We start from the raw sequence: 60,948 nt of genomic DNA, 5'->3' as shown, positions 1-60,948 counted from the left end.
ATTCCTGGCTTGGGTCACAGTCTGTGCGGAGTCTGCATTCACCTAACAGCACATCTTTCGGGACTTGTGGGAGGAAACCGGAGCACCCGGAGGAAACCCACGCAGACACGGGTGGAGTCTGCACGTTCTCCCCGTGTCTGCGTGGGTTTCCTCCGGGTGCTCCGGTTTCCTCCCACAAGTCCCGAAAGACGTGCTGTTGGGTGAATTGGACATTCTGAATTCTCCCTCTGTGACCCGAACAGGTGCCGGAATGTGGCGACTAGGGGCTTTTCACAGTAACCTCATTGCAGTGTTAATGTAAGCCTACTTGTGACAATAAAGATTATTATTATAAATCCTCTCCACACTGATACATAGCATTTGACAAAAAAAATCGGTTGTGAAAGCTTTGTGCTAACTGTTAACCTGTGGTGAACTTATACTCCAGCATATACGGTAATTTGTGTCAATTTATCAAGCTTGAGTTGTAATGCTGTCAAAAACGGAGTCATTCTTAAATCGGCGCCATTCTCTTTAAGTCTGCACAATTTAAGGTAAAATTAAATGTATTTGCACTTTCAATGATTTAAAGTGACTTTAAATATTCAAACTCCACCTTCTGGGGAGTGTCCAGAAGTCTCAGCCTGTTGCATAAGCTTCACTTCAGCGCAAAGTGCTTTCTTAGTGTCTCATTTTTAGCCATCTAAAGTCGGAAGCAAAGGGTGGCTGTCGTTCTTCCTGTTGCCTGGCAAACAAGAGACCATTCACCAAAAAAGTCTCTGCATTTCTTCGTTGCCCAGGTGAGTCAAATTAAGACCACTAAAACTGATTGCGAGCCAAAGCGAATGTGTAAGAACCTCGGTTGGGAATATATGTGCTGGGTCCAGTGTGCCTCATGGCTTATAACTGGAGAAACGTTTTGCAATGCAGCCTATGTAACCTGTCCATGAACTTGTTTTAACGCTAACTTTTTGGGGGAGCGTCGGGATAATTCTACCCCCCCCCCCCCCATTTTGTTTCAGGGTTTTTCCTTTTGTTCTGCTCTCTTTAAAGGTGGGTGATTCATACTGGGGTAGCCAAGGCAACAGTCAGTTTTTATGCATAGGCAAGAAACACTTTCACAGCCAGCAATAATTCAATGTCATGTGACATCCTTTTCACATATGTCGACCAGCTGGGGTACATCGATAACAATCAGGTGCTGGGCTGATATATTTTTTCAATTCTTCCTTCAAACTCGCGGTTGCTCGGAACACATAACCCATGCGGATTACTGGGCTAAAAGTCTGTTCATTTAGCAGACTCCTAATTCCAGTTTCTTTGCAAGAGCTCTCCAATCCCCTCCCGTGCTCTTTGCCCATTCCCCGGCAGAGTTTTCCTTCACTAAGTCACTCTCTAATTCTCTTTGGAAAGTTACGATTGAATCTGCTTCTGCCAGTCTTCCAGTCAGTGCATTCCTATCGCAGAGCAACACTTAGACCAGGTTCAATTCCGGCCTTGGGTGACCGTGTGGAGTCTGCACGTTCTCCCCGTGTCTGCGTGGGTTTCCTCCGGGTGCTCCGGTTTCCTCCCACTGTACAACGATGTGCAGGTTAGGTGAGGTTGCGGGGATAGGGTGGGAGAGTGGGCCGAGGTCCGGTGCTCTTTCAGAGGGTCGGTGCAGACACAATGGGCCGACTGGCCTCCTTCTGCACTGTAGAAATTCTATGTTTTTTTTAATTAACATTTTATTGAGGTATTTTTGGTATTATAACAACAAAATAAGCAATGTACATGTATCTATAAACATAGTGCAAAAGCCGTCGACCTCCCTTACAGGTCCCACCTTTATTGACCCCCTACTCTAAGCTAAACTAACCCCCCCCCCCTTTCTGCTGAAGATTCATTTTCCGCAAAGAAGTCGACGAACGGTTGCCACCTCCGGGTGAACCCTAACATTGACCCTCTCAAGGCGAACTTGATTTTCTCCAAACAGAGAAAGCTAGCCATGTCCGATAGCTAGGTCTCCGACTTCGGGGGCTTTGAGTCCCTCCAAGCTAATAGTATCCGTCTCCAGGCTACCAGGGAAGCAAAGGCCAGAACGGCTGCCTCTTTCTCCTCCTGGATTCCCGGATCTTCCAACACCCCGAAAATCGCCACCTCTGGACTCAGCGCCACCCTTGTTTTTAACACCGTGGACATGACGTCTGCAAACCCCTACCAGAATCCCCTAAGCTTCGGACATGTCCAAAACATGTGGACATGGTTCGCTGGTCCTCCCGCACATTTTGCACACCTGTCCTCCACCCCAAAGAATCTGCTCATCCGGGCCACTGTCTGTGAGTCCGGTGAATTACCTTGAACTGTATCAGGCTGAGCCTGGCACATGTTGCGGACGAGTTCACTCTACTCAACGCGTCTGCCCATAGACCATCCTCTATCTCTCCTCCCAGCTCCTCCTCCCATTTACGCTTCAGCTCCTCGGTCTGCATCTCCTCTGACCCCATAAGTTCCTTGTAAATGTCAGAGACCCTCCCTTCTCCTACCCACCCTCTGGAAACTACCCTGAATCCCCCTTAGCGGTAGGAGCGGGAAGGTTGACACCTGTAGGAAGTCCCGCACCTGCAGATACCTGAATTTGTTTCCCCTCGCCAACCCAAACTTCTCCTCCAGCGCCCTCATACTCGGAGAGCTCCCCTCTATAAACATATCCCCCCATCCTCTCAATCCCTGCTCTCCGCCATATCCGGAACCCCCCATTCATACTCCCCGGGGCAAACCGGTGATTATTACAGATTGGGGCCCATACCGATGCTCCCTCTGCTCCCACATGTCTCCTCCATTGCCCCCAGACACTCAGGGCTGCCACCACCACGGGGCTGGTGGAGTACCGTGCCGGTGGGAATGGCAGAGGCACAGTTACCAACGCCCCCAGACTGGTGCCCTTACATGAAGCCGCCTCCATACACTCCCATGCCGACCCCTCCCCCCACCACCCAATTCCTGATCATGGCTATATTCGCCGCACAGTAATAGTTAGTACAATTTGTCAGCACCAGCCTGCCCTCTCCCCGACTCCGCTCAAGAATTACCTTCCTTACTCGCGGGGTCTTGCCCGCCCAAATTAAGCCAGTGATCACTTTATTGACCCGTTTAAAAAAGCTCCGGGTTCTTGTCCCACTTCAGGATCAGCGAAATCGTGGCCTGTGACATCACCGGGGGCAGCAACCCTCTTTCCCTTGCCTCATTGAACATCCTCATCAACACCGGCCCCAATATCCCAGAGAACTTTTTATAAAATTCCACTGGGTACCTGTCCGGCCCCAGGGCTTTACCCGCCTGCATGGCCTTCAGACCCTCCACTATCTCTTCCAACCTGATCGGGGCCCCCAACCCTTCTACCAGCTCCCCGTCCACCTTTGGGAAATTCAGCCCCTCCAAGAAGTGCCTCATCCCCTCCGGCCCTGTAGGGGGTTCTGACCTATACAGCCGACTGTAGAAATCCCGAAACGCCTTATTCACCCCTGCTGAATCTCCAACCAGGTTCCCATCTCCATCCTTTACTTTCCATATCTCCCTGGCTGCCTCCCTCTTTCTAAGCTGCTGTGCAAGCATTCTGCTGGCCTTCTCTCCATACTCATAAATCACCCCCCCCTCGCCTTTCTGAGCTGCTCCACTGCCCTCCCTGTGGTTAACAAGCCGAACTCCGCCTGTAGCCTCCACCGTTCCCTTAAAAGTCCTGCCTCTGGGGTCTCCGCATACTTCCTATCGATCTGTAGTATCTCCTTTACCTGTTGGTCCGTCTCTGCCCTGTCCACCTTCTCCCATTGGGCCCGTATTGAGATCAGCTCCCCTCTGACCACCGCCTTCAGTGCTTCCCAGACCATCGCTGCTGAAATTTCCCCCATGTCATTGACCTGCAGGTAGTTCTGAATACATTTCCTCAGCCGCTCACACACCCCTTCGTCAGCCAAAAGTCCCACATCTAACCTCCAGTGCAGGCGCTGGTTACTGTCTTTACTAACCTGCAGGTCAACCCAGTGCGGAGCATGGTCTGAGATTGTGATCGCCAAGTACCCCGTGTCCACCATCCCTGCCAGTAAGGCCCTGCTCAAAATAAAGAAATCAATCCGGGAGTACACTTTATGCACGTGTGAGTAGAAGGAGAACTCCTTTACCCTCGGCTGCCCAAATCTCCATGGATCCAACCCCCCCCCCCAAACTGCTCCATGAACCCTTTTAGTTCCTTTGCCATTGCTGGAACCCTGCCTGTTTTCGAGCTTGACCGGCCTAATCCAGGGTCAATAACTGTGTGGAAGCCCCCTCCCATGACCAACCTGCGCGAGTCCAGGTCCGGTATCTTCCCCAGCATCCTCTTTATAAACTCCACATCATCCCAATTTGGCGCATGCACATTTAGTAATACCACCTGCACCCCCTCCAGTTTCCCACTGACCATAATGTACCGACCTCCCACATCCGAGGCTATTCTACCCGCCTCAAACATCACCCGCTTATTGATCAGGATCGCGATCCCTCTAGACTTTGAGTCTAGTCCCGAGTGAAAGACCTGACTGACCCAGCCTTTCCTCAATCTAATCTGGTCAGTTACTCTAAGGTGTGTCTCCTGCAGCATTACCACGTCCGCCTTCAGTACCCTAAGATGCGCGGACACACGTGCTCTCGTAACCGGCCCATTTAACCCTTGAACATTCCAGGTGATCAGTCTTCACCGATCAGCCATCCCCTTTTTTGGGCCCGCCTCCAGCCCATGCTCCGCGCCTCCACCAGTCTCCCCCCCCCCCCCCCCCCCAGGCAACCTCCGCCCCCAACCTCCTCTCTGTCCGTTAGCCCAAGTCCCTCCCTCATCAGCAGAACATTTCCCCCCCCCCCTTGGTAACAACACTCTGTAACCCAACCCCTTTAATAAACCAAACATATGCACACCCCCCACTGCGCTTCCGTTAGCTAGCCATCCCAGCTAGCTTGGTGGCCCCCATCCCTGGCGCCGGATAGTCTCCCACGTATTGTTCCTTCCCCCCCCCCAGCTCATACAAACATACTCCAACATCAAACAATCCCCACACAATTGCCTGACAGAAAAACACCAAGATCTAAACAAGCACACCTCCATTCCCCAACAGTGCAAATGAAAACCTTAACTCACTCAGCTCTACCGCTGGTCCCAAATCAATGCAAAAGGCATTCCAAACAGCTTCCACAAAACGAAAAACAAGAAACTTTTTTTTAAAAAGAACAGAAAAACAAAAAAAACAAATGAGTCGCAAAAAGTTGATTTACAGATGCAACAGGTGATTAAGAAAGCAAATGGAATTTTGTCCTTCATTGCTAGAGGGATGGAGTTTAAGACTAGGGAGGTTATGTTGCAATTGTATAAGGTGTTAGTGAGGCCACACCTGGAGTATTGTGTTCAGTTTTGGTCTCCTTACCTGAGAAAGGACATACTGGCACTGGAGGGTGTGCAGAGGAGATTCACTAGGTTAATCCCAGAGCTGAAGGGGTTGGATTACGAGGAGAGGTTGAGTAGACTGAGACTGTACTGGTTGGAATTTAGAAGGATGAGGGGGGATCTTAGAGAAACATATAAAATTATGAAGGGAATAGATAGGATAGATGCGGGCAGGTTGTTTCCACTGGTGGGTGATAGCAGAACTAGGGGGCATAGCCTCAAAATAAGGGGAAGTAGATTTAGGACTGAGTTTAGGAAGAACTTCTTTACCCAAAGGGTTGTGAATCTATTTGGGATTCCTTGCCCAGTGAAGCAGTAGAGGCTCCTTCATTAAATGTTTTAAGATAAAGATAGATAGTTTTTTGAAGAATAAAGGGATTAAGGGTTATGGTGTTCAGGCCGGAAAGTGGAGCTGAGTCCACAAAACATCAGCCATGATCTAATTGAATGGCGGAGCAGGCTCGAGGGGCCAGATGGCCTACTCCTGCTCCTAGTTCTTATGTTCTTATGTTAAAACAAGAACGTTGCAGCAAAGTTCAAAAGTTCTCAGTCCACCGCGAGTCCTTTCCTTTTCGCGAAGTCCAGCGCGTCCTCAGGCGACTCGAAATAAATGCGCTGTTCCTCGTGCGTGACCCAGAGACAGGCCGGATACAACAGTCCGAACTTCACCTTTTTCTTAAAAAGGATCGATTCCTGTACCAGCCTCCCCGGACAGGCGCCGGAATGTGGCGACTAGGGGCTTTTCACAGTAACTTCATTGAAGCCTACTCGTGACAATAAGCGATTTTCATTTCACCTAATCTGGTTGAAGCCTGCTCGTCTCCTGGCCACCTCTACACTCAGGTCTTGATAAACCCGCAGGATACTGTTGTCCCATTTACAGCTCCATGTCTGCTTGGCCCACTGCAGAATGCGTTCCTTATCCAAGTACCTGTGGAGTCTCACCACCATTGCCCTCGGGGGGGTCTCCCATTCACGGCTTCCTCGCGAGTGCTCTGTGAGCCCTGTCCACCTCCAAGTGCCGGGAGAATGTCCCCTCCCTCAGCAGCTTCTCAAACATACCCGCTATGTACGCCCCAGCGTCCACTTCTTCGGACCCCTCCGGGAGACCAACGATTCTCAAGTTCTGCCGGCGGGACCTATTCTCCTAGGTCCTCCACCCTCTCCAGGAGCTTTTTCTGCTGGTCTCTCAGCATTCCCACCTCCAACTCCACCGCAGTTTGATGTTCCTGCACCGCAGTTTGATGTTCAGCCAGCGCATTCTCTACTTTCTGGATCGCCCGATCTTGGGCTTCCAATCTAAGCTCCAGCCGCTCAATTGACTCTTTTATCGGGTCCAAGCAGTCCCGTTTCTGCTTGGCGAAGCCCTCCTGAATAACTTGGATCAGCTTCTCCGTTGACCGCTGGGTCGACAAGCCAGAGGTCCGGTCCCCCGCCATGCTGTCTCCCCCATGCTGTCTCCCCCCTGCTGTCTCCCCCCTGCTGTCTCCCCCCTGCTGTCTCCCCCCTGCTGTCTCCCCCATGCTGTCTCCCCCATGCTGTCTCCACCATGCTGTCTCCCCCATGCTGTCTCCCCCATGCTGTCTCCCCCCTGCTGTCTCCCCCCTGCTGTCTCCCCCATGCTGTCTCCCCCATGCTGTCTCCACCATGCTGTCTCCCCCATGCTGTCTCCCCCATGCTGTCTCCCCCATGCTGTCTCCCCCATGCTGTCTCCCCCATGCTGTCTCCCCCATGCTGTCTCCCCCATGCTGTCTCCCCCATGCTGTCTCCCCCCATGCTGTCTCCCCCATGCTGTCTCCCCCATGCTGTCTCCGCCATGCTGTCTCCCCCATGCTGCCCCCGCCATGCTGTCTCCTGCTGCAGCTTCAGCCCAAGCCTTCTCTGTCTTTCTGTTTCTGCCTTTACCAGCACTTCCAGTCCTTCTCTCCATGCACCGATGTGGGAATTCAGTACACAATTGCCTCTGTCTTCAGTTTTACAATTGAAAATGAAATGAAATGAAATGAAAATCGCTTATTGTCACGAGTAGGCTTCAAATGAAGTTACTGTGAAAAGCCCCTAGTCGCCACATTCCGGCACCTGTTCGGGGGGGCTGTTACGGGAATCGAACCGTGGTGCTGGCTTGCTTGGTCTGCTTTCAAAGCCAGTGATTTAGCCCTGTGCTAAACAGCCCCTAGTCCGTTAGAAAATTGGGGGAAAAGGTCCAAAAGTCCGACCCGAGTGGGAGCCACCAAATGTGCAACTTACTCCTTCATAGCCGCCACCGGAAGTCCACAGAAATTCTATGTCTATAGAAACAATTTAAACACCCGAACTAGGCTCATTGCCCTGGCCTATCCCATAACGTCTACCTAACCCGCACATCTTTGGACTGTGGGAGGAAACCAGAGCACCCGGAGGAAACCCACGCAGGCACGGGGAGTAAGTGCAAACTCCACACAGACAGTGACCCGAGGCCAGAATTGAACCCGGGTCCCTGGCGCTGTGAGGCAGCAGTGTTAACCACTGTGCCACCATGCCGCCTTATCACCCCTCTGGCCTTTCACCAATTACCTGAAATCGGTGTCCCTTCTCAAATATATTCTCGAGCTAATAACATGCAGATTGGGGCAGCAGGGTAGCATGGTGGTTAGCATAAATGCTTCACAGCTCCAGGGTCCCAGGTTCGATTCCCGGCTGGGTCACTGTCTGTGTGGAGTCTGCACGTTCTCCCCGTGTCTGCGTGGGTTTCCTCCGGGTGCTCCGGTTTCCTCCCACAGTCCAAAGATGTGTGGGTTAGGTGGATTGGCCATGCTAAATTGCCCGTAGTGTCCTAAAAAGTAAGGTTAAGGGGGGGTTGTTGGGTTACGGGTATAGGGTGGATACGTGGGTTTGAGTAGGGTGATCATTGCTCGGCACAACATTGAGGGCCGAAGGGCCTGTTCTGTGCTGTACTGTTCTATGTTCTAGATAACTCATGACTTTGTTGACCCAATGGACTTCCTTGCAGATCCTTGGGGTCTGGCGTTCCTAGCCTGAGAACCCTATCAGTTAAAGCTCAAACTGTGCGTTGGGAGTGCATGCAGTCTCTGCAATTACATTAAACCAACAGTGTAATCTCTTTGATCTGCTGTTTTCACTTGAGGCTGTGAAGAGCAATTTCTGTTCAGGATGAGAAACCCTCGGGGAGCCGGTTTAACAGGTTCATTGAACGAGTCGAATGAGGTTAGATTTGCATTTCCAATTTAAAGCAAATCTCCTTCATCTGCACCCCTGACATGAACAGCAACAAGTTGCTGATTCTATTAAAATGCTAATAATGGGGAGACAGGCGGTGGTGTTGTGGTATTGTCACTGGGCGAGAGACTGAGTTCAAATCCCACCACGGCAGATGGTGGAATTTGAATTTAAGAAAAATCAGGAATTAAAAATCTTTGACAAAGCTTTGACAAAGAGTCATCGGACTCGAAACGTTAGCTCTTTCCCCTCCTTACAGATGCTGCCAGATCTGCTGAGATTTTCCAGCATTCTCTCTTTCGTTTCAGATTCCAACATCCGCAGTAATTTGCTTTTATTAAAAATCTAATCATTAGGAAATGCTTGCACAATCACCCAGTGTTTGCATGGCTTTTGCCCCCACAACCCAAAGATGTGCCACACTAAATTGTCCCTTAATTGGAAAAAAAGGATTGGGTACTTTATAAAAGAATTAAACATAATGAGTAAATTCTCCAATGCTATCATAGAACATAGTACAGCACACTACAGGCCCTTCAGCCCACGATGTTGTGTCGACCATTTATCCTAATCTAAGATCAACCTAACCTACACCCCTTCAATTTACTGCTGTCCATGTGCCTGTCTAAGAGTCGCTTAAATGTTCCTACTGATTCTGACTCCACCACCTCTGCTGTCAGTGCATTCCACACACCTACCACTCTCTGTGTAAAGAACCTACCTCTGACATCTCCCCTATACCTTCCTCCAATCACCTTAAAATTATGTCCCCTTGTGACAGCCATTTCCACCCTGGGGAAAAGTCTCTGGCTATCCACTCTATCCATGCCTCTCATCACCTTGTACACCTCTATCAAGTCACCTCTCTGCCTTCTTCGCTCCAGTGAGAAAAGCCCTAGCTCCCTCAACCTTTCTTCATAAGACATGCCCTCCAGTCCAGGCAGCATCCTGGTAAATCTCCTCTGTACCCTCTCCAAAGCATCCACATCCTTCCTATAATGAGGCGACCAGAACTGGACACAATATTCCCAGTGTGGTCTAACTAGGGTTTTATAAAGCTGCAGCAAAACCTCGCGGCTCTTAAACTCAATCCCCCCCCCCCCCCCCCCCCCCCCCGTTAATGAAAGCCAACACACCATATGCCTTCTTAACAACCCTATCAACCTGGGAGGCAACTTTGTGGGATCTATGTACGTGGATCCCTCTGTTCCTCCACACTTCCAAGAATCCTGCCTTTAACCCTGTATTCAGCATTCAAATTCGACCTTCCAAAATGAATCACTTCACATTTATCAAGGTTGAACTCCATCTGCCACTTCCCAGCCCCACTCTGCATCCTGTCAATGTCCTGTTGTAACCTGAAACAACCCTCAACACTATCTACAACTCCCCCAACCTTTGTGTCATCGGCAAACTTACTAACCCACCCTTCCACTTCCTCATCCAAGTCATTTATAAAAACCACAAAGTGCAGAGGTCCCAGAACAGATCCTTGCGGGACACCACTGGTCACCGACCTCCAGGCGGAATACTTTCCATCCACTACCACTCGCTGTCTTCTTTCGGCCAGCCAATTCTGTATCCAGACAGCCACATTTCCCTGTATCCCATGCCCCCTAACTTTCTGAATGAGTCTACCATGAGGAACCTTATCAGATGCCTTACTGAAATCCATATATACCACATCCACTGCCCGACCTTCATCAATGTGTACGTCACATCGTCAAATAATTCAATGAGGCTTGTGAGGCATGACCTGCCCCTCACAAAGCCATGCTATCTTTAATCAAACTGTTTTTCGAAATAATCATAAATCCTATCTCTCAGAATCCTTTCCAATATTTTGCTCACCACAGACGTAAGACTGATGGGTCTGTAATTCCCAGGGATTTCCCTATTCCCTTTCTTGAATAGGGGAACAACATTAGCCTCCCTCCAATCATCCAGTACTACTCCAGTGGAGAGTGAGGACGCAAAGATCATCGCCAACGGCTCAGCAATCTCCTCCCTCGCTTCCCATAGTAACCTTGGGTATATCCCGTCAGGCCCAGGGGACTTATCTATCCTGATGCTTTTCAAACTTTCCAGCACATCCTCCTTCTTAATATCAACCTGTTCGAGTCTATTAACCTGGTTCACACTGTTCTCATGAGCAACAAGGTTCCTCTCTCTAGTGAATACTGAAGCAAAATATTAATTTAGGGCCTCCCCCATCTCCTCAGACTCTAGGCACAAGTTCCCTCCACTATCCCTGATCGGCCGTACTCTCACTCTGATCATCCTCTTATTTCTCACATAAGTGTAGAACGCCTTGGGGTTTTCCCTAATCCTTCCCACCAGGGCTTTTTCATGCCCCCTTTGAGCTCTCCTCAGTCCATTTTTGACTTCCTTCCTGGCTACCTTGTAACCCTCTAGAGCCGAGTCAGATCCTTGCTTCCTTAACCTTACGTAAGCTTCCTTCTTCCTCTTGACTAGAAGCTCCACTTCTCTCGTCATCCAAGGCTCCTTCACCTTACCATTCCTTCCTCGTCTCAGTGGGACAAAATCATTCAGCACTCGCAGCAAGTGCTCCTTAAACAATCCCCACATTACTGTTGTGCATTTCCCCAAGAACAATTGTTCCCACTTTATGCTCCTCAGCTCCTGTCTAATAGCAGTATAATTTCCCCTCCCCCAATTAAATACCTTCCCATACTGTCTGTTCCTATCCCTCTCCATGACTATGGTAAAGGTCAAGGAGTTGTTGTCACTGTCACCGAAATGCTCTCGTACCGAGACATCTGACACCTGGCCTTGTTCGTTGCCGAGCACCAAGTCCAATATGGCCTCCCCCCGAGTCGGCCTATCTACATATTGAGTCAGGAATCCTTCCTGTACACACCTGACAAAATCTGCTCCATTCAAACCATTTGCACTAAGGAGGTTCCAGTCAATATTAGGGAAGTTGAAGTCACCTCCTTTTCTGCAGCTGTGGTGCACTCCCTAATTCACAGTGCCACTCCCCCTCCTCTTTTACCTCCCTCCGTATTCTTCTGAAAACATCTAAACCCCGGAACATCTAACAACCATTCCTGCCCCTGTGAAATCCATGTCTCTGTAATGGCCACAACATCGTAGTTCCAAGTACTGATCAATACTCTAAGTTTATCTCCCTTATTCCTGACACTCCTTGCATTGAAACAGAAACACTTTCCACAGAGTGCAACGTTGCCCTATCAACTGTCTATCCTTCCTCACAGACTTGCTGCATACTATTTCTGCCTGTTCAACAGCTACCCTATCCTCCGATCCATAGCTCTGGTTCCCATCCCCCTGCCAAACTAGTTTAAACCTTCCCAAAGAGCTCCAGCAAACTAGGCCGAATCTGGCCCAGCCTACATGTGACTCCAAACCTACAGCAATGTTGTTGATTCTTAAATGGCCGAGGTTTTTGGTAAGGTAAAGTTGCCATAGTCCCAGATGACCATGGGCTGCTTTTCCCCTTTGAGGGGGGGAGCTGACTGGTGGTGATTTAACCTGAGGATCACCAGACCTCAGGCGAGGGGAAAGGTCGAGAAAGCGGGGCCTTCATGAATAACCTCAGCCGGTACGGGAACTGAACCTATATTGCTCTTGCTCTGCATCACAAACCTAGCCAAGTGAGCCAAACCGGCCCTCATATATCAAACTGCTCAGCTCTGTGGGCGTGCCCACGCCACATGGACTGCAGCGGTTCAAGAAGGCAGCTCACCACCACCTTCTCAAGGGGCATTTAGGGATGGGGTATAAATGCTGACCTCGCCAGCAACACTCCCCCCTCCCCCCCCACCCCCCCACATCCCATTAAAAAAAAATTTTAAAACAAGAATATCAATTGAGAAGTGAGACGTATTCGATGCCCCTTTTTGTGGTAGTTTTGCAGCTGAGAGATTGTGTTAAGAAACATAGGGCTGGATTCTCCGCCCCGCTGCGCCACATTGCTGCCCCGACCCCCCGGCGGGATTCTCCGTTACGCCGGCCGGTCAATGGGGTTTCCCATTGTGGGGCAGCCCCACACCGTCGGGAAACCCCCCGGGCGCCAGCAAAATGGAGCACCCCGCCAGCGGAGAACCCAGCCCATGCTCTTTATAGAGAGGGTGCAGAGGAGATTCACCGGGATGTTGCCTGGGCGGGAGCGTTTCAGTGATGAAGAGAGGCTGGATAGAATCATGGAATTCCTATGGTGCAGAAGGAGGCCATTCGGACCACCGAGTTTGCACTGACCCTCTGAAGGAGCAGCCCACCCGAGGTCCACTCCCTCACCCCATCCCTGTAACCCTGGACACAAGACTGGGGTTGTTTTCTTTAAAGCAGAGAAGGCTGAGGGGGGACTTGATTGAGGTATATTAAATCATGAAGGACAAAGAGAGGGTAGATCAAGGGCCCCTACTGTGCAGAAGGAGACCATTCAGCCCATTGAGTCTGCGAAAACCCTCCAAAAGGCACCCTACCGAGCCCCCCCCCCCCCCCTCCGCAACCCCGTCTAACCTTTGAACACCAAGGGGCAATTTAGCACGGCCAAACCACCTAACCTGCACATCTTTCGGGACTGTGGGAGGAAACCGGAGCACCCGGAGGAAACCCACGCACACACGGGGAGAACGCGCAGACTCCGCACAGACGGTGACCCAAGCCGGGAATTGGGTCACTAGCACTGTGAGGCAGCAGTGCTAACCACTGTGCCACCATGCCACGATGAGAGGAAGAAACTTTTCCCCTGAGTGGAGGGGTCAATGACCAGGGGGGCATGGATTTAAGGGAAGGGGCAGGAGATTTAGAGGGGGTGTGAGGAGAATCCCATTCCTGATATTGAATCAGCCGCCTGTTCTCCAACTCTCCGCATTTTTATGTCCATTGACTCCACTTGGAAGAAATGTGTAATTGGTCACTGATTGACATCACCCAAACTCAAAATCACCCCATCATATTGAAGTCAACTAAATGTTGGATTGTTGTCTGCACTTGCAGTGTTATTCAAATCAGACCCATGCAGAGAAACTATCAATTTAAAATAATTTTTCCTCTTTTCTATCTTGATCGTGGCCATGTTCAGAGGGTCAGAGACTGATTGTAAGCCTTCCTCAATATGGGAAACAAAATGGCCACACTCTGAAGTGCCTGCTTCCTTGGAATCCGACTTCAAAGTGAGGTGCCACCTCTCTGTGTAAGAGGACATTGGGACTCCATGGCGCCTATTTGAAGAACAGCACCATTCGCTCTTTGTGGACTTAGCTGTGTTTAACCTGGCTGTCATATTTGCTGGCACAAAGGTAATTACTTTTCACACAAAGGATTGCGAGACATCCTCACACATCACGTGACTTCTCAGCTTGTGTCCCTTGATCTGCCCTGCATGACATTCGTTCATGTTGTGAAAAAACATTTTTCCTACCAGTTTTGTCGTTTGCAACTTGCTTCCGCACTGCCCTGCTGCATGTTTGGTGTTAAGGCTTCTGCCTGTTTCCCCCTTTGCAACCCTGGTTGGCTTTAATGTTCTCTTCAGGATACCAAACCACAGAATAATGGAACTTTTGAATGTGGGGCGGCACGGTGGCACAGTGGTTAGCACTGCTGCCTCACAGCTCCAGAGTCCTATGTTCGATTCTAGCCTCGGGTGACTGTGTAGAGTTTACACGTTCTCCCCGTGTCTGCGTGGGTTTCGTACCAAGGTCCAAAGATGTGCAGGTTAGGTGGATTGGCCATGCTAAATTGTCCCTTAGTGCCCAAAGATGTACAGGTTAGGTGGATAGGCCATGTTAAATTGTCCCTTAGTGTCCAAAGATGTACAGGTTAGGTGGATTGGCCATGCTAAATTGTATCTTAATGTCCAAAGATGTACAGGTTAGGTGGATTGGCCATGCTAAATTGTATCTTAATGTCCAAAGATGTGCAGGTTAGGTGGATTGGCCATGTTAAATTGCCCCTTAGTGTCCAAAGATGTACAGGTTAGGTGGATTAGCCATGATAAATTGTCCCTTAGTGTCCAAAGATGTGCAGGTTAGGTGTCATTCCAGGGATAGGGCGGGGGAGTGGGCTTAGCTGGGGTGCTGTTTCAGAGGGTCAGTGTAGACTCAATGGGCTAAATAGCCTCCTTCTACACTGTGGGGATTCTATGATTCTATTTTGCTGTCCTTGTTCATGACAGGAAGAAGAATTTACCTCAAATATCCACTGAGAAGAAAATAAAAATGGTGGGATTCAGTAAGCAGTTATGTGGAGGTCACACCAACATGCGGCGATGGTGGTGCAGTGGTAATGTCACCAGCAATTCAGAGGCCAGGCTATTCTGTGGACACAGGTTCAAATCCCACCATGGGAACTGGTTGAAATTCAAATTCAATTAATTAAAAGATTTGGAGTTGAACTCAGTAATGGCAACCATGGAGCTGTTGTAAAAACCCATCTGCCTCCCACCCAAACCTGCAACTCTGCCATCTAGAAGGACAAGGGCAGCAGATACCTGGGAAACCCACTACCTGGAGGTTCCCCTCCGAGTCGCTCACCATTCCAACTTGGAAATGTATCGGCCGTTCCTTCACTGTCGCTGGGTCAAAATCCTGGAACTCCCTAACAGCACTGTGGGTGTACCTACACCACATGGACTGCAGCAGTTCAAGGTGGCAACTCACCACCACCTTCTCAAGTGGCAATTAGGGATGGGCAACAAATGCTGACTTGGCCAGTGAAAGAATACATTTTTTTTAAACTTGAGGAAAGGATTGGAAGGATGTACTTTTAAAACAATTTAGAGTACCCAATTTTTTTTTCACTTAAGGGCCAATTTAGTGTGGTCAATCCACCTAGCCTGCACATCTTTGGGTTGTGGGGGCGAAACCCACTGTCCCACCGTACTGCCCCTGGAAGGATGTACTGATAGGGTGAGGCAAAGTAGGATGTGAGGCGTAAACACTGGCATGGACCTGTGGGCTGAATGGCCTCACCCTGTAAATATGCGTAATTCCTGGATCTGGATTGACACGGTAGCACAGTGGTTAGCACAGTTGCTTCACCGCTCCAAGGTCCCAGATTCGATTCCCGGCTTGCATCACTGTCTGTGCGGAGTCTGCACGTTCTCCCCGTGTCTGCGTGGGTTTCCTCCGGGTGCTCCGGTTTCCTCCCACAGTCCAAAGATGTGCAGGTTCGGGGATTGGCCATGATAAATTGCCGTTGGGTTAGGTGGGATTACTGGGTTGTGGGGATAGGGTCGAGGTGTGGGCTTAAGTGGGGTGCTCTTTCCAAGAGCCGGTACAGACTTGATGGGCCTAGTGGCCTCCTTCTGCACTGTAAATTCAATGATTCTATGATTTCTTGCAACCTTAATCTTCTTTATTTGTGCAGTATACTTTGACTTGGAATTCTGTGCGTCTCGAGACATCTTGATACTCTTCTTGTCAGGTGACCTGCTTTCTGCTTCAGCCACATGGTGGTCATCTAGTTGTTTCTTGTTGACTTGCACACATTACAGCGAAGTCTATTTCTTGGAAAAATATATGATTCGTTTCCAATAGAAACTGCTGGGGCAGCTATTAGTGTCCCCATAGTCAAGACAATGTGGCAGTTCCACCACACCTTGCTGGAGATAAAAAGGAGAGTTAATATTTCGCTAACTGGGCCTATAACCAGTGCTCTGTCATCTCACATTCAGATGCTTTACAATGTCTGGTTTAAACATTAATTAGTACGGAATGCCCTCAATACTTGATAACATGTACACTTTGGTAATGTAGTGCAAGACACGGGTCAGGCCCACAATTCCTACATGGTGTGTTGTCACATTCCACATTGCAAAGACATTTTTGAATCTGTTTGAACCATAGAATTCCAACAGTACAGAAGGAGGCCATTCCGCCCATCGGGACCACTGACCCCTTGAAAGATCACCTTACCTATGCTCACTCCCGTGCTCTTTCCCTGTAACCTCACCGAACCTGCACATCTTTGGACACTAAGGGACAATTTAGCATGGCCAATCCACCAAACCTGCACATCTTTGGACACTAAGGGACAATTTAGCATGGCCAATCCACCTAACCTGCACATCTTTGGACACTAAGCGGCAATTTAGCATGGCCAATCCACCTAACCTGCACATCTTTGGACACTAAGGGACAATTTATCATGGCCAATCCACCTAACCTGCACATCTTTGGACACTAAGGGACAATTTATCATGGCCAATCCACCTAACCCGCACATCTTTGGACACTAAGGGACAATTTATCATGGCCAATCCACCTAACCTGCACATCTTTGGACACTAAGGGACAATTTAGCATGGCCAATCCACCTAACCTGCACATCTTTGGACACTAAGGGATAATTTATCATGGCCAATCCACCTAACCTGCACATCTTTGGACACTGAGGGACAATTTAACATGTCCAATCCACCTAACCTGCACATCTTTGGACACTAAGGGATAATTTATCATGTCCAATCCACCTAACCTGCACATCTTTGGACACTAAGGGATAATTTATCATGGCCAATCTACCTAACCTGTAAATCTTTGGACACTAAGGGGCAATTTATCATGGCCAATCCACCTAACCTGTACATCTTTGGACACTAAGGGGCAATTTAGCATGGCCAATCCACCTAACCTGCACATCTTTGGACACTAAGGGACAATTTAACATGGCCAATCTACCTAACCTGTACATCTTTGGACACTAAGGGGCAATTTAGCATGGCCAATCCACCTAACCTGTATATCTTTGGACACTAAGGGACAATTTAACATGGCCAATCCACCTAACCTGTACATCTTTGGACACTAAGGGGCAATTTAGCATGGCCAATCCACCTAACCTGGACTGTGGAAGGAAACCGGAGCACCCGGAGGAAACACACGCAGACACGGGAGAGAACGTGCAGACTCCACACAGTCACCCAAGGCCTGAATCGAACCGGGTCCCGAGCACTGTGAGGCAGCAGTGCTGACCACTGTGCTACCATGCTGCCCTTCCCATATTGTTCCTATATTGAAAGCCATTGGAAATTGAGGTGTACATTCTCCACCTTCTGGCAGGTTGACTTTTGTGGTCCATTCCACACACTTTGAACAGCTTCCCTTTGGCTGGCTTGTCAAGTCGGTACACCCCCCGCGAAGGAACTCGGAATTCTGGAGGAGGGGCCTGGCTGTCAATGTCATGCACCAGCAACTGGACTCTGATATCCCAGACAGGAGTCCTGTAATCATACTCACAACTTCAGGCTTTAATTTGTTTTCCGACAACCCAAACTGGGTAACTATGATACGAATGGATCAGCACGATCTCTGGAATGAGAACATTCCGAGGCATTAGTGATTACAGATTCAGGTTATAATCCATTGATCCACCTTGTTTAATGTCTTCTCACTGGACAATGGTGCTCCTTGTGCGTGCCTTCTTACGGCCTGTATTAATTGGGCCTTGGATTGCAGGCACTTCATTGATCATTGCATATATTGGGATTTAACCGGATTAACAGTACGATGCTAATCCTCCATGAAGTATGACATTTTCATTGAGCAAGTGCTTGTGTAACAAGGTTGATTAAGATGCAGGAGTAGTCTGTAAGCTAACCCAGGATGATAGAGAAAACCCATGGCATGGGTTGTCGGCAGTGATCACCATCAGGAGGTTAGCAGTTGGAAGGTTGCAAGTTTTGATTCTCCAGATCAGGACCTGAAATTTGAAAAGAATTGTTGACGTGAAAACCAGCCCTCCACACTCGCTGTCAAGTGAGGCTGTCTGCCGCTATTCACAGAGACTCCATGTTAGACTGTTCAGTTCCCAGGAATTCTCCAGCTGTTGCGATTGTCTGTTCCCGCCGGCAGTGCACCCCCGCCCACGGCTTTCCCAGGATTTGGGGTGGTTTCAATGGGAAAGCGGCTGGCAGAGCGGAGTAACCCATCCAGTGTATTGGCAAAGAGGTGAGGAATTCCACATGCATGGATCTTTCACACCAGATGGAGTGGGATGGACACTGACTGGAAACACATTTCCAATCGAGTCACCCTTACGTGTGGCTTCAAAGTTTATTTGAATCCATCAAATAGAATCCCTACAGTACAGAAGGAAGCCATTCAGCCCATTGAGTTTGCACCAACCCTCTGAAAGAGTACCCGACCTAGATTCACTCCCCTGCCCCATAACCCCACCCAATCTGCAGGTCCCTGGATTGGCATGGCCTGCGCACCTAACCGACACATCTTTGGACTGTGGGAGGAATCCGGAGCACCCGGAGGAAACCCAACCTGTTCTCCCAACTGGCCTGTTGGGAAACCAGACAGCCTGTGAATTGAACATGTCAGGTTAGATCCCCCACCCCCAGACCAGCCCCCTGTTGTCTTTGCCGTTTCAAAGATTCCCTGGGAAGACTGATCAGAAATCAGACTGAAGATCTGGTTTAGTGGTTACTCCATGCCAGAGATGTGTGCGCCTGATGTTCAGCAATGTGACCATGATTAAAACCTTGCCTGTGTTCTGGTCGGCATATGTATTGGATATTTTAAAACATGCTCCGGTTAGATTCTCAAGAGTTGGGCGCCCCACGGTGGAGGTGGGAGTTCGCCACCAGGATTCTCGGGATCAGATCCGTTCCACCATCCATTTTCCAAAGGTGGGATGTATGGCCAGCATGAAACTTCCCGGGATCACATTCCTATTCAATGAAGGCATTTACCCACAGGCGAAACACGAGAGAGCAGATTCATTCTTTCCATTCCACATGCTCAACTGGGAGAAGTAATATTTTGGGTGGGATTCTCCGGTCCATCAGCCGCGTGTTTCGCTGGTGGTGGGATTCTGTCTTCCTGCCCCTTGTCAATGGGATTTCCCATTGTAACCACCCCACGCCGCCACGTAACCAGCTGGCAAGGATGTGCTGCCGGCGGCAAAATTGAATCGCAGCGCCCGGGAAATCCCGACCTTTGTCTTCAACCCAGTGCCCTTTCCTTCCTGGAATCCCAGTGAATCCGGGGCTCCTTGTGATTCTCCATTCTGAGCACAAAGAAGATTTTTTTTGCCAGCCCCTCTTAAGTAAATCTGAATGCAATTTCTAGATCTTCGGCTTAGATTTAAGCCCCTGAAATCCCATTAAAGGGACACATTGTTTTCAAAAGAGGAATTGCTTCCGGGCAGCTCTGTGAAGTGAATGTATTGTCTGATGCTTGCAGCAACTTACAGAGCAATTGAGTAACTTCAAATTTTTCCTCTAACTTGTTGTGGCCCTCTTCAGGCTTTTCATTGAATTTACAGTGCTGAAGGAGGCCATTCGGCCCATCGAACACTCTACTGAAGCCCACAATCCCCGTAACCTAGTAACCCCACCTGACCTTTTGGATGCTAAGGGGCAATTTAGCATGGCCAATCCACTTTTCACAGTAACTTCATTGCAGTGTTAATGTGAACCTATTTGTGACACTAAAGATTATGATTATTGTTACCTAACCTGTACATCTTTGGACTTGTGGGAGGAAACCGGAGCACCCGGAGGAAACCCACGCAGACATGGGGAGAAAACGCAAACTCCACACAGTCACCAGAGGCCGGAATTGAATCCGGGATTTGCATAGAGCAATTAAAATGTTCCTCAGCGCAGTCAAATGGACTTCCAGGACAATGCGGATGTTTGTAGCAGGTACATCCACAGTGTTGTTAGGGAGGGAGTTCCAGGATTTTTCCCCAGTGACAATGAAGGAACGGCCGATATATTTCCAAGTCAGGATGGAGAGTGACTTGGAGGGGAACCTCCAGGTGGTGGGGTTCCCAGGTATCTGCTCTTGTCCTCCCAGATGGTAGAGGTCGTGGGTTTGGAAGGTGCTGCCTAAGGAACCTTGGTGAGTTGCTGCAGTGCATCTTGTAGACGGCACACACGGCTGCCACTGTGCGTCGGTGGTGGACGGAGTGAATGTTTGTGGATGGGATGCCAATCAAGATTTGTCCTGGATGGTGTTGAGCTTCTTGAGTGTTGTTGGAGCTGCACTCATCCAAGCAAGGGGAGAGTATTCCATCACACTCCTGACTTGTGCCTTGTAGATGGTGGACAGGCTTTGGGGAGTCAGGAGGTGAGTTACTCTCCGCAGGATTCCCAGCCTCTGACCTGCTCTGGTAGCCACAGTATTTATATGGCTGGGTCCAGTTCAGTTCCTGGTGAATGGTAACCCCCAGGATGGTGATAGTGGGAATGACAATCGATAGTATCTATGGTTAGTCGCCTACTCCTTGTGCAATCTAGTTCAACATTCAATGGGACAATGTAAATCCTTTACTGTGACTCGATGGGCTGAATGGATTCCCTTATCTGTATCCATCTTGTTTGTGTTTAACTGGTGTGCCACCAAGTGGCTAAGCATGAGCTAGTATCTAGCAGAAAATTAGAGGTAGGGATTCCTCTCATTATTATAAAAATAACCTTAAACAAATACTTTTCTGAAATTAAAGCTCCAACTCCCCAGATTGTCTGAACATGAGCAAATGTGATCACGGCTGCAGAACGCCCTGGGGCCAAATGAGGTTGACAAAAGGAAAGCTTTCAAACCTCCCAACAATTTACGAAACTCAAAAGCTTTTCCTTAACCTATGCGTATTCTGGAAAAGTGCAGGTCAGTTGAGAATCTTGGGTTCGGAGGATCTGGGTAAATTGTGAAAGTGAGCTGGATGCTACTAAAAGCAGCGAACAACAATGCCACACACAAGAGCAGAATATCAATGTCAGAATGCGACATGGCAATTGCTCCAAACTGGTACCGAGCTACCCCGATTCGAAATAGAGGAGGAAAAGTTTGAAATAAAGGATGTGAGTTTCTTTTCCAGTCATTTCAGATTTGCTTGCTGCTATCAGACCACTGCTCAACACACCAAACCAGTTGCAAGGCATGTTTCTAAGTAGCTGGGGACTGTATTCCAATTCGATTCCTACACCTAGTGGGTGCACAAAGGCAGACTCATGTCTGTTTCAATTCCCAGGACAGGTTGCTAGTCTGTCGCCAGAGACGTAAAGTTTGAGGGGCGCCACTCCACATCAAGCCTGGGTGAGCAGGAGTCTCTCCCGCTCTTACCGCCAGCCATTGGGGTGTTCGGAAGGATTTTAAGGTTGATACTCAACCTGGTTGGCCGCGTTATGAACGCACCTTCCCTGGCCATCAAATCCTGGGATGGGGCTCGAACCCAAAGCTGCTACTCACTGAACCACAATATATGTTGCGTTACTGATCCTCATTAGCTTCACTCGTATATTGTAGGTTTTCAAACTGATGCTCATGGACCATAGGGAATTCATCTGGGCACAGATCTGCCGTGTGCCACACCTTTCTGCATGTGTTTGCGTAAACCAGCCCTCGTTTTGGTCTCTCATCATTTCCCTTTGGGTAGCTGACACACCAGAAAGGAACCCTGGGATTGTGTCAGTGCTTCCAGAAGCTTCCATGGAAGGGCTCAATGTTTCCAGGGGACTCCCAGTGCGCGAAGATTGGAGTAAATCGTTTATCAGTGCAGCTTGATCACTTCCGAATACGGAGGACGTGATCAGTGTGACAATACTACGAGAGCAGTAAGCGATACAATGGTCAAGAATGGGATGAGCTGCAGAAAGGTTTCTGATACTCCAAATTTTGGGAATGTCTCCTCTGTCGAAGAGGGCATGTGTGTGATGAATTCTCATATGTCCCATATCTGCATATGTCCCACATAGGAGACTGATAGCGAAGATAAGAGTCCATGGGATGCAAGGAAATTTGGCAAATTGGATCCAGAATTGGCCAAGTGGCAGGAAGCTGTTGCTCTATTTATCTGGTTCTAAATACAGCGGTCAATATGGTCACCTTCCTTAATCCTAATTCTGTTTGCTCTAGAGTTGCCAGGTATCTCTCGATACCTCCACAAGGTTCAAACCCGAATACTGATCAAAGAACCAATGCACCAGTTAGTTAGTTCAAGGTCAATACTATTTATTTACACACACAGTAATATCTACTCATGCACAAATACCATAAACTAAACTAACTCTAACGCTAACGCCTATACTTAACTTCGGGTGCCCACTCAGTCAGAGGAACAATGGCCGTTGTTCGGATCTGAGGCTGTTGGGTACGAAGGTGTAACAGGAGAACAGCTAAGGTCGTCCGTCTGGCAGCGAGCGTTGGCCTTGGACTTACTGCTTCTGGTGCAGCTGGTGGACGGGTCTCTCCGCTTCGAGAGCCGAGTCCAAGAGAGCGATTCTCTCTCGGGGGCTTCTTCTTATACCCAAAGGGGCCTCGCGTGCTTTTGGGCGGGCCTTGAACTTGGCCCCAATTAATTGGGCCGTATCCTGATCACTGACCAAGAAAGGGGTGGGTGCCCTGATGGCTGGGCATGTCTTAGGTGGCCGTTGGCCTTGCTTTGTTTGTGTCTTTCTGGCGCCGGGGTGTCTGCCTTAGTATCGGTTACTTGAATGTTATTCCTTTGTTCCCGGAGATGGTCCATCAATATGCTAATTAACCTACAGTTTCAGTCTCATAAGAACTAGGAGCAGGAGTCGGCCATCTGGCCCCTCGAGCCTGCTCCGCCATTCAATGAGATCATGGCTGATCTTTTGTGGACTCAGCTCCACTTTCCGGCCCGAACACCATAACCCTTAATCCCTTTATTCTTCAAAAAACTATCTATCTTTACCTTAAAAACATGTAATGAAGGAGCCTCAACTGCTTCACTGGGCAAGGAATTCCATAGATTCACAACCCTTTGGGTGAAGACGTTCCTCCTAAACTCAGTCCTAAATCTACTTCCCCTTATTTTGAGGCTATGTCCCCTAGTTCTGCTGTCACCCGCCAGTGGAAACAACCTGCCCGCATCTATCCTATCTATTCCCTTCATAATTTTAAATGTTTCTATAAGATCCCCCCTCATCCTTCTAAATTCCAATGAGTACAGTCCCAGTCTACTCAACCTCTCCTCATAATCCAACCCTTCAGCTCTGGTATTAACCTAGTGAATCTCCTCTGCACACCCTCCAGCGCCAGTACGTCCTTTCTCAAGTAAGGAGACCAAAACTGAACACAATACTCCAGGTGTGGCCTCACTAACACCTTATACAATTGCAACATTTCCTCCCTAGTCTTAAACTTCATCCCTCTAGCAATGAAAGACAAAATTCCATTTGCCTTCTTAATCACCTGTTGCACTTGTAAACGAACCTTCTGTGACTCATGCACTAGCACACCCATGTCTCTCTGCACAGTGGCATGCTTTAATATTTTATCGTTTAAATAATAATCCCGTTTGCTGTTATTCCTACCAAAATGGATAACCTCACATTTGTCAACATTGTATTCTATCTCGTCTGGGAGTTGCCTTCTCAATATGCATCCAGGCTCTGTGCCTGCCTGCTTTCTTAGCATTGTCCATGTTTCCCTATAGTCTTTGCAAACATCCATTTTGTATTCTGGAAGTGGCCATTCCAGATGGCGACAAAGCAGAGGGTGATGGTCGAGGAGTGTTGTTTCTGACTGGAAACCTGTGTCCACTGTGATCCCACAGGGATCAGTGTTGGGGCCCTTGCTGTTTGTGGTTTATACAAATGATTTAGACGTGAATGTAGGAGGGTTGACCAGTAAGTTCATGGATGATACGAAAATTAGTGGGGTGGTAAATAGTGAGGAGGTTAGGCTTAGATTACAGGAGGATATAGACGGGCTGGTCAGACGGGCTGATCAGTGGCAAATGGAATTCAATCTGGAGAAGTGTGAGGCGATGCACTTGGGCAGGACAAACAAGGCAAAGGGAATACAGGATAAACGGCAGGACCCTGGGAAGCACCGAGGATCAGAGGGCTCTTGGTGTGCATGTTCAGCTCACTAGGGGCTGGTTTAGCTCACTGAGCTAAATTGCTGGCTTTTAAAGCAGACCAAGCAGGCCAGCAGCACGGTTCGATTCCCGTACCAGCCTCCCCGGACAGGCGGCAGAATGTGGCGACTAGGGGCTTTTCACAGTAACTTCATTGAAGACTACTTGTGACAATAAACGACTTTCATTTTCATGTACACCGGTCCCTTACGGTAGCAGAGCAGGCAGATACAGTGGTTACAAAGGCATATGGTATACTTGCCTTTATTAGCCAAGGCACGGAGTTTAAGAGCAGGGAGGTTATGCTGGAACTGTATAACACATTGGTTAGGCCACAGCGAGAGTATTTTGTGCAGTTCTGGAATCCACATTATAGGAGGATGTGAGAGCACTGGGAAAGGGTGCAGAGGAGATTCACTAGGATGTTGCCTGGGTTGGAGAGTGTTAGTTATGAAGAGAGATTGGATAGACATGATGTGGAGATGCCGGCGTTGGACTGGGGTGAGCACAGTAAGAAGTCTTACAGCACCAGGTTAAAGTCCAACAGGTTTGTTTCAAACACGAGCTTTCGGAGCACTGCTCCTTCTTCAGGTGACACCTTCTTCTCACCTGAAGAAGGAGCCGTGCTCCGAAAGCTCGTGTTTGAAACAAACCTGTTGGACTTTAACCTGGTGTTGTAAGACTTCTTATTGGATAGACTGGGATTGTTTTCCTTGGAGCAGAGGAGACTGAGGGGGGATTGAGATGTGTAAAATTAAGAGGGGCACAGATAGAGTAGACAGGAAGAAACTTTTCCCCTTGGTGGAGGGGTCAATAACCAGGGGGCAGAGATTTAAGGTAAGGGGCAGGAGGTTTAGAAGGGATGTGAGGTAAGGGGCAGGAGGTTTAGAGGGGATGTGAGGTAAGGGGCAGGAGGTTTAGAGGGGATGTGAGGTAAGGGGCAGGAGGTTTAGAGGGGATGTGAGGTAAGGGGCAGGAGGTTTAGAGGGGATGTGAGGTAAGGGGCAGGAGGTTTAGAGGGGATGTGAGGTAAGGGGCAGGAGGTTTAGAGGGGATGTGAGGTAAGGGGCAGGAGGTTTAGAGGGGATGTAAGGTAAGGGGCAGGAGGTGTGAGGTAAGGGGCAGGAGGTTTAGAGGGGATGTGAGGTAAGGGGCAGGAGGTTTAGAGGGGATGTGAGGTAAGGGGCAGGAGGTTTAGAGGGGATGTGAGGTAAGGGGCAGGAGGTTTAGAGGGGATGTGAAGTAAGGGGCAGGAGGTTTAGAGGGGATGTGAGGTAAGGGGCAGGAGGTTTAGAGGGGATGTGAGGTAAGGGGCAGGAGGTTTAGAGGGGATGTAAGGTAAGGGGCAGGAGGTGTGAGGTAAGGGGCAGGAGGTTTAGAGGGGATGTGATGTAAGGGGCAGGAGGTTTAGAGGGGATGTGAGGTAAGGGGCAGGAGGTATAGAGGGGATGTGAGGTAAGGGGCAGGAGGTTTAGAGGGGATGTGAAGTAAGGGGCAGGAGGTTTAGAGGGGATGTGAGGTAAGGGGCAGGAGGTTTAGAGGGGATGTGAGGTAAGGGGCAGGAGGTTTAGAGGGGATGTGAGGTAAGGGGCAGGAGGTTTAGAGGGGATGTGAGGTAAGGGGCAGGTGGTTTAGAGGGGATGTGAGGTAAGGGGCAGGAGGTTTAGAGGGGATGTGAGGTAAGGGGCAGGAGGTATAGAGGGGATGTGAGGTAAGGGGCAGGAGGTTTAGAGGGGATGTGAGGTAAGGGGCAGGAGGTATAGAGGGGATGTGAGGTAAGGGGCAGGTGGTTTAGAGGGGATGTGAGGTAAGGGGCAGGAGGTTTAGAGGGGATGTGAGGTAAGGGGCAGGAGGTATAGAGGGGATGTGAGGTAAGGGGCAGGAGGTTTAGAGGGGATGTGAGGTAAGGGGCAGGAGGTTTAGAGGGGATGTGAGGTAAGGGGCAGGAGGTTTAGAGGGGATGTGAGGTAAGGGGCAGGAGGTTTAGAGGGGATGTGAGGTAAGGGGCAGGAGGTATAGAGGGGATGTGAGGTAAGGGGCAGGAGGTTTAGAGGGGATGTGAGGTAAGGGGCAGGAGGTTTAGAGGGGATGTGAGGAAAAACCTTTTCACCCAGAGGGTGGTGGGAGTCTGGAACTCGCTGCCGGAAAGGGTGGTGGAGGCAGAGACCCTCATAACATTTAAAAAGTGTTTAGATGGCCACTTGTGATGCCAGGGCAGACACGGCTAGGGGCCTAGCGTTGTAAAATGGGATGAGAATAGTTAGGTGGTTATTTTTGACCAACGCAGATTCGATGGGCTGAAGGGCCTTTTCTATGCTGTATGATTCTATGACTCTCTAACTCTAATTCAACTCACTATTGAGGAGTTCAAACAACTGATGGGACAATCTGAGGTAAATTTCCCGGCACCACCCGGCACGGGAATCGCAGCGGGCGAATGGACATTGACTTCGGGCGGGAATTTCTGCTCTCGGGACGGGTGCGACTGGAAGAGCCCAAGACCCTAGCACATTTTCTTCCTCGTAATCCAGACCGTGACCTTTGCTGTTTTATCGGTTTTCAAATCAACAAAACATGACCTTTCTCGGGTCGGACGTCATCTGCAAGTGACAGTTAGGTGGGTGGGGACAGGGCTCCATTTTATACAGAGCCTCACCCAGTTTTCCTGTCCACTTGATTTTTCTGACCTGTCACTGTCTGCTGGATGCACTTCCCAAAATACAGGCGGTAAACTCGGTGGTAATGTCCTGTCTCCCATTTCCCGCCATTATTGCCTCATTCACACTGAATCTTAATCACAGCTCAATCAAATAGGTATCGAATGTTGCTAGGGTACTGAAAAGATGCAAGTAAATTTTAAAAAGCACAGCCGGCATTTGTACCTTTAAGATCTATTTCTGACTTGGTTTGCAATTGGTATTTTTCTGCTCCTGGTTACAACTTATCTTTGAGGTAGGTTGGAGTGATGACCATGCAACCGTTGTCGTAAAAACCCATCTGGTTCACTAATGTCCTTTAGGGAAGGAAATCTGCCGTCCTTACCCGGTCTGGCCTACACGTGACTCCAGATCCACAGCAATGGGTTTTACTCTTAACTGCCCCTCTGAAATGGCCGAGCGTGACACTCAGTTCAAGGGCAATTAGGGATGGGCAATAAATACTGGCCCAACCAGCGATGCCCACATTCCAAGAATGAATTCAAACGAAATTAAGCTTCTTGTGCCAAGCCTGGAACCTGGCTAATTCTGCGTGACTCAGTAGTGCATTGAGTATTGCAATAACCAATTAAGACAACTACATAATAGATAGGCCAAATGATAACCTGTGTGATTTCATATTGTGCGCCCGTTGTGATGACTTTCTCTCATTGAAATGTTCTGTCCTGTCTTCTCAGGCTCTTCAAACAGACTTCATGTGGGTGTATCTCCTCACGGCTGCTCTTCTGCTTGCCATTGGCTGGTTTATCAGGGATCGTGAGAAGATCGGAGATGTCAAAGACAAGTATGTCTTTATCACTGGGTGTGACACGGGCTTCGGCAACCTCCTGGCAAAACGTCTGGACTGGCAAGGGTTCCATGTCCTGGCTGGCTGCCTGACCCAAAAAGGAGTTGACACCTTGCAGAGGAGCGGATCGTCCAAGCTGAAAGCTGTCTTGCTTGACGTGACCGATTCCAGTAGCATACAGAAAGCAGCGGACTGGGTCCAGGCAGAGGTGGGAGAGAAAGGTACCTGTGAGCTGAAACTGCTGATTAGAGATTACCACTGAAGGAAAAGCCCTCTTTTCATAATGTTGTACTGCGGTGAGCTCCTGACAGAGAAAGCCACTCGGTGGAGCCAATAATAGCCCATAATTCTGTGACCAATTACAGTAACGTCTATAACGTCCGGTTGAGATCTGGCCCAGAATTCTCCGGCCATTGCGATTCACTTTTCCCGCAGGCAGCGCACCCCCGCCCATGGGTTTCCTAGCGATGTGGAGTGGCTACAATGGTGGCTACAATTGTGACATTATCATAAATGTAAAGAACTGGAAGGGTTAATGTTATGTCCAAATCAACCACCAGAGGGAGCTAGATGTAGAACTATATAAGGCATCGATGCTAAGCCTTGTGGGTGAGAGGTGGAGGAGAAAGCTCGAGGACAAAGTTTAGAGGAGATGTGCGAGGCAGGATTTAAAAAAAAATAAATTTAGCGTACCCAATTCATTTTTCCAATCAAGGGGCAATTTAGCGTGGCCAATCCACCTACCCTGCACATCTTTGGGTTGTGGGGGTGAAACCCACGCAAACACGGGGAGAATGTGCAAACTCCACACGGACAGTGACCCAGAGCCAGGATCGAACCTGGGACCTCAGCGCCGTGAGGCTGCAGTGCTAACCACTGTGCCACCATGCTGCCCCGCGAGGCAGGACTTTTACACAGAGGGTGGTGAGTGCCTGGAACGCGTTGCCAGGGGAGGTTGTGGAAGCAGATACATTAACGGCGTTCAAAAGGCATCTTGACAAACACATGGATAGGATGGGTATAGAGGGATACGGCACAAGGAAGTGCTGAGGGTTTTGGCCAAGGTTGGTATCATGACCGGTACAGGCTTGGAGGGCCGAAGGGCCTCCTGTGTTGTATTGTTCTTTGACAGACTGAAGGAAAGATAGTGTGAGTGAGAGCAGATCATAGTTCATGTATTAGTGTAGAGATTAATAATAGATGAGTGTAGATTATATGTTTATTACCAACTGTTTGTTATATAGGAGTAAGTGTTGAATCCAATTTAGTGTAAATAAATCTATAGCTTTGTTAGAAAAAAACCTATTTGTGGTCTTTGCAAACACTACGCCAATCATCCTAGAATTAACAACACAAAGATATAGATATATTGGTAATAGATATAGGACAGAGGTCAGAGGTGGGTTTTTTACGCAAAGAGTGGTGAGGCCGTGGAATGCCCTACCTGCAACAGTAGTGAACTCGCCAACATTGAGGGCATTTAAAAGTTTATTGGATAAGCATATGGATGATAAGGGCATAGTGTAGGTTAGATGGCCTTTAGTTTTTTTCCATGTCGGTGCAACATCGAGGGCCGAAGGGCCTGTACTGCGCTGTATCGTTCTATGTTCTAAAGAACATCACACCATTGACAGGCAACGGGAGTATAGAATCCCACCGTCACCGTGAAACACGCAGCTGGGGGGGGGGGGGGGGGGGGGGGGGCTGAGAATTCAGCCCCAAATAACGTGACACAGACCAATTCACACTTTCACCTCCCAACCATGTTTTCCCAAGTGTCGAGACTTTGACTCACTTAGCCCTCCTTACCCAGATACTTACAGAATCAAGCACCCCAGTCCAACGCCGGCATCTCCACATCGTTACAGAATCAAGACAACGTGGTACTGTTCTGAAGCCACCCAGCTAAGCTCAGGCAACTCAGGACAAACCAGGAGTTGAACAAATGACTGTTCAACGCTGATTCATGGGCTGACCAATTGGACCACCACACAACCAGTGTTCCTATGGCCTTTTGACGTGATCCAAGATATAATGGGAGCAATTATTTTCAGCACCTTGGAGACAGGTTTGGCGGTGAAGGGGATCGGGAAAGTAAGCAAACGAGAAAAAAAGTGTCCTCGCACTTCAGAGCATTGAGGGCAACCTGTCCGACAGTGGGGAGAAGCCAATTAAGGATAGAAACAGAGAGTGCTGGGAAAACACAACAGGTCTGAGGAGAGAGAAGCCGAGTTAACGATTTCAGTCCAATATCACCTCCATTCCAAAGAAAGAATTCGATCTGTTCCTCATCATATCCTGAAAACTTTGCGCTAGAATCACTCCATACAGTGATTGTTATCTGATGAAGAGGGTCTGCACCACATGTCCTTGCATTTTGCAAAACAGAAATTTCAGCGGCAATTCTTGAGTGTCTTAAGTTTCCGTTTGTCTTTTTTTTTTTACAGGCCTTTGGGGATTAGTCAACAATGCGGGCAGATCTATTCCCATTGGCCCGACGGAATGGATGAGGATGGAGGATTATTTCAAAGTACTGAACGTGAATTTGATTGGATTGATGGAGGTCACTCTGACCTTTCTCCCGTTGGTGAAAAAGGCCAGGGGCCGGGTGGTGAATGTGGCCAGTATTCTGGGGAGGCTGTCGTTTGCAGGTGGCGGATACTGTCTCTCGAAATGTGGAGTGGAGTCTTTCTCCGACAGCCTGAGGTAAGCATCGCCACTCATATCCACTGTTATCGCAGGGCTGGACTAACAGAGAAGTCACGCAGTCTGAAGATATGCAGGTTGGGTAGGATTGGGGGGATGGGGTGGGGAGAGGACCTGGGCGGGTTAGTCTTTCAGAGGGTCGGTGCAGATACGATGGGCCCAATGGCCTCCTTCTGCACTGCAGGAATTCGATGGATTTTATGTGGATACGGGTCAATTTGAAATTTCCCCAAGGAGCAGAAGTGTTCTTAAATTTCAGCAGAAGATGTTTACGCAAGAAGAATCTTTCTTGCCTCACTATGTATTTTTATTTAAATAAATTCCAAAGGGATGCCATTAATCTCAATATTTAAGATTCTGAGGGATGTTGACAGGGTGGATGTGGAGAGGATGTTTCCTCCTGTGGGAGAATCTAGAACTAGGGGTAATTGTTTAAAAATAAGGGAAACCCACGCAGACACGGGGAGAATGTGCAAGCTCCACACGGACAGTGGCCCAGAGCCAGGATCGAACCTGGGACCTCGGCGCCGTGAGGCAGCAGTGCTAACGACTGCGCCGCCTGCTCGTGTCTCTCTTTCGGTTTTATTTTTCTGTCTATTATTACTCATCTTTTGAAAACATTGTTTCACTGGCCATGGTATTATCTGAATGTGGACGGTGTTCGTTAACGCTCATTCAGTAACCCACTCAGAAGGCCGAGTATTCAGTTTTCCTCCAGCGATAGTGAGTAGGAAATCTAGGCTGATTCTCCAGTGATTCTCCGAGGGCAGCACGGTAGCACGGTGGTTAGCATCAATGCTTCACAGCTCCAGGGTCCCAGGTTCAGTTCCAGGCTGGGTCACTGTCTGTGCAGAGTCTGCACATCCTCCCGGTGTGTGCGTGGGTTTCCTCCGGGAGCTCCGGTTTCCTCCCACAGTCCAAAGATGTGCGGGTTAGGTGGATTGGCCATGCTAAATTGCCCGTAGTGTCCTAAAAAGTAAGGTTAAGGGGGGGTTGTTGGGTTACGGGTATAGGGTGGATACGTGGGTTTGAGTAGGGTGATCATTGCTCGGCACAACATCGAGGGCCGAAGGGCCTGTTCTGTGCTGTACTGTTCTATGTAAGTCCTGAGGTCGTGCTTCGCTGCTAGAGGTGCCATTTTTTGGATAAGATGTTAAATCAAGACTGTAATGATGTCATGGATTCTGTGCATTACTACATACCTGATTTCCATTCCTCCACCATTGGCGGCCATACCTCCAACTGCCGAGGCCCGAAGCTTTAGAATCCATAAACCTCTACCTCTTTCCATCTTTCAGTATTTCTTCTGACCATATTTGAGGCCCCTGACCTAATATCACATAAAATGCACAGTGAAGCATCTCAGTATGTCTTTTTTTCGCTGCGTTAAAGGTGCTATATGAATGCAATTTACTGCTCCCAGCACGTGACGATGAATAAAAGGATTTTAACATGTTTGGAGACATGAAATACAAACAGGAAATGCTGGATAAACCCGGCAGGCCTGGCAGCATCTGTGGAGAGAGAAACACAGTTAACGTTTCGGGTCTAAATGACCCTTCTAGAGAACTGAAGCGAGGTAGAAATGTACAGAATTATAGAGTGTGAAAGGTGGCAGAGGAGATGGGGCAGAAGAGAAGACCAGGGATAGGCAAAGGAGATATGGACAAATTATGTCCTGGACATGAGACAAAGGAGAGTGTTAATGGCGCCGTTAAGGGGTGGTGAGTGTTAATAGCGGCAAAAGGCAAGACAGCCAAAATGGGAGCGACTGAAGTGTCAGGGACAGGCGGCCAAGTGGGGGAGGGGTGGAGTTGTGTTGGGACAGGCCAGGGAGCTGAAAAACACCAAACAGCAAAAATGGGCAGGCGTGGGGGAACATGTCTTGTGAGTTGGAACCTGTACATTTTCCATTTGTCCTTTTTTAGACGGGACGTGCACTATTTTGGTGTTCGGGTTTGCATCATCGAGCCTGGCTTCTTCAAAACCGCTGTGACAAACCTGGAAGACATTGAAAACGACCTGCAGTGTCGGTGGGCCAGACTATCTCCAGAAGTCCGTGAGAGTTATGGAGAGAAATACTTGGAAAAGTGTAGGTGGCATCTACTTCAGTCTGTACTCAATCATACTGCATTGATTCTAACCATCAGAATCCTGTTAGGAAGCTGGATGACGTTCGGGTAGATATTTACATCAGTCAGCTGCAACACCTGTTCGTGGGAAAGGACACCCTGAGAGTGGAGATATGGTGCCTCCTGGTGACTGAATGCAGAATGACAGAAGCGACAAAATATTAGTCGGTTTCCTTCTCATGTTCTGGGCGGGCCCTGTCCCCCATTCAGTCAGTGATTGAATATTGCATCCTTGTTTCTCCCCATGGGCAACCCTGGAGTGTCACTCAAGGGTACTGCGGCCAATCGGCAACTCCTGGGGTTGAGGCTGGTCAACTCAGGGATTGATGCGACCTTGTCTGCTCTATGTGGTCCCGTACCACAGCAGGCGGTGCACCTTACCCACTGAGCCACCTTGGTTGCTTGGTGGATCTGCCTTGCAGTCTATCTTGCTGAGGACGCCCTTGTCTGATAGGTGTTCAAAGGTCCATCATGTGAGGCGGCACGGTAGCACAGTGGTCAATAAAGATATTTCATTCTCAAAGGGGGGAACTGTAAGAATTGGGGGTCTTTTATAAACTGGTATTTTCTGCATCGTATTGAGCTTTTATGTGATTAGCTAAACTGCATTGCTTCTCTGCCTGAAAAGGTAATTTCTCAACACTCCAATGTTTAAAGAGTCTCTGGAAACGTCAAGGTCACGTCAGGCTGTTGATAGAATCATAGAATCCCTACAGTGCAGAAGGAGGCCATTTGGCCCATCTTGTATGCATCGACCCTCTGAAAGAGCACCCGAACCTCGGCACACGTCCCCGCCCTATCCCCGTAACCCCACCTAACCTGCACATCTTTGGGCACTAAGGGACAATTTAACATGGCCAATCCACCTAACCTGCACATCTTTGGGCACTAAGGGCAATTTAGCATGGCCAATCCACCTAACCTGCACATCTTTGGACACTTAAGGGGCAATTTATCATGGCCAATCCACCTAACCTGCCCATCTTTGGACACTAAGGGACAATTTAACATGGCCAATCCACCTAACCTGTACATCTTTCGACACTAACAGGCAATTTATCATGGCCAATCCACCTAACCTGCACATCTTTGGACACTAAGGGACAATTTATCATGGCCAATCCACCTAACCTGCACATCTTTGGACACTAAGGGACAATTTATCATGGCCAATCCACCTAACCTGTACATCTTTGGACACTAAGGGACAATTTATCATGGCCAATCCACCTAACCTGCACATCTTTAGACACTAAGGGGCAATTTAGCATGGCCAATCCACCTAACCTGTACATCTTTGGACACTAAGGGACAATTTATCATGGCCAATCCACCTAACCTGCACATCTTTGGACACTAAGGGGCAATTTAGCATGGCCAATCCATCTAACCTGCACATCTTTGGACTGTGGGAGGAAACTGAAGCACCCACGTGGACACGCGGAGAGCGTGCAAACTCCACAATGACCCAAGGCTGGAATTGAACCGGGTCCCTGGCGCTGTGAGACCGCAGTGCTAACCATTGTGCCACCATGCTGCCCTTTAAAACCAGTTCATTTTTGTAAGACTTTTCTCACCCAATGCCTCTTGTGCTTGTCATTTTTCTCCCCTAAAAGAATTTTCGAGTTCCAATGTTTGCTTCCTAACTAATTTTGGACGAGCTGGTGAGTAAAACTTGCCATTAGTTTGAATTTCAGCAATTTGTCATTAACTCACTGTGACATAAACATTTTGAGAAATTCAAATCGGATTTCTGCCAATCAACAGCAAAATGTCAGGCCTATCTTTGCGTTTTAGGAACAAAGTGCATTGTTTGGTGAAATTCTTTTCTCAGTGCAGAAACTCACAGCATTTTTAATGAATGTCAATTGTTTCCAAACTTCTTAGCTTCCTTTTCGAACTGAATTTCTTGAATTTTTGATGTTTGCGAACAAGAGCTTTAACAGTGACTTGACTCAGTGTAAGATATAGTCTCATCGGGGTAAGGGTTCTCCTTCATTGGGCTGGGGTAAGGATAGTGGGTACTGACGGTGGAGAAGGCAGAGTCAATTGGCATTAATACACATGGGCTTTTGGGGGGACCTGTTTGATGCCAGCAGGACCTTGTGAACCATAGAATCACCACAGTGCAAAAGGAGGCCATTTGGCCCATCATTTCTGCACCAGCTCTTGCTCCGATAGAACACCCTACCTAGGCCCAATCCCCCGCCCCTCTCCCTGCAACCCCACCTAACATTTTTTGCGCCATTTAGCATGGCCCATCCACCTAACCTGCACATCTTTAGACTGTGGGAGGAAACCAGAGCAACCGGAGGAAACCCACGTGGAGACGGGGAGAACGTGGAAACTCCACAGTCACCCAAGGCCGGAATTGAACCCGGGCCTCTGGCGCAGTGAGGCAGCAGTGCTAACCATTGTGCCACCCAAATCAATTACCTTGTGATAGAATCAATGCTGTTTAGCTAATCTCATAATTTAAAAAATTCATTTATGGGATGTGGGTGTCGCTGGCTCAGCCAGTATTTATTGCCCATCCCTAATTGCCCCTTGAGAAGGTGGTGGTGAGCTGCCTTCTTGAACCGCTGCAGTCCTTGAAGTGTAGGTACACCCACTGTGCTGTTAGGGAGGGAGTTCCAGGATTTTGACCCAGTGACAGTGAAGGAACGGCCGATATATTTCCCAGTCAGGATGGTGAGTGACTTGGAGGGGAACCTCCAGGTGGTGGGGTTCCCAGGTATCTGCTGCACCCGGAGGAATCCCAAGCAGACATGGGGGCGTGGGATACAGGGAAATTTGGCTGTCTGGATACAGAATTGGCTGGCCGAAAGAAGACAGCGAGTGGTAGTGGATGGAAAGTATTCCGCCTGGAGGTCGGTGACCAGTGATGTCCCGCAAGGATCTGTTCTGGGACCTCTGCTCTTTGTGGTCTTTCTAAATGACTTGGATGAGGAAGTGGAAGGGTGGGTTAGTAAGTTTGCCGAAGACACAAAGGTTGGTGGAGTTGTAGATAGTGTTGAGGGTTATTGCAGGTTACAACAGGACATTGACAGGATGCAGAGCTGAGCTGAGAAGTGGCAGATGGAGTTCAACCTTAATAAATGTGAAGTGATTCATTTTGGAAGGTCGAATTTGAATGCTGAATACAGGGTTAAAGGCAGGATTCTTGGAAGTGTGGAGGAACAGAGGGATCTTGGGGTCCACGTACATAGATCCCTCAAAGTTGCCACCCAGGTTGATCGGGTTGTTAAGAAGGCATATGGTGTGTTGGCTTTCATTAACAGGGGGATTGAGTTTAAAAGCCGCGAGGTTTTGCTGCAGCTTTATAAAACTCTAGTTATGCCACACTTGGAATATTGTGCCCAGTTCTGGTCGCCTCATTATAGGAAGGATGTGGATGCTTTGGAGAGGGTACAGAGGAGATTTACCAGGATGCTGCCTGGACTGGAGGGCATGTCTTATGAAGAAAGGTTGAGGGAGCTAGGGCTTTTCTCACTGGAGTGAAGAAGGCAGAGAGGTGACTTGGACTGGTTTAGCTCACTGGGCTAAATCGCTGGCTTTTAAAGCAGACCAAGCAGGCCAGCAGCACGGTTCAATTCCCGTACCAGCCTCCCTGAACAGGCGCCGGAATGTGGCGACTAGGGGCTTTTCACAGTAACTTCATTGAAGCCTACTCGTGACAATAAGCGATTTTCATTTTCATTTACAAGGTGATGAGAGGCATGGATAGAGTGGATAGCCAGAGACTTTTCCCCAGGGCGGAAATGGCTGTCACAAGGGGACAGAATTTTAAGGTGATTGGAGGAAGGTATAGGGGAGATGTCAGAGGTCGGTTCTTTACACAGAGTGGTGGGTGTGTGGAATGCACTGCCAGCAGAGGTGGTGGAGTCAGAGTCATTAGGGACATTTAAGCGACTCTTAGACAGGCACATGGACAGCAGTAAATTGAAGGGATGTAGGTTAGGTTGATCTTAGATTAGGATAAATGGTCGGCACAACATCGTGGGCTGAAGGGCCTGTACTGTGCTGTTCTGTTCTGTGTTCTATGTTCGATGTTCTATGTTCTAACGTGCAGACTGCGCTCAGACAGTGACCCAAGGCGGTATTGGAACCCAGGTCCCTGTGTCAAGGTGCCGCCCTGCTTTCCACTGATCCTGCCTCACGATATCTCATTCATCATAGAATTTACAGTGCAGAAGGAGGCCATTCGGCCCATCGGGTCTGCACCGGCTCTTTGAAAGAGCACCCTATCCAAGCCCACACCTCCACCCTATCCCCACAACCCAGTAACCCCACCCAACACTAAGGGCAATTTTGGACACTAAGGGCAATTGATCATGGCCAATCCACCTAACCTGCACATCTTTGGACTGTGGGGGGAAACCGGAGCACCCGGAGGAAACCCATGCAGACACGGGGAGGATGTGCAGACTCCACACAGACAGTGACCCAGCCGGGAATCGAACCCGGGACCCTGGAGCTGTGAAGCAATTGTGCTATCCACTATGCTACCGTGCATCACTGAACAAATTTCTACAATTGACAATGGTTGGAGTAAAATGAAATGAAGAGGTACTTATGTTCATAAGCATTGAGCATCTTCGATAAAGAGAGCAGTAGAGACTACTTGAAGGTGTTTTTCTTTCTTTTCCAGATGTGAAGGTCCAGAAGTTTACAATGAATGCCATATGTGATGGGGACTTGTCCAAAGTCACCGACTGCATGGAGCATGCTCTCACTGCCAGTTACCCTCGCACACGTTATGCTGCCGGGTGGGATGCCAAGTTATTCTGGATTCCGCTCTCCTACATGCCAACGGTTCTGAGTGACTTCATGCTTGCTCTTCTGTTGCCAAAGCCTTCCCAAAGTGTCCGATAAATGGCGGTGGAAGTCAGTCAGCAGATCAGAACCCTTCCATTCCACAACAATTCTAGGGGCCGATTTTCAAGGCTTCCACCTGGAGGCAACAAGGCATAAAGTCAAGCCAAAAATGGAAGGTCCCCGCCACTTGATAATCCCCACTCCTGATATGGTCACTATTTCCAATCCATTGCAGAAATGGTTGTCCGGAGCAGCTGCCTGATTCTGAAGGGACATCAGATTCCTACTCTGATTTTTCAAATAATTAATCCATGGGTTGTGGGCATCGTTGGCTGGGCCTGCATTTGTTACCCATCCCTAATTGCCCTTGAACTGAGTCTTGCTGGGCCATTTCTGAGGGGCAGTTAAGAGTCAACCACATTGCTGTGGGTCTGGAGTCACATGTAGGCCAGACCGGGTAAGGACGGCAGATTTCCTTCCCGAGAGGACATTAGTGAACTGGATGGGTGTTTACAACAATCGATGATAGTTGTCATGATCACCATTGACGAGCTTTCGATTCCATGTATTCATTGAGTTTAAATTGCTCTAGCTCTCATGGTGGGATTTGAACCCCTGTCTCCAGCTCATTAGTCTGGGCATCTGGATTAGTAGTCCAGTGACAGCACTACCATCTTGCCATGATTGTAGGAGCCTGATGTCATTTTCCAATGGCAGCTGTACATTGTGCCCACTCTGCCAAGCACGGGCGGCCAAATCGTTTAAATGTTCCTCCTGGCCCCACAAAACTCTTCCAGCTCGTCCTCGTCCCGCCCCATCTTGAACTGGGAACCCCTGTCTTGGGTTATGGAGGAGCTGTCAGAACCTCTGCCCTGTCGCGCCCTCCTACCTCCCTCGCCCACCCCAAACCACCTGGGATTATGCATTCAGTAACTCATTGGCACCATGGCTGGGGCCTCGTACTGAGGATACAGGGTGAGCAGGACAATTGCCCAAAGTAAAATCGCCCCCTAGATGTTGAGTAGATGAAAGAATAATTGTAGTTTTCTCAGGAATTTGAAAAGCAAATAATTGTTCTGTCAGAGTTACCACTTTCACACTGTAAGATGACTGATGGTTTCATCGGCAAATATGTGATTAGCACACCCTGCCACAGGTTGGCCAACCTTGGCTTCAGTCCCTCCCTTTTCTTTAACTGTAACACCCCTCAGATGGCGCATTTTGGGTGCGTTGGTCACTCTTACTGGGTGGAAGGTAGGTTTTTGGAATTGGGAAGAAACAGACCATGTTCCTAGCCTACATTCCCCAGGAGCATCTGTGAGTGACATTGATAAATGTCAGGAAGATGCCGGTCAACATCCACCCTCCTCTTATCTGGAACCATGTTCACAGCCAAGAGGTTCATGAAGGGGAATAAACACAGTGAAAATATGTGAAGGGTTCTTTGAGAGTAGCTGAGCAGGAAAAGGGGAATCAAACTTGTTCTAAAGTGACTGCTGCTTTCTTTCATGGTGTGAGATGTGGTGAGATTAGCCATTGAGGCTAGGAAGTGATCGCGGGATTGCATTCCTGGGCTGTGCTGAATTGGGTCCTCCGATAAATGTCAGCAACTCTGACTGAGGGAGGGGAATCGTCAGGACACTCACTGACATGATGCAGATGGGTATTGTGGAGGTGACATGGCCCATCAGGAACACAATTTCAGCAGAGGGTCGAATTGATGAAGAGATGGGGGAAGAAGATCGCTGTAACACATCATGAGTCCAGGCGTATTCTGTTATATCTGCGGGAAGTATTCTGAATTGTGTTTGCTGACTATTTTGTAATAGAGGTGGGAATGCGCAAATCAGACAATAAATTTTCTAACACTTGTTTGGTTCCTCAATCGAGTTTCTTTTTAACATAGAATTACCTCGAATTCACAATACAGGAACAGGCCAAACGGGTGAAAGCTTTGTGCTCCACACGAGCATCTTTCTACCTCTCTTCATTCAATCCGAATGAGAGGAGTGTCGTATGGGGCTATATCTGTCATCGGACGATCCTTTAAAACAGAGATGAGGAGGAATTTCTTCAGCCAGAGGGGGGTGAATCTGTGGAATTCTTTGCTCCAGAAGGCTGTGGAGACCAAATCATTGAGCGTCTTTAACACAGATAGATAGGTTCTTGATTAATAAGGGGATCCGGGGTTATGGGGAAAGGCAGGAGAATGGGGATGAGAAAATATCAGCCATGATTGAATGGCGGAGCAGACTCGATGGGCCGAATGGCCTAATTCTGCTCCGATGTCCTATGGTATTCTTCATTTAGAAATCAAAGGCTCAGTGGGTCACACTCTTACCTCTGAAGTCGTCTGTTCAAGTCTCTTTATGGAGACTGCACATGATCAGCACTGACTCTCCATCAGGGGAATGCAAAATAAAAACATTCTAAAGGGAGTGAGGGAGTTCTCGATATCCTGGCCAATATTTGTCCTTCAACGAACATCACTACAAACAGACTATCTTGCCATTTTCACATGTACCTTGCTATGCATGAATGGAGTGCTGTGTTTCCTATGTTCGAAACATACATAGAAAATAGAAGCAGGCAAAGGCCATTCAGCCCTTCGAGCCTAATACGCCATTCATTGTGATCATCAAGTTCGATATCCAGATCCCGCCTTCCCACCATATCTCTGATCCCTGTATCTAATTCCTTCTTGAAATTACACAACATTTTGGCCTCAACTACCTTCTGTGGTAGTGAATTCCACAGATTTACCACTCTCTGGGTGAAGAAATTTCTCCTCACCTCAGTCCTCAAAGGTTTACCCCTTATCCTCAAACTATGACCCCCTAGTTCTGGACTCCCCCACCATCGGGAACATTCTTTCTGAATCTACCCTGGCTAAACCTGTTAGAATTTTGTAAGTTTCTATGAGATCCCCTCTCAGTCTTTAAACTCCAATGAATATAATCCTAACCGACTTAGTCTCTCATCAAATAACAGTCCTGCCATCCCAGGAATCAGCCTGGTAAACCTTCGCTGCCCTCCCTCCATAGTTACTACTGCTCATTGGCTGTGAGGCATGTTGGGAACCTCCCAAGGTTGTGAAAGGCGCTATTTAAATGCAAGTTCTTTCTAACGAGGGCCTACGAGAACCGGCAGCAATCGTCCCTCTAAACTGCAAGGGCCACGTAACCATGCCGAAGGTTCCCCATGCAGGCTGAACACAAGTTGACCCCTTTAACTAAGTGTGTGTGCGTGGCTGCGCAGAAACATTTAAAGGGCCACACACAGAAACAATGAGAGAGCGCCTCAGTTCCCCAGCATCCTATCCACTCCCTGTGGGCAGTAAAAGGCCATCTTCACTTTTCTCTCTTTCTCTTTCTCCTTCTCTCTATCCCTTTCCTGTTACGCCACGTGAAAGATCGCAGCGCATGTTAAAATTAATCACAGCAGGAATCTGGCTCCTTCGCAATAGAATTTCATTCCAAAATGTCGGATTGTGGGACCGGTAGCCGATTGGGAATTCTGCAACTTTTTGAAGACCGATGTTGAAGTCAAAATGATGGAAAGGTTGGCACAGCCTCTCCTCACCAACATGCTTTGTAAAGAGGGGATTGTGTGGGATCATTCCTGACAGGATATCACTGATGCACTAATTCTTGTCTTGAAGCCGATTGTCAACTTTGCACACTGACAATCTGATTAGCCACCAGGCAGAGGGACATGGTGAGATTTATCACTAACGTTTGAACCTTTTATTAATTCCAGCCAAATATCATTCAGCTCAACTCAATGCAGTGCAACATATGGGACTAAGGGTCTCTTCATCTTGAAGTTACACTGGGGGGCTTGCACCAGATTCTCTACAGGAGTTATATAGACAATAGAGTATGATGCAAACCAGTGTACCAAAGCTGGCTGTCTTATAGAACCATCGAACCACTACAGCACAGAAGGAGGTGGCACGGTGGTTAGCACTGCTGCCTCACAACATTAGGGACAATTCCGGCCTTGGGTGACTGTGTGGGAGTCTGCACTTTCTCCCCGTGGTTTCCTCCGGGTGCTCCGGTTCCTCCCGCAGTCCAAAGATGCGCGGGTTACGTATGTGCAGGTTGATCATGGCCAATCCACCTAACCTGCACATCTTTGGACTGTGGGAGAATACTAGAGCGCCCGGAGGAAGCCCACACAGACACGGGCAGAACGTGCAGACTCCGCACAGTCACCCGAGGCCGGAATCGAACCCTGGCCCCGTGAAGCAGCAGTGCTAACCACTGTGCCGCCATGCCACCCGGCACAGAACCAGACACGTAGTGACAAGTAACACCTGTTCAAATGTATGCTACCTTTCGATTCAAAATATTCTCAGGATGTAAGCATTACTGGTCAGGCTTGCCCTGAGAAGGTGACAGTGAGCCATCAGCTTTAACCCATGCCCACCTTGGCTGGCCAGCTCTGTGGCTTGACTGCCTCACGGTAGCATGGTGGTTAGCATCAATGCTTCACAGCTCCAGGGTCCCAGGTTCGATTCCCGGCTGGGTCACTGTCTGTGTGGAGTCTGCACGATCTCCCCGTGTCTGCGTGGGTTTCCTCCGGGTGCTCCGGTTTCCTCCCACAGTCCAAAGATGTGCGGGTTAGGTGGATTGGCCATGCTAAATTGCCCGTAGTGTAAGGTTAATGGGGAGATTGTTGGGTTACGGGTATACGGGTTACGTGGGTTTAAGTAGGGTGATCATTGCTCGGCACAACATCGAGGGCCGAAGGGCCTGTTCTGTGCTGTACTGTTCTATATATCTGTGATGTGAGCAGACCACCAATTTACATCAGGAAACCGGATCAGACCCCAACAATGTTTCAATTTGTAAACTGTGAGGAAAAGATACTTCACTCCCAGGGCTGGTTTAGCACACTGGGCTAAATCGCTGGCTTTTAAAGCAGACCAAGCAGGCCAGTAGCACAGTTCAATCCCTGTACCAGCCTCCCCGAACAGGCGCCGGAATGTGGCAACTAGGGGCTTTTCACAGTAACTTCATTGAAGCCTACTCGTGACAATAAGCGATTTTCATTTCATTTCAGGAGTAACTCCATTGACACCTCGGGGTCTTTAAAACATATTAAAACAAATTATTATTAACGCCGGATTGACCCCATTCACATCCACGGAAAAACAGCTTTTCAATTAACAGTTCAACAGTTCTTACAAAAAAATAAAGAAAGGTCTTTGCGCTCACTTCCCATCGACTTCAAGCAGAATCCACACACACAGGTCAAATGCCACCTATGAATAAAGTTAACACTTTGTGGGGTACAGATTTATTCACAAAGTCCTTGGACAGAAGCTTTCAGAAGTCAGTCAGAACCCAGAGCAGAAAATTAAATTAAAAACATAAATTAAATTGAAAATGAATCTAAAACCAGCCCTTCCCATGTGCGACGTCACAGCCTGCCTAGCTGTTCACCCCTTAATCACAGCTTCAGCAGACATGTACGGGCGGGATTCTCCAGTCCCCCAGCCGTGTGTTTCTTGGCGGCGCGCCCTTCGTTAGCGGCAGGATTGTTTTCCCGCCACTGAAGCCAGCCAGTGCCGCCGGGAAAAGAGAATCCCAATGGCCGGAGAATTCCGGCCACAGTCTGGATACCTTAACCTAAGTTCTTTTAATACCGTCACTCCAACAGACACATGATACAATATATGTAAACATTTCCTGCATTTATCACATAGCTGATAGTGTATTTGTGCCTATAACCTTCAATGTTAATCCCAACCAGATCTTCCCTGAGCTGTTTCATTAATCGATGACGAATTGGTGGCTGTGGCTGTGGGTTATTCCTCACATCCAGGATTCCAAGAGGGAAACATTCCTCCTCTCAATTTCTGGGAATGCCACTGGACTAATAACGTGGAGGCCTGGTGGACATGGGTTCAAATGTCGCCATGGCAGCTGGTGAAGTTTAAATTCAATTAATAAGATGTGAAATTGTAAAGCTAGCCGCAGTGATGGGCCCTATGACAGTGATTGTTGTAAAAACCCATTCACCAATCTCCCTTTAAGGAAAGAAATCTGCCATCCGTATCCCATCTGGCCTACATGTAACTTCAGATCCACAGCAATGTGGTTGGCTCTTAAATGCTCCTCTGAAATCGCCAAGCACAGTCGTTTTCACTTTTGCCAACTGGCCGACCATCGCGACCCATACCGGCTGACCTTCATGACACACGTCATGTCCGCTTACCTTTAATGTGAAATGGGGACCTGCTTGGTCCTCACAATCTCGCTCCAATCAGGTTCACGGGAGGAGAGGTCAATGCACATATCAGGTACAAACTTCAGCCAGTTCCTTTGTGCTACCTTGATCTTTATGAAAACAGAAAATCCAACCTCGCACATGTAGTTCGTCGTGACGGGCAACAGCAACAAAATACTTGTTTTACTCAGCACTGGATACTCCTGGAGATGCTACTGCAGAATACTGACAGCCTCATGGGCTTTTGGCACGTATTTAATGTGCTGCCACAGTTCTGGTACAGCAGCATAAACTTTTAATTTGGAGTCAGCTGTAAGTTAATAACTGACTCTGGGCTCTCAAACTCAAAAGACATTTTTCATCCACCACTTCTCTTTCAAAATCAGAAACTTCTCCTTTCATTTACCAGTACTCCCCTGCATATGACACACATGGGGCGGGATTCTCCGCCAGCAGGATTCTTGGTTTTCCCGGCGCCCGGGGGTTTCCCGACGCCATGGGGCTGCCCCACAATGGGAAACCCCATTAACCGGCCGGCGTAACGGAGAATCCCGCCGGCAGGTCAGAGCAGAAATGTGGTGGGGCAGGGAGGAGAATCCAGCCCATGAGCTTTACATCCTCATTTGCATTGGCACAATTGCCAAAACCATACCTCAAGAAATCATCTTTATCCTGCTTTGTTCCTGAGTTAAGTTTCTTCTTTGTAGGCTGTTAACCAGAGGCCCAGGAGCTCTGTTCAGAGCTAACACCAGCACTGATCTATCCTGCCCTGGACTCTCCTGTGCAGCTCTCTCCAGCAGATTCTGTTGTGAGATCCTGGCCAGTAGGTACACTGCCTACTTGAGACTCTGGTTAACTCTTACTTTTAAGAAAATTAATCATTTTCACAGTCCACTGGCCAGCATCTAGAAAATGGAAGCAACACCGCTCTGTGATTGACACTAAAAGCATGACGTCACGTGTACATGCAGAGCGCGTGACCTGCTCTCTGCTGCCGCTTCTGGCCGGAAGTCTGCACACGCCTCATTTATTTTCATTTAAAAGGTGGCAGCAGATACCATTCTCAATTCAAAAGACGATCTGAGCCGTTGGGTTCTTCTCCCGCGATTGGGACCCCGGTGGGAATGGTACGACCCTCCCCAAACCTGCCCGCACGCGGCCCACCTGCGGGTTGCAACCCGCACTTTGAAAAACTCTGGCCAAGCAAACCACTCAGTTCATGGGCAATTAGGGATTGCCAACAAATACTGGCCTAGCCAGCGATGCCCACACCCCATGAACGTGTTATAGCTCGCTAATCTACGAATGAACGATTCACAGGAGACTCAGGTCAGGTTCATGGTCATTTATTTTAGCATATTCAGGAAGAGACAGGCTAGCACAATGTTTTTCAAACTTTTTTGCCCTGGACCCATTTTTACCAACTGACCATCCTTCGTGACACACACCAGCCGACCTTCGTGACCCACACCAGCCGACCTTTGCAACCCGCGCCGGCCGACCTTCATGACCCACACCAGCCGACCTTCGTGACCCGCGCCGGCCGACCTTCATGACCCACACCAGCCGACCTTCGTGACCCGCATTGGCCGACCTTCATGACCCACACCAGCCGACCTTCGTGACCCGCGCCGGCCGACCTTCATGACCCACACCAGCCGACCTTCGTGACCCGCGTTGGCCGACCTTCATGACCCACACCAGCCGACCTTCGCGACCCGCGCTGGCCGACCTTCGTGACCCACACCAGCCGACCTTCGCGACCCGTGCTGGCTGACCTTCGTGACCCACACCAGCCGACCTTCGCGACCCGCGCTGGCCGACCTTCGTGACCCACACCAGCCGACCGTCGCGACCCGCGCTGGCCGACCTTCGTGACCCACACCAGCCGACCTTCGCGACCCACCATTTTCACGTACCTTTAATGTGACAGGTGACCTGCTTGGTCCTCACAATCTCACTTATTTGTGATTCAATGTTACATTTCTGCGCAGGACTTCGGCTGATGATTTAATTTCTCGTTGCGTCCTTTGAAAAAAAAAAGCGGTTTGTCCTCGAACTCGCCATGCTTCGTCTTCAAATGCCTTTGAAGTTTTGAGGGTTTTAAACTTTCATTTACCAGTACTTCCCTGCATATAACATACATGGGCTTTTCATCCTGATTTGCATTGGCACAATTAATAAACCCATACCTCATGAAATCATCTTTATTCTGCTTTGTTCCTGATTTCAGCTTCTTCTTCATGGGTTGTTCACCAGAGGCCCTGGAGCTCACAACCAGCACTGCTGGCAGCTACAAAATGGAGGAATCTCTCTCGTGCCCTATTTCAATGTGATGTTACACATAGCTGTTGTCCAAAACAGGTATATCCTGTACTCGCCATGTGTATACACCCACACCCGTCATAGACGTCTCCTAGCTTATCTTGATATTGCTGAGGCGATTGCTCTCCATCTCGATTGCTGAGGGAACTGTCCTTGCGAGCCAACTTTAAAACTGCGCTGTTGCTAACGAGGTCACCGAATGCAGATCCTGCACCCAGAATGCCTATTGACATAGTTTTTAAATATTACGAGGGTCAACTTGCTGATCTTTAAAACAAAGACGGAGGCTGACCTTCTAACAGAAATTCGCAAATCCTTTTCTGTTCATTTCTTATTCATTCTTTTTTAAAAAATAAATTTAGACTACCCAATTCATTCTTTTCCAATTAAGGGGCAATTCAGCGTGGCCAATCCACCTACCCTGCACATCTTTGGATTATAGGGGGTGAAACCCATGCAGACACTTTGACAACGAGTTACAGTAGCACAGTGGTTAGCACTGTTGCTTCACAGCTCCAGGGTCCCGGGTTCGATTCCCGGCTTGGGTGACTGTCTATGCTGAGTCTGCACGTTCTCCCCGTGTCTGCGTGGGTTTCCTCCGGGTGCTCCGGTTTCCTCCCACAAGTCCCGAAAGACGTGTTGTTAGGTGAATTGGACATTCTGAATTCTCCCTCTGTGACCCGAACAGGCGCCGGAATGTGGCGACTAGGGGATTTTCACAGTAACTCCATTGCAGTGTTAATGTAAGCCTACTTGTGACAGTAAAGATTCTACAAATAAAATCTGCAAAACCTTTTAGACAAAACATTGGGCAGCATGTTGAAACAATGTTGCTGGAGTGAGCAATACTGCTAATATTCACAAGAGGGCAGCAAATACCCTCCTTCACTATTCTCAGCTGCTGGATTGGATTCAGCAGGGGAAACGGATTCACGTGACATTTTTCTGTTTTGATAATGTGTGCAACAAAGGCACCCGAGGGAATGCTTCATCCAAAAAATCTCCGGTGAATCTGTGAGTCGGATGAATACGCAACTCTGCTGCTTCCTGCCAGCATTTTCCTGGCTTGACCCGCAGCAGCAACAACACATTGCATTTACATAGCAGCCTTCAACAGAGTAAACTGTCCCGAGCTCAATCAGACAAACGGTGACACCAAATCACATAAGGAGATGGTCAGAGAGGTAGATTTTAGGGAGCTTTCAGGAGATGCAGAGATATCGAGGGACAGCTGACTGAAATCTCATCTCATGGCATTTAATTATATTCAAATAACTGTGCCCCATTGAATAAAGCAGATGTTCCTAATATCTGTTTTAAAATTATTTCAATTTAACTAAATTAATGTCCTCTTTTTTAAACTCTTACTTCGAAGCAATAGACATATATATGTTTTTTATATTTTATTTCTTTCTTTCTCAGAGTTACTAAGCCAATGGGCAGAGTGGATGCGACAAGCCCCTAATATCATTTCTTTGCACCAAAAAACGATCTAATTAATGGTTCCCAGACAAGAGACCGACTCTGTCCAACTGACAGGAACTGGGATGACACCTGACCTCACGCTTAACCCTACACTTGCTCTCAGCCAGAAAGCCACTGCTCCGTGATTCTCTGGCTCTGAGCCAGGATTCACCTGGGTGTGGATTGGCACAAGGATTTCCCAGCAGGGCCCTGATACCTCGTGATGGGCCAAAGGGGTAAGTATTTAAAGTAGGTGCCCCCCCCCCCCCCAACGTCCCTCGGAGGGTCCATTCCCCCCCCCCCCCCCCACACACAATGCAAGACCTGCCCACTCCACCCCACATCCCCCCACGAGAGACACCCAACAGACCGCTCCACGGGCAGCACGGTGGCGCAGTGGGTTAGCACTGCAGCCTCACGGCGCCGAGGTCCTGGGTCACTGTCCGTGTGGAGTTTGCACATTCTCCCTGTGTCTGCGTGGGTCTCACCCCCACAACCCAAAGATGTGCAGGGTAGCTGGATTGGCCATGCTAAATTGCCCCTTAATTGGGAAAAATGAATTGGGTACTCTAAATTGATAAAACAAAAACAGACCACGCCACCAGAAACCCCAACAGACACCCCCACAAACCCCACCAAAAAGTCCATCAGAGACCTCCCTTTACAGGAGTTACGTTTTTTCACTTCCTCTTTTTCTCAGCAGAAAGTACTCTACTGCTTTTGATGTGGTCATGAGCTGCCAATCATGGCTAGATGTTTAGAAACATTGTGGTTAGTTTCAAAGCAGGGTACTTAAGATTCATTCAAGCATGAAGGGAAATGAAATTAACCAATCCAGACATCCAGAGGTCAATTACAGTCTAGTAAAAGCTTTTTCTCTTTTAAATGTGTAGAAGCCTTGCAGATCTAAGGATCTGAGGGGGTTTAAATCCTGGTTGTGTGGTTTTCACTTTCTATGAAGTTACAGCTGCTGCTCTCTCTGTCTGAGGGAGCAGCTGTAAGGAACAGGTGAGTTTTAAAGCAGTGATCTTTTTTCACAGGTCTGGGCTGCTCTTTAGCTTCCAGGTCGGGGGGGGGGGCTCTACTATGGGGGTGGTCTCTGTTATCGGGGGTATCCGTCATGGGGGTTCTGATGGGGGGGAGGAAATCTCTGTTATGCGAGTTCCCTGTTATGGGGCTATTCTCTGTTATGAGATGGTCTCTGGTGGGGGTCTCTGATGGGGTCTCTGGTGGGGGTCTCTGGTGGGAGTCTCTGATGGGGTCTCTGGTGGGGGTCTCTGGTGGGGGGTTGGAGGGGGTGTCGGATCACCTCATATGTATATTTTGGAGAGTGGGGGGACCCAGCAATTCCCGTGATGGGGAGGAGGCCCCTACATGTGGGGGAGGTGAACAGACTCTGGAGCTCGCTATTGGGCCGCCTGCTCACCTGCTCAAAATGACGGCCTGATCGCAGAATTCCTGACGGAATCCCTTGCGATCCCCACCATGCATAAATTTACATGGCTGGGGAAAGTGAATCGCGAAACTGAAGAATGCAGCCCATTGTTTGTTTTTGCCCAAAAATATACTTTATTCGTAAAATATCTGGAAGAACATGACAAACATTTCAAAATGGCCGTCACCCAAAGTGCAATGATATTCAGGTTTTCTGCATACATCATATTACACTCTGAGGTGCTTCAATACAGTCAAAGCAACATTGTAAACATTTTAACAAGTTCATTGCAAATGGTGCAAAGATATTTAAGTTGCCTATATCTTTTTAAAAGATATTTCTCAAAGTTACAAAGCCAATATGCAGAGTGGACAGGGCAAGCCATTAATCCACCTCCTTGCTCCCTCCAAAAACTAATTCAAATTCAAATGGTCTCTATAGAAGAGGCATACAAGATCAGTGATGGACAACCGAGGCCAGTGAGTAGGCCGCATGAGTGTCCCTCCTTCATCTCAATGGGCCGCAGGATTGAAATCAGGATTGTTCACTCACCGTGACCCCATGAATAAGATTAAATACATTTAATACACGCCAAATATTTCATAACAAGTTATAAAAAAATGCTTCATCATTTATATATTAATAGAACTGACCAGGGCAGCATGGTGGTGCAGTGGTTAGCACTGCTGCCTCACGGCGCCGAGGTCCCAGGTTCGATCCCGGCTCTGGGTCACTGTCCGTGTGGAGTTTGCATATTCTCCCCGTGTCTGCGTGGGTCTCACCCCCACAACCCAAAGGTATGCAGGGTAGGTGGATTGGCCATGCTAAATTGCCCCTAAATTGGAAAAAATTAGTTGGGTATTCTAAATTTAAAAAAAATGAATAGAACTGTCTGATGGTGAAAAACAATAGAAATATTTCCACTTTGGACACAGAGCACGGCTCTCACACTCAATGTTGTGAGCAATCAGCACACACCTCACTTCACTTGTCCTCGCTTTACGTGTGAATCACTTCAGTCACACCGGGAGGAAAAAAAACCACGGGCGGAAATCAACGGAATGTGGTGACCCTGCGCGTGGGTAACGGTCAACAAAATGTCTCGTAGGCCCCACTCAGAACCCAGATGGGCCGCATGTGGTCCCCGGGGTCGCAGGTTGACTAACACTGCTCTAGATCTAAGCCGACAATAACGGACATTACACCTGATCTCGCGCTTGATCCTGCGTTTGACCTCCGCTAATATTTTCTACAACTCAGTGAGGTTCTTTCTTGGCCTCATTGTGTAGATTGTGTCACCTTATAGCCTTTCTCTTTCACACTTAAGTCTTGTTGTTCTGAGTGCGCATTGTGTTTGTGATTCCGGGTGCTGTGGTGAGCGAAACTAAACACAATATTCTGCATGTGGTTGAACCAGTTCATTGTCGGCGAGTGGAAGCATATTCAATAACACCTCACGTTGGACGGGGAGAACTTTGATGGGGAAAGAGAAGGGGAATGGAACTGATGGGATAGATCTTTCAAAGAGCCTGTACAAGTAATGTGGGGAAAATGGCCCCTTTCTATGCTGCGTGATTCTATGATACTGTAGAATCGATTTTATCAAGGGGTGGGGAGAAGGTACCAGCGCTCCCACCCCGCTGAACTAAAAGTTGATCGGCGCCTTCGCCGACGTTAAGTCTGGCTGCCCCACCTTGATTGGTGTAGAGTGGGCCTTCCATCTTTCCAGGACAGGAAGATCCGCCCGAGCTGGCTGATCAGATTGGCCGTCAACTCTTGTCATCACTGCAGTGCCAGGAGACAGTCGCAGCCGCTGCTGTGTTTACACCCAATCCCCACAAAGAAGTGAAGATGCCTCCTGGACTTCATGCAAGTCCAGGGATCTTTGGGCAGGACATGTCTGGGAGACCCCAGGGGGCGGTGGAGAGGGAGGGAGAGTGAGAGTATGGCTTTTGATGGAGACGATCCCGAGAGAATGTTTCCTCTCGAGGGGAAGAGCATCACTAGAGATCACCAGCATAAGATATTTAGCAAAAAAAATCCAATCGGGAATTCAGGAGAAACTTCTTCAGCCAGAGAGTGGGGGGAATGTGGATCTCACTCCCACAGGGAGTGGTGGAAGTGAATAGTGTGGATGGATTTACGGGGAAACTAGACAGAGATACGAGGGAGAAGGAAGAGAGGGTTACATTGGGAGATTGAAGAAAGACGGGAGGAGGTTCCAGTGGAGGGTAAACACCAGCATGGAGTGGATGGGCCGAATGGACTTTCTATGTCAAATATCCAATGAAATCCTTTGCAATACTGATCATATGGACGTTATAACAGCAAGTTCCCCAAAAGAGAATACAGCTCATAACAATTCACAGTGAATATAATTGGTACTCTGATCCTTTCCATTGTCAAGCTTGAAGGGAGAATGTATTCACATCAATTCATTAAAAAATAGCTGCAAATCTTACAGTTCCAGGTTCCCTGTGAAACGTACATCAACGTTCCTTATGTTGGTGCCAAAAAAATGTTTTGGTTATTTACCCAATGCGGGTGAAACGTTATCCACCTGTTGCTGAGTTATTATTCAGCTCTTGTTCTCAATTTGGTCTCCCAGTATCAGACACAAAGTGTGGCGAATAGAGGAGAAAGCAAGTCCTCGGCTGTTGGACCAGGCTGTTGGAATAATGGTGCAGTTCATAAACTGGCCACAAGGTGGGACCATAGAGAGACTCACGGTGACGCTCCAGCCAGGAAGCTGACAATCCTTTGGGCAGCCATTACCGGCCAGGTTTCAAAATGTATTTGGACTTTTGTGAATTAAAAATTCCACCAAATTAACCAAACTCCTCCCCCACCCCCCTCCCCGAAGTCACTGATTCTTGTCGGGGCCAGGTTTCAGAGACATTGCCAATACCTTCCATAGATACCTTGACAGTGCAGACGAAGGCCATTCGGGCCATCGAGTCTCCCCAAGCCCCCCTTATAGCATCCTCACCAGTCACCCCCTCAACCTCCCAGAGGCCCCCACTTACCTGCCCTGCAGATACCTACCCTTCAAACCCCCTCCTCCATCCTCCTTTCATCGTCTCGGCCCCCCCCTCAGGCCGTGACCTTGGGCAATACCACCCTGGCACCCGGCCAGTGGTCCTGCCAGTTTGGCACTGCCACCTGGTCTCAAAAGTAGGGAGGCTATGTGTGGTAGTCACCACTGTTGTATAATATTGTATATATGGGTTTTACGGTAAGGCCCCTGTATTACAAGTACGGGGGTAGATCCCTGCCTGCTGGCTCCGCCCAGTAGGCGGAGTATAAATATGTGTGCTCCCCGTACAGCAGCCATTTTGTCAGCTGCAGTAGGAGGCCACACATCTCTGTGTAATAAAGCCCCGATTACATTCTACTCTTGTCTCATTGTAATTGATAGTGCATCACTATGCTTCAGCTATACAGGGCTCTGATGAGACCATGGGAGCAGACCTCTGGCTGTTTACACCAGTGGGAGCTTCCTGTCCCGCCAACAGTGCACCCCCGCTGCGGTTTTCCCGACACCGGTTGGTGGATTCAATGGGAAATCCCATTGACAGCGGCGTGACCAGGAGATCCTGTCGCCAGCCAATGGCTGGTTGCCTCCCGCTGCCGAGAAACACCCCGCGGGGAGGCCAGCGAATCGCGCCCCACATCTCGAATACCGTGCACAGTTTTGGTCTCCTTATTTCAGGAAAGATGTAACTACATTGGAGGAGAATGGAAGCAGAGTCTTTGGGCTGGATTCTTCCGCCCGCGGAATAGCCTTCTGTTCTACCGTTAATCCACTGTGAGACCGTGAGGACAAGTCAATCTAAGGTTTTATTATCCAGGAACTTGCCTGCTAGTGTCTGCTGTACAAATGAGTGCCACCCACAGGTGGCCAGTCTATATATCGCCCTGGTGAGGGCGGAGCCAGAGGCGGAGCCCACCGGGATTCCAGCACAGTACCTGGAAGTAGCCCGTATCATCACTTCCAGGTCATAGGTCACAGCACTATACAGACAGTTCATACTTAGGTGAATACATTCACCACACCTTCCAACACTGATGCACATGGAGCGAATTGGGGAGGCGTCGGGGAAAGGACCTGGCTCAAGTCAGGGCAAGGGGGGGTGAGGGGGCAAAAATGTCGACGTTTAAATTCTTTTGAAGTTTCAGGACATGAAGATTGTTGATTTGTGCAGGTGTCTGTGTTTGACACAGAGACATGAGACTGTTGTGAGATACACGAATGACACAAAACATTGCTGTTTTTTAATTGAGCAGACATCGCTAAAAGTACAAAATACTTCACAGCCATTGTACAAGCATCAAGATGATGTGTATTAAACACTGGCAAAGTGACAGCTCAGTTTATAAAGCTCCGGTTACATTAATGCACTTTAAGTCGGCAATTTAAATCCAATCAGTGAATCATCGAATAACTGTGAGGTATAAGGCAGAGAAATCCACTTGTCAAGCAACAAAATGATTCTGCACAAATAAAGTCAATGTTAGATCCTGCATTTACTTTCTACGCAGGCACGCCCTCCCTTCCTCTCGTGAAATGCCCCCGTTGCACAGGGCTGTCCTCCAGTGACCCACCCGAGGAGCGATCCACCGTTTGTGCAAAATGAGGGGCGGAAAACGTTGACGAATTTCGCCCCTACGAGACATTGCACTCGAATAGGAACCTGCTTCAATGTCTCAGCGGGCGGTCTGGAGTGGGGACTGACTGATGACGGTCAGGGAGAGGGGGGGGGGGGGGGGGGGGGGGGGGGGTGGTGGGGGGGGGGGGGGGGGGGTCTGTGATCAGCGAACTCAGCACGGACCAGCACCAAGCCTCCGCCTTTCAAATCAATATGGTTCAGGAGCACACTGGAATAAATCTGTATAAAACACTGGTTTGGCCCTAACTGGAGTATTGTGTCCAATTCTGGCCGCTATGCTTCAGGAAGGATGTGAAGGCGTTAGAGAGAGTGAAGAAAAGATCCACGAGGATGGTGCCAGGGATGAAGAGGTTTAGTTGGGAGATAGATTAGCAAAATTGGGACTGTATTCAAAGAACAAAGAGCAAAGAAAAGTACAGCACAGGAACAGGCCCTTCGGCCCTCCAAGCCTGCGCCGACCATGCTGCCCGTCTAAACTAAAATCTTCTACACTTCCTGGGTCCGTATCCCTCTATTCCCATCCTATTCATGTATTTGTCAAGATGCCCCTTAAATGTCACTATCGTCCCTGCTTCCACCACCTCCTCTGGCAGCGAGTTCCAGGCACCCACTACCCTCTGTGTAAAAAACTTACCTCGTACATCTCCTCTAAACCTTGCCCCTCACATCTTAAACCTATGCCCCCTAGTAATTGACCCCTCTACCCTGGGAAAAAGTCTCTGACTATCCACTCTGTCTATGCCCCTCATACTTTTGTAGACCTCTATCAGGTCGCCCCTCAACCTCCGTCGTTCCAGTGAGAACAAACCGAGTTTATTCAACCTCTCCTCATAGCTAATGCCCTCCATACCAGGCAACATACTGGTAAATCTCTTCTGCACCCTCTCTAAAGCCTCCACATCCTTCTGGTAGTGTGGCGACCAGAATTGAACACTATACTCCAAGTGTGGCCTAACTAAGGTTCTATACAGCTGCAACATAACTTGCCAATTTTTATACTCAATGCCCCGGCCACTGAAGGCAAGCATGCCATATGCCTTCTTGACTACCTTCTCCACCTGTGTTGCCCCTTTCAGTGAACTGTGGACCTGTACACCTAGATCTCTCTGACTTTCAATACTCTTGAGGGTTCTACCATTCACTGTATATTCCCTACCTGCACTAGACCTTACAAAATGCATTACCTCCCATTTGTCCGGATTAAACTCCATCTGCCATCTCTCCGCCCAAGTCTCCAAGTGATCTAAATCCTGCTGTATCCTCTGACAGTCCTCATCGCTGTCTGCAATTCCACCAACCTTTGTGTCGTCCGCAAACTTACCAACAGACCAGTTACATTTTCCTCCAAATCATTTATATATACTACGAACAGCAAAGGTCCCAGCACTGATCCCTGCGGAACACCACTAGTCACAGCCCTCCAATCAGAAAAGCATCCTTCCATTGCTACTCTCTGCCTTCTATGACCTAGCCAGTTCTGTATCCATCTTGGCATGTCACCTCTGATCCCGTGTGACTTCACCTTTTGTACCAGTCTGCCATGAGGGACCTTGCCAAAGGCCTTACTGAAGTCCATATAGACAACATCCACTGCCCTACCTGCATCAATCATCTTTGTGACCTCCTCGAAAAACTTTTTTCCTTGGAGGAGTGAAGATTGAGAGGAGATTGGATCAAGGTGAGAGGCCTGGATGGAGTCGATACATACAATTGGGAAAGGATACTTTCGGCCATTAGCAAGATTTCTCAAAGTCAAGAGGAAAGAACTTTCATTTGTATAGCACCTTTCACATCTTCAGAATGTGCCATGTTACAGGATGTGGGCGTTACTGGCTGTGCCAACAGTTATTGCCCATCCCTAACTGCCCTCCATTTCAGAGGGGCAATGAAGAGTCAACCACATTGTTGTGGGTCTGGAGTCACATGTGGGTCACACCAGGTAAGGACGGCAGATTTCCTTCCCTAAAGATGAGTTTTCTTTTATAACAATGGCCTTCATCAGACTTTTAATTCCAGATTTTTATTGGATTCAAATTTCACCATCTGCCCTGGTGGGATTTGAACCCAGATCCCCAGACATTACCTCGGGTCTCTGGATTACTAGTCCAGTGACAATACCACAAGGCCATCACCTCCCCTCTCCCTTTAAGTCTCCAAGGAACGAGTTAATTCCATGCAGTGTCAGAGGCCTCCATGGAATTGTTGGGGTGGTTATATCTGCCCTGGGTGGCACAGTGGTTAGCACTGCTGCCTCACAGCACTAGGGACCCGGGTTCAATTCCAGGCTTGGGTGACTGTCTGTGTGGGGTTTGTACTTTGTCCCTGTGTGTGCGTGGGTTTCCTCCGGGTGCTCCAGTTTCCTCCCACAGTCCAAAGATGTGTAGGTTGGGTGGATTGGCCATGATCAATTGCCCTGAGTGTCCAAAGATGTGCAGGTAAGAAGGGGTTATGGGGATAGGGCGGGCCTAAGTAGGGTGCCCTTTCGGAGGGTTGGTGCACACTCAATGGGCCGAATGGCCTCCTTCTGCACTGCCGGGATTCTATGAACAGACACGACTTACTCCTCATCGCTGCACTGGCAGCAAAAAGCCTGGAGTTTGTAACCCAGTCCCGAGAGAGAGATGTGAACCCACAATCCTCTGGGGTGGGACTGAGGCCTAGCCACCGGACTGCACATAAAACCAGACTCGTTTGTGAACAACTTCAATTCTCCCCTTGCAGACCTTTGAATGTTCAGGAGCAGACGGGCATGCACATCTGTAGTCAGAATAAACGGAACATGAATGAGTGCCACTTCTCATGAGCACATTAATGATTCAGCTCCTCAGCACTGTCTCTCTTTCACTGCACTGCCGAATCTGGAGCAAACCAGAGAGAACTGCTCGCCCTCAGCAGTCTCTGAGCGATTGATGTGTCAGGTATAAATCACCCTGCAGAACTGATGGATGTTACAGTCAAAGAACAGAATGTAGGAAAGCCATGAGGGGGAAATATATGTGCACTACTGCAGTGAATGAGGAGCCCCAAAAAGGAGAGTCAAAAATAGTGGGCTGGATACTCCGCTGCCCGACGCCGGAATCGCGTTCGGCGAGGGGGCGGAGAATACCGATGACGCCAAAATCGGGGTCGTGCAGCATGTGCAGCCACTGACCCGACAATGCTCCAGGCCATATCTACTCAGTTAGGAAATACAGCAACGAAGCAACACTCCAAATCCCAGCCGAGACCACCCTGAGATTCCGGCTCCTTTCTGGGACAGCTGTTCTCTTGGGGAACGAGCCCCGCAGTTGGGCCTACGCCCCTCGGCAGGGGGGGGGGGAAGCTCGTACTCCACCAGCCCCGTGAGGAGATGGATTGGGTCATTCCCGTGGGTATGGTGGAGGTTACAATAGGCACGCACAGCTGAAGAGCTGCGAAGTGCAGAATAAGTTCCCCTGGAGCCTCCAGGAATTAAAGGTCAATTTTTCAGCTTGACTGCAAACAAACGCAGGAGAAAGATCTGGAGGAACAATCGGCGGCGGAGGGTACGAAGATGGAAAACCGCGTAAACAGCGGCCGGGCTGGATGATCCTGTCACCGGCCAATGGCAGCCTGCCTCTGCTGCTGTGAAACACGACCTGGGTGGATGGGAGAGGCGGTGCGGAAATCCCACTGTACTCGAGTGTCCATGTGACCAGCAGACCTCCAGGCGGTGCGGGGAATTCCCGCCGTGGCTCAGTTGGCATGGCACTCAGGCCTCTGGAGTCAAACGGTTATGCGGTTCAATCTACTTCAGAATGTGGGCCTCCAAAGTCAAGGCTGAATGTCCAGCGCAGTGCTGAGGGTGCGCTGTTGGTGGAGCTGTCGTTAGGCCGCAATATCACGTCAGATCATAACTGTCGCCATCTGGTAGCCGTGAAGAAAAATCTCATGACCACTTCAAAGAGCGGGGGTGGGGGAGTTCTCCTGAGTGTCCTGACTCCTGGGTGTGGTGATATGCATCACTGTAAATACACGAGGGGTTAATGTAAATACACTACAACTAAGTAACCACTAGAGGGAGCACTAGAGACGTCATGACATGCAGCTAATGAACACATAGAATAGGACACGACCAATGGGCAGTCAAGACACCCAGAGGTGACACTACCACAAGGGGGCATTACACAACCCATATTATAAGGACAGGGCACACATGCTCTGTCTCTTTCCACAAGCGACACTGAGCGAGTAGGACGGGGGCAGATCAGAAGCATCACACCCACCACATGGCTTAGAGCAGACTGGTTAATTAGACTGAGTTACTATAGCAAGATTAGCAGGAGAGTCGAACTCATAGAGAACTGTGCTAATGGTTCAATAAATCACGTTGAACTTACTTCAAAGTCTGGAGTATCTTTTGGTCAAAGCTGCATCGAGTTGCAGCTTGTGTTATCCCAGAGTACATAATGCAACAAGGCCAATATCAGTCAATATCACATAAGCAGGTAACTCATTCCTGCTTGTGGGAGCTCATTGTGCACATTACATTGCTGTGGCAACTTTTCAAAAGTACCGGAAAGCACCTCAAAACATCTGGCGGATCATGAAAAGCGCGATATAACTCCAGGCCTCCCCATTTAGCTGACATCCGGGGATGGTTAAACGGCAAACACAGGAATGAAGGACAATTTGAAATTTCCACAGCTGCTACTGACTGGCTTTCAACCTCTGCGGTGCTGTTGTGCTTTTCATTCAATTAATCTTGATTGCAGATCTAACTTTTTGGGCTCGAGATAAGTTTGACACATTTGCTTAAAAGTGGAATACGGTGCCTCACTGGAAATGCAAACCGTGATTTTGTGTTGACAGCAAGGCCTCTTCACTGCGCAGCAAAAGTGATACTTGGGCAATGCGGGCACAAATGTAGTGGACGATTTGCCCAATAGATTGGGCGGCAGGGCCAGCACGGTGGCACAGTGGCTAGCACCGCTGCCTCACAGCTTCAGGGACTCGGGTCTCCTCCCACAGTGCAAAGATATGCAGGTTAGGTGGATTGGCCATGTTAAATTGTCCCTTAGTGCCCAAATATGTGCAGGTTAGGTGGATTGGCCATGATAAATTGTCCCTTAGTGTCCAAAGATGTACAGGTTAGGTGGATTGGCCATGTTAAATTGACCCTTAGTGCCCAAATATGTGCAGGTTAGGTGGATTGGCCATGATAAATTGTCCCTTAGTGTCCAAAGATGTACAGGTTAGGTGGATTGGCCATGCTAAATTGTCCCTTAGTGTCCAAAGATGTGCAGGTTAGGTGGATTGGCCATGATCAATTGTCCCTTAGTGTCCAAAGATGTGCAGGTTAGGTGGATTGGCCGTGTTAAATTACCCCTTAGTATGCAAAGATGTGCAGGTTAGGTGGATGGCCATGATAAATTGCCCCTTAGTGTCCAAAGATGTACAGGTTAGGTGGATTGACCATGATAAATTGTCCCATAGTGACCAAAGATGTGCAGGTTAGGTGGATTGGCCATGTTAAATTGTCCCTTAGTGTCCAAAGATGTGCAGGTTAGGTGGATTGGCCATGTTAAATTGACCCTTAGTGCCCAAATATGTGCAGGTTAGGTGGATTGGCCATGATAAATTGTCCCTTAGTGTCCAAAGATGTACAGGTTAGGTGGATTGGCCATGCTAAATTGTCCCTTAGTGTCCAAAGATGTGCAGGTTAGGTGGATTGGCCGTGTTAAATTACCCCTTAGTATGCAAAGATGTGCAGGTTAGGTGGATGGCCATGATAAATTGCCCCTTAGTGTCCAAAGATGTACAGGTTAGGTGGATTGACCATGATAAATTGTCCCATAGTGACCAAAGATGTGCAGGTTAGGTGGATTGGCCATGATAAATTGTCCCATAGTGACCAAAGATGTGCAGGTTAGGTGGATTGGCCATGCTAAATTGTCCCTTAGTGTCCAAGATGTACAGGTTAGGTAGATTGGCCATGTTAAATTGCCCCTTAGTGTCCAAAGATGTGCAGGTTAGGTGGATTGGCCATGATAAATTATCCCTTAGTGCCCAAAGATGTGCAGGTTAGGTGGATTGGCCATGTTAAATTGTCCCTTAGTGTCAAAAGATGTGCTGGTTAGGTGGATTGGCCATGTTAAATTGTCCCTTAGTGTCCAAAGATGTGTTGGTTAGGTGGATTGGCCATGCTAAATTGCCCCTCAGTGTCCAAAAATGTGCAGGTTAGGTGGATTGGCCATGTTAAATTGTCCCTTAGTGTCCAAAGACGTGCAGGTTAGGTGGATTGGCCATGATAAATTGTCCCTTAGTGTCCAAAGATGTGCAGGTTAGGTGGATTGGCCATGCTAAATTGTCCCTTAGTGTCCAAAGATGTGCAGGTTAGGTGGATTGGCCATGTTAAATTGTCCCTTAGTGTCCAAAGATGTGCAGGTTAGGTGGAATGGCCATGTTAAATTGTCCCTTAGTGTCCAAAGATGTGCAGGTTAGGTGGATTGGCCATGTTAAATTGTCCCTTAGTGTCCAAAGATGTGCAGGTTAGGTAAATTGGCCATGTTAAATTGTCCCTTAGTGTCCAAAGATGTGCAGGTTAGGTGGATTGGCCATGCTAAATTATCCCTTAGTGTCCAAAGATGTGCAGGTTAGGTGGATTGGCTATGATAAATTGTCCCTTAATGTCCAAAGATGTGCAGGTTAGGTGGATTGGCCATGTTAAATTGTCCCTTAGTGTCAAAAGATGTGCTGGTTAGGTGGATTGGCCATGTTAAATTGTCCCTTAGTGTCCAAAGATGTGTTGGTTAGGTGGATTGGCCATGCTAAATTGCCCCTCAGTGTCCAAAAATGTGCAGGTTAGGTGGATTGGCCATGCTAAATTGCCCCTTAGTGTCCAAAGATGTGCAGGTTAGGTGGATTGGCCATGTTAAATTGCCCCTTAGTGTCCAAAGATGTGCAGGTTAGGTGGATTGGCCATGCTAAATTGTCCCTTAGTGTCCAAAGATGTGCAGGTTAGGTGGATTGGCCATGTTAAATTGTCCCTTAGTGTCCAAAGATGTGCAGGTTAGGTGGATTGGCCATGTTAAATTGTCCCTTAGTGTCAAAAGATGTGCTGGTTAGGTGGATTGGCCATGATAAATTGCCCCTTAGTGTCCAAAGATGTGTTGGTTCTGTGGATTGGCCATGCTAAATTGCCCCTCAGTGTCCAAAAATGTGCAG

The 60,948-nt window shown here is 48.6% G+C and overlaps 1 protein-coding gene across 2 annotated transcripts; it reads left to right on the top strand.

Moving 5' to 3' along the window:
• Positions 1-531: 531 nt before the first annotated feature.
• On the top strand, positions 532-39,504 carry rdh5 (retinol dehydrogenase 5 (11-cis/9-cis)). 2 transcript variants are annotated; one of them, XM_038786587.1, is made up of 6 exons: positions 532-779; positions 13,716-13,932; positions 27,867-28,197; positions 30,424-30,682; positions 32,611-32,774; positions 37,466-39,504. In XM_038786587.1, the coding sequence occupies exons 3-6, from the start codon at positions 27,885-27,887 to the stop codon at positions 37,687-37,689; spliced, it is 960 nt and encodes a 319-aa protein (XP_038642515.1). In that variant the 5' UTR covers positions 532-779; positions 13,716-13,932; positions 27,867-27,884; the 3' UTR covers positions 37,690-39,504. The 2 variants fall into 2 exon arrangements, with proteins under 2 accessions (XP_038642515.1, XP_038642514.1); XM_038786586.1 differs by lacking the exon at positions 13,716-13,932 and having other exon boundaries at positions 536-779.
• The last annotated feature ends 21,444 nt before the right edge of the window (positions 39,505-60,948 follow it).

The sequence above is a fragment of the Scyliorhinus canicula genome, chromosome 28 (genome assembly GCF_902713615.1).
Source record: "Scyliorhinus canicula chromosome 28, sScyCan1.1, whole genome shotgun sequence".
Lineage (NCBI taxonomy): Eukaryota > Metazoa > Chordata > Chondrichthyes > Carcharhiniformes > Scyliorhinidae > Scyliorhinus > Scyliorhinus canicula.
Note: the sequence above shows the minus strand (reverse complement) of the source record. Positions and strands in the feature narration are given on the sequence as shown.

Coding starts and splice junctions, on each gene's coding strand:
- rdh5 (XM_038786587.1), top strand. CDS start 27,885: ATGTGGGTGTATCTCCTCACGGCTGCTCTTCTGCTTGCCATTGGCTGG. Junction 28,198..30,423: donor GGCAGAGGTGGGAGAGAAAG/GTACCTGTGAGC, acceptor TTTTTTTTACAG/GCCTTTGGGGATTAGTCAAC. Junction 32,775..37,465: donor AGAGAAATACTTGGAAAAGT/GTAGGTGGCATC, acceptor TTTCTTTTCCAG/ATGTGAAGGTCCAGAAGTTT.